A 72,089-nucleotide genomic window follows, 5' to 3' on the forward strand; every position below is an offset into this window, starting at 1 on the left:
CCCATGTCACCCCCCCCCCTCCATTAACATGTAATGCTACCTTCCCATGTCCCCCAGACCCCCTCCTCCCTCCCCCTATTAACATGTAATGCTTCCTTCCCATGTCACCCCCCCCATTAACATGTAATGCTTCCTTCCCATGTCACCCCCCCATTAACATGTAATGCTTTCTTCCCATGTCACCCCCCCCATTAACATGTAATGCTTCCTTCCCATGTCCCCCAGCCCCCCTCCTCCCTTCACCCCATTAACATGTAATGCTTCCTTCCCATGTACCCCCCCCCCCCCATTAACTTGAAATGCTTCCTTCCAATGTATCCCCCCCCCTTAACATGTAATGCTTTCTTCCCATGTCACCCCCCCCATTAACATGTAACACCTCCTTCCCATGTCCCCAAGCCCCCTTCCTCCCTCCCCTATTAACATGTAATGCTTCCTTCCCATGTCTCTTGCCCCCCTTAACATGTAATGCTTCCTTCCCATGTTCCCCCGTTAACATGTAATGCTTCTTTCCCATGTACCCCCCCTTAACATGTGATGCTTCCTTCCCATGTCCCCCCCCCCTTAACATGTAATGCTTCTTTCCCATGTACCCCCCCCCCCATTAACATGTAATGCTACCTTCCCATGTACCCCCCCATTAACATGTAATGCTTCCTTCCCATGTCCCCCCATTAACATGTAATGCTTCCTTCCCATGTATTCCCCCCATTAACATGTAATGTTTCCTTCCCTTGTACCCCCCCCCCCCCATTAACATGTAATTCTTCTTTCCCATGACATCAAATTGTACCTTCCTGTATCCCCCCCTCCCCCCATTACCAGGTAATGCTACCTTCCCATATGTCCCCCCTTAGCATGTAATACTTCCCTCCCATGCCCCCCTCCATTATCATTTAAAAGAGAAGTACAGTCAGGTCCATAAATATTGGGACATGGACACAATTCTAATCTTTTTGGCTCTATACACCACCACAATGGATTTGAAAAGAAACAAACAAGATGTGCTTTAACTGCAGACTTCCAGCTTTAATTTGAGGGTATTTACATCCAAATCAGGTGAACGGTGTAGGAATTACAACACTTTGTAGATGTGCCTCCCACTTTTTAAGGGACCAAAAGTAATGGGACAGATTAACAATCATAAATCAAACTTTCACTTTTTAATATTTGGTTGCAAATCCTTTGCAGTCAATTACAGCCTGAAGTGTGGAACGCATAGACATCACCAGACGCTGGGTTTCATCCCTGGTGATGCTCTGCCAGGCCTCTACTGCAACTGTCTTCAGTTCTTTGGTTGCTTTCGCAGTATGCTTCGGGTCATTGTCCATCTGCACTGTGAAGCGCCGTCCAATGAGTTCTGAAGCATTTGGCTGAATATGAGCAGATAATATTCCCCGAAACCCTTCAGAATTCATCCTGCTGATTCTGTCAGCAGTCACATCATCAATAAATACAAGAGAACCAGTTCCATTGGCAGCCATACATGCCCATGCCTTCCTGTTTTTGAGGCTCACCAATGGTTTACATCTTGTGGTGAACCCTCTGTATTCACTCTGGTGAAGTCTTCTCTTGATTGTTGACTTTGACACACATACACCTACCTCCTGGAGAGTGATCTTGATCTGGCACACATTAGGCTTGTGACGGTATCAGATTTTCATGCTGCGATTAATTGATTAAGGTTTTGCCACGGTATACGGTATTATCACGGTATTCTATTATTAAATTTAAATTATTAAATTTCCACCTCACTTCAATTTCATTGCTGAATTTAGGGGCTTTGGTTCACTTATGCACATTATTATATAGTCAGTCAGTACAGACTCTGTGAACCAGGCCTAAAATAGGTCATCAAGCAGTGTCTGGCCTAACTGGTGATAACTGGTCCTGGCGCTCGGCTCCGATCCGATGGCCTGGTCATTAAGAGGGCAAATCCTTGTGGTCAAGAAGTGGTTAAACCTGAAGGAGGTGTTGTTTATAAATGACTTTACTATTGCTTTAGGCCTGGTTCACATGTATGCGGGTTGGTGGTTCACATGTATGCGGGTTGGTGGTTCACATGTAATGCGGGTTGGTGGTTCACATGTATGCGGGTTGGCGGTTCACATGTATGCGGGTTGGCGGCCCACATTTGCACAGGCATAGCAGCCCATTGATTTGAATGGGCTGCTATGCCCTCATTTTCCGCAGAAAAAAGGTGCATGCAGCATTTTTTTAAAATTCAGTGGCCTTGAAATCCATCCTGCTTTTGCACCATGCGACTAACCTGCAGTTCCTGCTCTGGCAAGCTTTCTGCATTTTTTGTATACGTGGGCACGGCATTTAAAAACAGTTTGCGAGTGCAGCAACGGCAGGTAAGTCGCATGGTGCAAAAGAAGGATGGATTTCATGGCCACTGCATTTTTTTAACTTCTGCATGCACCTTTTTTCAGCTGAAAACGCAGGCATAGCAGCTCAAGCCCATTCACATCAATGGGCTGCTATGCCTGTGCAAATGTGGGCCGCCAACCCGCATACATGTGAACCAGGCCTAAAGCAATAGTAAAGTCATTAATTGGTTAAACCTGCAGGAGGACCGGTGTTTTTATCTATTAATGACTTTACTATTGCTTTAGGCCTGGTTCACATGTATGCGGGTTGGGGGCCCACATTTGCACAGGCATAGCAGCCCATTGATGTGAATGGGCTTGAGCTGCTATGCCTGCGTTTTCAGCTGAAAAAAGGTGCATGCAGAATTTAAAAAAAATGCAGTGGCCATGAAATCCATCCTTCTTTTGCGCCATGCGACTTACCTGCCGTTGCTGCACACGCAAACTGTTTATTTTTAAATGCCGTGCCCACGTATACAAAAAATGCAGAAAGCTTGCCAGAGCAGGAACTGCAGGTTAGTCGCATGGTGCAAAAGCAGGATGGATTTCAAGGCCACTGAATTTTAAAAAAATGCTGCATGCACCTTTTTTCTGCGGAAAATGAGGGCATAGCAGCCCGTTCAAATCAATGGGCTGCTATGCCTGTGCAAATGTGGGCCGCCAACCTGCATACATGTGAACCGCCAACCCGCATACATGTGAACCGCCAACCCGCATACATGTGAACCGCCAACCCGCATACATGTGAACCGCCAACCCGCATACATGTGAACCACCAACCCGCATACATGTGAACCACCAACCCGCATACATGTGAACCAGGCCTAAAGCAATAGTAAAGTCATTAATAGATAAAAACACCGGTCCTCCTGCAGGTTTAACCACTTCTGGATCGCAAGGATTTGCCCCTTTAAAAGACCAGGCCATCGGATCAGAGCGCCAGGACCAGTCATCACCAGGTAGGCCAGACACTGCTTGATGGCTATATAACAATGTAATGTGGGCTGCTATGCGTGTGTGTGTATGTGTGTATATATATATATATATATATATATATATATATATATATATATATATATTTATTAGAGCTGCACGATTCTGGCCAAAATGAGAATCACGATTTTTTAGCTTGGAATAAAGATCACGATTCTCTCACGATTCTCTGTGTAACAAAAAAAAAAAAATTGGGATAACTTTACTGTTATGTTTTTTTTTTTTATTCATTAAAGTCTAATCATTGCGTTTGAAAGACTGCTGCGCAAATACAGTGTGACATAAAATATTACAACAATCGCCATTTTATTCTGTAGGGTCTCTGCTAAAAAAATATATAAAATGTTTGGGGGTTCTAAGTACTTTTCTAGCAAAAAAAAAACTGATTTTAACTTGCAAGCAACAAGTGTCAGAAAAAGATTCAGTCTTTAAGAGGTTAAACTTCCTTTCTCCCTGGCAGAGGGAAGGAAAAGATACAATGTAATCATTTTTGTTTATAGTTAGGAGACTTAATGCTGAAAGGGTTAGCTGTGTGAGTGAATGAGTCATCCAGCTCACTGAAATGTATCAATTCACAAGTCAGGCAGACTTGACAGAGAAACTCGGTATTTTAAAAATGCCACAATAACAATACCGTGGCTATGCAATACCGCGATATATCGAATTACCGAAAACCGGCATATGTCTAGCACACATACACCTACCTCCTGGAGAGTGTTCTTGATCTGACACACATACACCTACCTCCTGGAGAGTGTTCTTGATCTGACACACATACACCTACCTCCTGGAGAGTGATCTTGATCTGACACACATACACCTACCTCCTAGAGCAGGGGTGTCAAACTCAATTTCATTGCGGGCCGCATCCGCATTATGGTTGCCCTCAGAGGGCCGGTTATATCTGTAACATTAGATGTCCAGAGCACCCCACGCCCCCTTACATGAGATGTCAAGAGCCCCCCCCCCCCCCATCAGAAGTCACCCACCCTTCCTTACATCACAATGCACCGCCTTACCTTGTGCTGCTGCCAGGAAGAAGGTGCGGATGGATCTGGGAAGAAGTGCAGGGTCTGAAAAAGAACCAGAGGAGAGCTGGAGTCTGCTTCCAGAGTCTGCTGAATGCTGAGACCAGGGGAGGCAGGGGCAAGGTGGTGTTGCGGCTGCACAGATAGGTGCAGGATCTGTAGGAGGCAAAGGAGTTCTGTCCTTTCTGCTGCCGACTACAGAGATAAGGTGGAGGCAGAGACAAGGAGGGTCCTACAGCTGTGAGGGCCACATGAAATGGCATGGGGGGGCCGCATGCGGCCCGCGGGCCTTGTGTTTGACACCTGTGTCCTAGAGAGTGTTCTTCATCTGACACATACACCTACCTCCTGGAGAGTGATCTTGAGCTGGCACACACACACCTACCTCCTGGAGAGTGATCTTGATCTGACACACATACACCTACCTCATGGAGAGTGTTCTTTATCTGGCACACACACACCTACCTCCTGGAGAGTGTTCCTGATCTGACACACATACACCTACCTCCTGGAGAGTGTTCTTTATCTGGCACACATACACCTACCTCCTGGAGAGTGATCTTGATCTGGCCAACTGTTGTGAAGGGTGTTTTCTTCACCAGGGAAAGAATTCTTCGGTCATCCACCACAGTTGTTTTCCGTGGTCTTCCGGGTCTTTTGGTGTTGCTGAGCTCACCGGGGCGTTCTTTCTTTTTAAGGATGTTCCAAACAGTTGATTTGGCCACACCTAATGTTTTTGCTATCTCTCTGATGGGTTTGTTTTGTTTTTTCAGCCTAATGGTGGCTTGTTTCACTGATAGTGACAGCTCTTTGGATCTCATATTGAGAGTTGACAGCAACCGATTCCAAATGCAAATAGCACACTTGAAATGAACTCTGGACCTTTTATCTGCTCCTTGTAAATGGGATAATGAGGGAATAACACACACCTGGCCATGGAACAGCTGAGAAGCCAATTGTCCCATTACTTTTGGTCACTTAAAAAGTGGGAGGCACATATACAAACTGTTGTAATTCCTACACCGTTCACCTGATTTGGATGTAAATACCTTCAAATTAAAGCTGAAAGTCTGCAGGTAAAGCACATCTTGTTTGTTTCATTTCAAATCCATTGTGGTGGTGTATAGAGCCAAAAAGATTAGAATTGTGTCGGTCTCCCAATATTTATGGACCTGACTATATGGTATTGGTTTTTATTTGAGAATCATACTTAGGCGGATCCTGTTTCCGCCCCCCCCCCCCGGTGTTTGATGGCTCATTTCTCAGAGCCCCCTAAGCAGAGAGATGGGGGGGACTGTCAGTCACCGACTCTCTGCCGCCCCCCCCCCCTTTCTCTGGGTTGCTGGGCTGTGGAGGGGGCGGGAGCGGCCAGCTTAGGCTCTCAATGGGTCGCTGGGGGGGCCATGGAACCCAGATTACCTTTGAGGGCTTTGGAAACCCATTTTCCAGCTCCCCCGGCCCCTCTTATGTTTAAGTCACCCCTGTGTCTATTAGGGGTACAGGGGGACTGTGGAAATGATGGATACTTAATGGACACTGAGAATATGGTCTGGATTACTTCAAATGGGACAGTAATATTTATCAAGGAATGTATGAAGACTGCGACTCTTGGCCTGGGATCCATGTTGGAGGCCTAGCTGCCTATTGACAATAAGAGCACAGGGGGGGGAGACAAGGGAAGGGATTATTACATGTTGGGGGGGACAAGAGAATGTATTATTACACATGGAGAGGGAGGGGACAAGGGAAGGGATTATTACATGTTGGGGGGTGAACATGGGAAGGTATTATTACATATGGGGGGGAGGGGGACAAGCAAATATATTATTACATATTTGGGGTGGGGGGCGGATAAGGGAAGGGATTATTACATGTTGGGGGACAAAAGAAAGGTATTACATTGGGGGGGGGGGGGGGGGTTCAAGATAGTTTACTATTACACATGAAGGTGGAGGGGACAAGGGAAGGTATTATTACTTATGGGGGGGAAGCAAGGTATTACATATGGGGGGGTAAAAGGGAAGGTGTTATTACATATCAGGGGGGAGGGGGACAATGGAAGGGATTATTACATGTAAGGGACAAAAGAGAGATATTACATATGCGGGGGTTCAAGGGAATGTATTATTACATATTGGGGGGGGGGGATTTAAGGTATTACTACTAAATATGGGGGGGGGGGGTGGGCAAGGAAATATATTATTACTTTTTTTGGGGGGGCGGAGGACAAGCGAATATACTATTACATATTGGGGGCATACAAAAAGGTATTATTACATATGGGGGGGGGGATTATTACATATGGGGAGGTACAAGGGAAGGGATTACATGTTGATTGAGAGAGGATGTTAAGGTAGCATCCTCCCCGTCCAATTAACATATGCTTGAAGTGCCACAAAGTCACCTCCCTATAGACACGCATGCTGCTCCTCCGGGGAGGTCACTGGAGGACTTTAGCTGTGTAATCTGATGATCAGCAACACCCAGTGGCCTGCCAGGATGTACATCTAAAGGGATGCCAGAGATGTGTTCCTCACAGGGTGCCATTTTTTGCTAAAGTTGTATTGTGCCCTTGGTGATCAACGAGCTACAGAAGATCTGGTAGCAATAACCCCCCTACTATCCTGTGCTAAATGAAGGACATGGAAGACAACTGGGACGATCAGCGAAGATTACAGCGTGGTGAGGCTGTACCATTATTACCTCATTCTACTATGGCAACTGAGTCACTTTAAGGTTGGAGACAGGTAGATCTATGTCCCCACAGTGCTGACCTCTGTACACTGCCCTACATCCTACTGACCTCTGTACACTGCCCTACATCCTACTGACCTCTGTACACTGCCCTACATACTACTGACCTCTGTACACTGCCCTCCCTACTACTGACCTCTGTACACTGCCCTACATACTACTGACCTCTGTACACTGCCCTACATCCTACTGACCTCTGTACACTGCCCTACATCCTACTGACCTCTGTACACTGCCCTACATCCTACTGACCTCTGTACACTGCTCTACATACTACTGACCTCTGTACACTGCTCTACATACTACTGACCTCTGTACACTGCCCTACATACTACTGACCTCTGTACACTGCCCTACATACTACTGACCTCTGTACACTGCCCTACATACTACTGACCTCTGTACACTGCCCTACATACTACTGGCCTCTGTACACTGTCCTACATACTACTGACCTCTGTACACTGTCCTACATACTACTGACCTCTGTACACTGCCCTACATACTACTGACCTCTATGCTGCCCTACATCCTACTGACCTCTGTACACTGCCCTGCATCCTACTGACCTCTGTACACTGCTCTGCATCCTACTGACCTCTGTACACTGCCCTGCATCCTACTGACCTCTGTACACTGCCCTACATCCTACTGACCTCTATACACTGCCCTACATCCTACTGACCTCTGTACACTGCCCTACATCCTACTGACCTCTGTATACTGCCCTACATACTACTGACCTCTGTACACTGCCCTACATCCTACTGACCTCTACGCTGCCCTACATCCTACTGACCTCTGTACACTGCCCTGCATCCTACTGACCTCTGTACACTGCTCTGCATCCTACTGACCTCTGTACACTGCCCTGCATCCTACTGACCTCTGTACACTGCCCTACATCCTACTGACCTCTATACACTGCCCTACATCCTACTGACCTCTGTACACTGCCCTACATCCTACTGGCCTCTGTACACTGTCCTACATACTACTGACCTCTGTACACTGCCCTACATACTACTGGCCTCTGTATACTTCCCCTCATCCTACTGACCTCTGTACACTGCCCTGCATCCTACTGACCTCTGTACACTGCCCTACATCCTACTGACCTCTGTACACTGCCCTACATCCTACTGACCTCTGTACACTGCCCTACATCCTACTGACCTCTGTACACTGCCCTACATCCTACTGACCTCTGTACACTGCCCTACATCCTACTGACCTCTGTACACTGCCCTACATCCTACTGACCTCTGTACACTGCCCTACATACTACTGACCTCTTTACACTGCTCTACATACTACTGACCTCTGTACACTGCTCTACATCCTACTGATCCCTGTACACTGCCCTACATACTACCGCCCTCTGTACGCGGCCCTGCATCCTACTGTCCTCTGTACGAGGCCCTGCATCCTACTGCCCTCTGTACGCGGCCCTGCATCCTACTGCCCTCTGTACGCGGCCCTGCATCCTACTGCCCTCTGTACGCGGCCCTGCATCCTACTGCCCTCTGTACGCTGCCCTGCATCCTACTGACCTCTGTACGCTGCCCTGCATCCTACTGACCTCTGTACGCTGCCCTGCATCCTACTGACCTCTGTACACTGCCCTACATCCTACTGACCTCTGTACACTGTCCTACATCCTACTGCCCTCTGTACGCGGCCCTGCATCCTACTGACCTCTGTACACTGCCCTACATCCTACTGGCCTCTGTATACTTCCCCTCATCCTACTGACCTCTGTACACTGCCCTACATCCTACTGACCTCTGTACACTGCCCTACATCCTACTGACCTCTGTACACTGCCCTACATCCTACTGACCTCTATGCTGCCCTACATCCTACTGACCTCTATGCTGCCCTACATCCTACTGACCTCTGTACACTGCCCTACATCCTACTGGCCTCTGTACTCTGCCCTACATCCTACTGGCCTCTGTACTCTGCCCTACATCCTACTGACCTCTGTACACTGCTCTACATCCTACTGATCCCTGTACGCGGCCCTACATACTACTGCCCTCTGTACGCGGCCCTGAATCCTACTGTTCTCTGTATGCAGCCCTGCATCCTACTGCCCTCTGTACGCGGCCCTGCATCCTACTGACCTCTGTAAGCGGCCCTGCATCCTACTGCCCTCTGTACGCGGCCCTGCATCCTACTGCCCTCTGTACGCTGCCCTGCATCCTACTGACCTCTGTACACTACCCGACATCCTACTGCCCTCTGTACGCGGCCCTGCATCCTACTGCCCTCTGTACGCGGCCCTGCATCCTACTGACCTCTGTACGCTGCCCTGCATCCTACTGACCTCTGTACGCTGCCCTGCATCCTACTGACCTCTGTACGCTGCCCTACATCCTACTTGACCTCTGTACACTACCCTGCATCCTACTGACCTCTGTACACTGCCCTGCATCCTACTGACCTCTGTACACTGCTCTACATCCTACTGACCTCTGTACACTACCCTACATCCTACTGGCCTCTGTACGCGACCCTACATCCTACTGGCCTCTGTACACTGTCCTACATCCTACTGACATCTGTACGCTGCCCTACATCCTACTGACCTCTACGCTGCCCTACATCCTACTGACCTCTACGCTGCCCTACATCCTACTGACCTCTGTACGCTGCCCTACATCCTACTGACCTCTGTACACTACCCTACATCCTACTGGCCTCTGTACGCGGCCCTACATCCTATTGATCTCTGTAAACTGCCCTACATCCTACTGGCCTCTGTACACTGTCCTACATCCTACTGACCTCTGTACACTGCCCTACATACTACTGACCTCTTTACACTGCTCTACATACTACTGACCTCTGTACACTGCTCTACATCCTACTGATCCCTGTACACTGCCCTACATACTACCGCCCTCTGTACGCGGCCCTGCATCCTACTGTCCTCTGTACGAGGCCCTGCATCCTACTGCCCTCTGTACGCGGCCCTGCATCCTACTGACCTCTGTACGCGGCCCTGCATCCTACTGACCTCTGTACCCTGCCCTGCATCCTACTGACCTCTACGCTGCCCTACCTCCTACTGACCTCTGTACACTGCTCTACATCCTACTGATCCCTGTACACTGCTCTACATCCTACTGATCCCTGTACGCGGCCCTACATACTACTGCCCTCTGTACGCGGCCCTGAATCCTACTGTTCTCTGTATGCGGCCCTGCATCCTACTGCCCTCTGTACGCGGCCCTGCATCCTACTGCCCTCTGTACGCGGCCCTGCATCCTACTGACCTCTGTAAGCGGCCCTGCATCCTACTGCCCTCTATACGCGGCCCTGCATCCTACTGCCCTCTGTACGCTGCCCTGCATCCTACTGACCTCTGTACACTACCCTACATCCTACTGCCCTCTGTACGCAGCCCTACATCCTACTGCCCTCTGTACGCGGCCCTGCATCCTACTGCCCTCTGTACGCGGCCCTGCATCCTACTGACCTCTGTACGCTGCCCTGCATCCTACTGACCTCTGTACGCTGCCCTGCATCCTACTGACCTCTATGCTGCCCTACATCCTACTGATCTCTGTACACTACCCTGCATCCTACTGACCTCTGTACGCTGCCCTGCATCCTACTGACCTCTGTACACTGCTCTACATCCTACTGACCTCTGTACACTACCCTACATCCTACTGGCCTCTGTACGCAGCCCTACATCCTACTGGCCTCTGTACACTGTCCTACATCCTACTGACATCTGTACGCTGCCCTACATCCTACTGACCTCTACGCTGCCCTACATCCTACTGACCTCTGTACGCTGCCCTACATCCTACTGACCTCTGTACACTACCCTACATCCTACTGGCCTCTGTACGCGGCCCTACATCCTATTGACCTCTGTAAACTGCCCTACATCCTACTGGCCTCTGTACACTGTCCTACATCCTACTGACATCTGTACACTGCCCTACATCCTACTGACCTCTGTACACTGCCCTACATACTACTGACCTTTTTACACTGCTCTACATACTACTGACCTCTGTACACTGCCCTACATACTACTGACCTTTTTACACTGCTCTACATACTACTGACCTCTGTACACTGCTCTACATCCTACTGATTCCTGTACACTGCCCTACATACTACCGCCCTCTGTACGCTGCCCTGCATCCGACTGTCCTCTGTACGCGGCCCTGCATCCTACTGCCCTCTGTACACTGCTCTACATCCTACTGATCCCTGTACACTGCCCTACATACTACTGCCCTCTGTACGCGGTCCTGCATCCTACTGTCCTCTGTACGCGGCCCTGCATCCTACTGTCCTCTTTACACTGCTCTACATACTACTGACCTCTGTACACTGCTCTACATCCTACTGATCCCTGTACACTGCCCTACATCCTACTAACCTCTGTACACTGTCCTACATACTACTGACCTCTGTACACTGCCCTACATACTACTGGCCTCTGTATACTTCCCCTCATCCTACTGACCTCTGTACACTGCCCTGCATCCTACTGACCTCTGTACACTGCCCTACATCCTACTGACCTCTGTACACTGCCCTACATCCTACTGACCTCTGTACACTGCCCTACATCCTACTGACCTCTGTACACTGCCCTACATCCTACTGACCTCTGTACACTGCCCTACATACTACTGACCTCTTTACACTGCTCTACATACTACTGACCTCTGTACACTGCTCTACATCCTACTGATCCCTGTACACTGCCCTACATACTACCGCCCTCTGTACGCGGCCCTGCATCCTACTGTCCTCTGTACGAGGCCCTGCATCCTACTGCCCTCTGTACGCGGCCCTGCATCCTACTGCCCTCTGTACGCGGCCCTGCATCCTACTGCCCTCTGTACGCGGCCCTGCATCCTACTGCCCTCTGTACGCTGCCCTGCATCCTACTGACCTCTGTAAACTGCCCTACATCCTACTGGCCTCTGTACACTGTCCTACATACTACTGACCTCTGTACACTGTCCTACATACTACTGACCTCTGTACACTGCCCTACATACTACTGACCTCTATGCTGCCCTACATCCTACTGACCTCTGTACACTGCCCTGCATCCTACTGACCTCTGTACACTGCTCTGCATCCTACTGACCTCTGTACACTGCCCTGCATCCTACTGACCTCTGTACACTGCCCTACATCCTACTGACCTCTATACACTGCCCTACATCCTACTGACCTCTGTACACTGCCCTACATCCTACTGACCTCTGTATACTGCCCTACATACTACTGACCTCTGTACACTGCCCTACATCCTACTGACCTCTACGCTGCCCTACATCCTACTGACCTCTGTACACTGCCCTGCATCCTACTGACCTCTGTACACTGCTCTGCATCCTACTGACCTCTGTACACTGCCCTGCATCCTACTGACCTCTGTACACTGCCCTACATCCTACTGACCTCTATACACTGCCCTACATCCTACTGACCTCTGTACACTGCCCTACATCCTACTGGCCTCTGTACACTGTCCTACATACTACTGACCTCTGTACACTGCCCTACATACTACTGGCCTCTGTATACTTCCACTCATCCTACTGACCTCTGTACACTGCCCTGCATCCTACTGACCTCTGTACACTGCCCTACATCCTACTGACCTCTGTACACTGCCCTACATCCTACTGACCTCTGTACACTGCCCTACATCCTACTGACCTCTGTACACTGCCCTACATCCTACTGACCTCTGTACACTGCCCTACATCCTACTGACCTCTGTACACTGCCCTACATACTACTGACCTCTTTACACTGCTCTACATACTACTGACCTCTGTACACTGCTCTACATCCTACTGATCCCTGTACACTGCCCTACATACTACCGCCCTCTGTACGCGGCCCTGCATCCTACTGTCCTCTGTACGAGGCCCTGCATCCTACTGCCCTCTGTACGCGGCCCTGCATCCTACTGCCCTCTGTACGCGGCCCTGCATCCTACTGCCCTCTGTACGCTGCCCTGCATCCTACTGACCTCTGTACGCTGCCCTGCATCCTACTGACCTCTGTACGCTGCCCTGCATCCTACTGACCTCTGTACACTGCCCTACATCCTACTGACCTCTGTACACTGTCCTACATCCTACTGCCCTCTGTACGCGGCCCTGCATCCTACTGACCTCTGTACACTGCCCTACATCCTACTGGCCTCTGTATACTTCCCCTCATCCTACTGACCTCTGTACACTGCCCTACATCCTACTGACCTCTGTACACTGCCCTACATCCTACTGACCTCTGTACACTGCCCTACATCCTACTGACCTCTATGCTGCCCTACATCCTACTGACCTCTATGCTGCCCTACATCCTACTGACCTCTGTACACTGCCCTACATCCTACTGGCCTCTGTACTCTGCCCTACATCCTACTGGCCTCTGTACTCTGCCCTACATCCTACTGACCTCTGTACACTGCTCTACATCCTACTGATCCCTGTACGCGGCCCTACATACTACTGCCCTCTGTACGCGGCCCTGAATCCTACTGTTCTCTGTATGCAGCCCTGCATCCTACTGCCCTCTGTACGCGGCCCTGCATCCTACTGACCTCTGTAAGCGGCCCTGCATCCTACTGCCCTCTGTACGCGGCCCTGCATCCTACTGCCCTCTGTACGCTGCCCTGCATCCTACTGACCTCTGTACACTACCCGACATCCTACTGCCCTCTGTACGCGGCCCTGCATCCTACTGCCCTCTGTACGCGGCCCTGCATCCTACTGACCTCTGTACGCTGCCCTGCATCCTACTGACTTCTGTACGCTGCCCTGCATCCTACTGACCTCTGTACGCTGCCCTACATCCTACTTGACCTCTGTACACTACCCTGCATCCTACTGACCTCTGTACACTGCCCTGCATCCTACTGACCTCTGTACACTGCTCTACATCCTACTGACCTCTGTACACTACCCTACATCCTACTGGCCTCTGTACGCGACCCTACATCCTACTGGCCTCTGTACACTGTCCTACATCCTACTGACATCTGTACGCTGCCCTACATCCTACTGACCTCTACGCTGCCCTACATCCTACTGACCTCTACGCTGCCCTACATCCTACTGACCTCTGTACGCTGCCCTACATCCTACTGACCTCTGTACACTACCCTACATCCTACTGGCCTCTGTACGCGGCCCTACATCCTATTGATCTCTGTAAACTGCCCTACATCCTACTGGCCTCTGTACACTGTCCTACATCCTACTGACCTCTGTACACTGCCCTACATACTACTGACCTCTTTACACTGCTCTACATACTACTGACCTCTGTACACTGCTCTACATCCTACTGATCCCTGTACACTGCCCTACATACTACCGCCCTCTGTACGCGGCCCTGCATCCTACTGTCCTCTGTACGAGGCCCTGCATCCTACTGCCCTCTGTACGCGGCCCTGCATCCTACTGACCTCTGTACGCGGCCCTGCATCCTACTGACCTCTGTACCCTGCCCTGCATCCTACTGACCTCTACGCTGCCCTACCTCCTACTGACCTCTGTACACTGCTCTACATCCTACTGATCCCTGTACACTGCTCTACATCCTACTGATCCCTGTACGCGGCCCTACATACTACTGCCCTCTGTACGCGGCCCTGAATCCTACTGTTCTCTGTATGCGGCCCTGCATCCTACTGCCCTCTGTACGCGGCCCTGCATCCTACTGCCCTCTGTACGCGGCCCTGCATCCTACTGACCTCTGTAAGCGGCCCTGCATCCTACTGCCCTCTATACGCGGCCCTGCATCCTACTGCCCTCTGTACGCTGCCCTGCATCCTACTGACCTCTGTACACTACCCTACATCCTACTGCCCTCTGTACGCAGCCCTACATCCTACTGCCCTCTGTACGCGGCCCTGCATCCTACTGCCCTCTGTACGCGGCCCTGCATCCTACTGACCTCTGTACGCTGCCCTGCATCCTACTGACCTCTGTACGCTGCCCTGCATCCTACTGACCTCTATGCTGCCCTACATCCTACTGATCTCTGTACACTACCCTGCATCCTACTGACCTCTGTACGCTGCCCTGCATCCTACTGACCTCTGTACACTGCTCTACATCCTACTGACCTCTGTACACTACCCTACATCCTACTGGCCTCTGTACGCGGCCCTACATCCTACTGGCCTCTGTACACTGTCCTACATCCTACTGACATCTGTACGCTGCCCTACATCCTACTGACCTCTACGCTGCCCTACATCCTACTGACCTCTGTACGCTGCCCTACATCCTACTGACCTCTGTACACTACCCTACATCCTACTGACCTCTGTACGCGGCCCTACATCCTATTGACCTCTGTAAACTGCCCTACATCCTACTGGCCTCTGTACACTGTCCTACATCCTACTGACATCTGTACACTGCCCTACATCCTACTGACCTCTGTACACTGCCCTACATACTACTGACCTTTTTACACTGCTCTACATACTACTGACCTCTGTACACTGCTCTACATCCTACTGATCCCTGTACACTGCCCTACATACTACCGCCCTCTGTACGCTGCCCTGCATCCGACTGTCCTCTGTACGCGGCCCTGCATCCTACTGCCCTCTGTACACTGCTCTACATCCTACTGATCCCTGTACACTGCCCTACATACTACTGCCCTCTGTACGCGGTCCTGCATCCTACTGTCCTCTGTACGCGGCCCTGCATCCTACTGTCCTCTTTACACTGCTCTACATACTACTGACCTCTGTACACTGCTCTACATCCTACTGATCCCTGTACACTGCCCTGCATCCTACTGACCTCTGTACGCTGCCCTGCATCCTACTGACCTCTACGCTGCCCTACCTCCTACTGACCTCTGTACACTGCTCTACATCCTACTGATCCCTGTACACTGCCCTACATACTACTGCCCTCTGTACGCGGCCCTGCATCCTACTGTCCTCTGTACGCGGCCCTGCATCCTACTGTCCTCTGTACGCGGCCCTGCATCCTAATGCCCTCTGTACGCGGCCCTGCATCCTAATGCCCTCTGTACGCGGCCCTGCATCCTACTGCCCTCTGTACGCGGCCCTGCATCCTACTGACCTCTGTACGCTGCCCTGCATCCTACTGACCTCTACGCTGCCCTACCTCCTACTGACCTCTGTACACTACCCTGCATCCTACTGACCTCTGTACGCGGCCCTGCATCCTACTGCCCTCTTTACGCGGCCCTGCATCCTACTGACCTCTGTACGCGGCCCTGCATCCTACTGCCCTCTGTACGCGGCCCTGCATCCTACTGCCCTCTGTACGCGGCCCTGCATCCTACTGCCCTCTGTACGCGGCCCTGCATCCTACTGCCCTCTGTACGCGGCCCTGCATCCTACTGACCTCTGTACGCTGCCCTGCATCCTACTGACCTCTACGATGCCCTACCTCCTACTGACCTCTGTACACTACCCTACATCCTACTGGCCTCTGTATGTGGCCCTGCATCCTACTGACCTCTGTACGCTGCCCTGCATCCTACTGACCTCTGTACGCTGCCCTGCATCCTACTGATCTCTGTACGCTACCCTGTATCCTACTGACCTTTGCACACCGCCCTACATACTAACGATCTCTGTACTCCACTCTACATACTACCGACCTGTGTACACTGCTCTACATTCTCCTGCCCTCTGTAAACTGCTCTACATTCTCCTGACCTCTGCACACTGCTCTGCATCCTACTGACCTCTGCACACTGCTCTGCATCCTACTGACCTCTGCACACTGCTCTGCATCCTTCTGACCTTTGCACACCTCCCTACCTCCTGCTGACCTCTGTACACTGCCCTACCTCCTACTGACCTCTTTACACTGCCCTACATACTACTGGCCTCTGTGCGCTGCCCTACATACTACTGGCCTCTGTACACTGCCCTACATACTACTGGCCTCTGTACACTGCCTACATACTACTGACCTCTGTACACTGCTCTACATTCTACTGACCTCTGTACACTGCTCCACATACTACTGACCTCTGTACGCTGCCCTGCATCCTACTGATCTCTGTACGCTACCCTGTATCCTACTGGCCTCTGTACGCTGCTCTACATCCTACTGACCTCTGTACACTGCTCTACATCCTACTGACCTCTGTACACTGCCCTACATCCTACTGGCCTCTGTACACTGCTCTACATTCTCCTGACCTCTGCACACTGCTCTGCATCCTACTGACCTCTGCACACTGCTCTGCATCCTTCTGACCTTTGCACACCTCCCTACCTCCTGCTGACCTCTGTACACTGCCCTACCTCCTACTGACCTCTTTACACTGCCCTACATACTACTGGCCTCTGTGCGCTGCCCTACATACTACTGGCCTCTGTACACTGCCCTACATACTACTGACCTCTGTACACTGCTCTACATTCTACTGACCTCTGTACACTGCTCCACATACTACTGACCTCTGTACACTGCCCTACATCCTACTGACCTCTGTACACTGCCCTACATCCTACTGGCCTCTGTACGCTGCTCTACATCCTACTGACCTCTGTACGCTGCTCTACATACTACTGACCTCTGTACACTGCCCTACATCCTACTGGCCTCTGTACACTGCTCTACATCCTACTGACCCCTGTACACTGCCCTACATCCTACTGACCTCTGTACACTGCTCTACATCCTACTGACCTCTGTACACTGCTCTACATCCTACTGACCTCTGTACACTGCTCTACATACTACTGACCTCTGTACACTGCCCTACATCCTACTGGCCTCTGTACGCTGCTCTACATCCTACTGACCTCTGTACACTGCCCTACATACTACTGACCTCTGTACACTGCCCTACATACTACTGACCTCTGTACACGGCTCTACATCCTACTGACCTCTGTACGCTGCTCTACATCCTACTGACCTCTGTACACTGCTCTACATCCTACTGACCTCTGTACGCTGCTCTACATCCTACTGGCCTCTGTACGCTGCTCTACATCCTACTGACCTCTGTACGCTGCTCTACATACTACTGACCTCTGTACGCTGCTCTACATACTACTGACCTCTGTACACTGCCCTACATACTACTGACCTCTGTACGCTGCTCTACATCCTACTGGCCTCTGTACGCTGCTCTACATCCTACTGAACTCTGTACTCTGCCCTACATACTACTGACCTCTGTACGCTGCCCTACATACTACTGACCTCTATACGCTGCCCTGCATACTACTGACCTCTGTACGCTGCCCTACATACTACTGACCTCTGTACGCTGCTCTACATACTACTGACCTCTGTACGCTGCTCTACATCCTACTGACCTCTGTACGCTGCTCTACATCCTACTGGCCTCTGTACGCTGCTCTACATCCTACTGAACTCTGTACTCTGCCCTACATACTACTGACCTCTGTACGCTGCCCTACATACTACTGACCTCTATACGCTGCCCTGCATACTACTGACCTCTGTACTCTGCTCTACATACTACTGACCTCTGTACGCTGCTCTACATCCTACTGACCTCTGTACGCTGCCCTATATACTACTGACCTCTGTACGCTGCCCTACATACTACTGACCTCTGTACACTGCTCTACATCCTACTGACCTCTGTACTCTGCCCTACATACTAGATCCCTATACTCCATGTATAGTACGCAGTCCAGCAGCCAGGCCTGGACCTCGCTGAGTCGGTCAGTCTGCATTGTCAGTAGTTTTGCCTTTATAAATGTTTTCTGGTTCTGAGCAGACACTCTGCAGATATGAAAATGATTGGTTAGTTTATTGGTGAAGCTGACTCTTAAGGTAAGTGTTAATATTTCTTGTGACATTTATAAAAGCCCTTTATCTGGAGCTTGCTATCTAATCGCTTTAAAACAGTCGCCGCTCCCCCCGTGATCTTTGATCTCTTCCAGGTTCAGGTCGATCGATCTCCGTCTTTCAAAGGTCTCCCTCCTGCTGCTGATACATTTCTGCCAAACATGCAGCATTCTGCTACCTGGGAGTAGCAAGCGGTAGTCTCCAATAATGCTCCGTGCTTGTACACAGGTATAGATAAGCATGCGCACAGTGTTTGGTTGTCTAGACGCAGGTTCTCACTGCCAGCAATCTACATTTTAAATCTCAGTTCACGATTTGTATGATCCCTCACTCATGTTCTGTGCTGATCATTGAAACTCCAGGATGAAACCAAACATACTCTTGTAGTACCACCACCCCCCCCCCCCCCACGGCACTGCAAGTGTAAAACACTTGTTAAGTCTTGTGGTCGAGGAATGGGTAGTAGTACTTCCCGCAATTCCTCTTCTCTCAGATGCTCAGGGTTGTGGGCGGGCCCTCACTATCCTTCATTGAATATGATGATGTCATAGTGGGACTGACGGCTGGAGATGCGGAGGATAGCGTCTTTGGGGGAACCGGTCGCAGCCGGAGTGAGGAATGAGGTGAATAGTACTGCGCCTTCCTCTACCCCGAGATGTAACCAGCAATATTAACCCTTTAAAGTTTTGGGAGGGGTCAACTTCAAAGGTATTATTTCTGGTGCTTTACTCTTTATATACACCTTATTTATATACACGCTAGAAAAAATATTGTTACAACATATTCTGTACTCCGCCTTCAATCACAGAGGAGCTGTGGCAGCCAGACTCAGCCACTATTCCAGCACAGCGGCTGTGGCAGGCGAGAAAGAGCTGGACATACCAGGTACGTCCTCAGATTTTATAAGAAGTATTTTTGGGCTTTCCCTCATATTTACAACTGGTTGGCTTCAGCCACAATACCAGTACAACAGCTGTGGAAGGGAGAAAGAGCGGGGCATACCAGGTACGTCCTCTGATTGTTTAGGGCTTGTCCTCATGTTCACAACTGGTCGGCCTCAACCATTACACTAGCACAACAAGTGTGGCAGGGGAGAAAGAGCGGGGCATACCAGGTACGTCCTTGGAACTTAGATGAAGTCATTTAGGGCTTGACCTCATGTTCACAACCGGTCATCCTCAACCATCGTACCAGCACAATGACTGTGGCAGGAGGGGGAGAGAGCGGGGCATACCAGGTATGTCCTCTAAATGTAGACTAAGTCGTTTAGGGCTTGACCTCATGTTCACAACTGGTCGGCCTTGCCCATTATACCAACACAATGACTGTGGCAGGGGAGAAATAGCGGGGCATACCAGGTACGTACTCAGATCTTAGATGAAGTAGTTTAGGGCTTTCCCTCATATTAACAACTGGTCGCCTCAACCATTATTCCAGCACAGTGGCTGTGGCAGGGGAGAAGGAGCCAGGCATACAAGGTATGTCCTCTTGATTGTAGACTAAGTAGTTTAGGGCTTGTCATCATGTTCAAAACTTGTCGGCCTCAACCATTATACCAGCACAACAGCTGTGGCAGGCGAGAAAGAGCTGGGCATACCAGGTACGTCCTCAGATTTTATAAGAAGTATTTTTGGGCTTTCCCTCATATTCACAACTGGTCGCCTCAACCATTACACCAGCACAATGACTGTGGCAGGGGAGAAAGAGCCGGGCATACCAGGTACATACTCGGATCTTAGATGAAGTAGTTTAGGGCTTTCCCTCATGTTCACAACTTGTCGGCCTCAACCATTATTCCAGCACAGTGACTGTGGCAGGGGAGAAAGAGCGGGGCATACCAGGTACGTACTCAGATCTTAGATGAAGTATTTTAGGGCTTTCCCTCATATTCACCACGGGTCGCCTCAACCATTATTCCAGCACAGTGACTGGCAGGGGAGAAGGAGGCGGGCATACCAGGTATTTTATCTGATTGCAGACTAAGTAGATTAGGGCTTGTCTTTGTGTTCACGACTGACTGGCCTCAACGATTATACCAGGACAATGACTGTGGCAGGGGAGAAAGAGCGGGGGCATACCAGGTATGTCCTCTAAATGTAGACTAAGTATTTTAGGGCTTGTCCTCATGTTCACAACTGGTCGGCCTTGACCATTATACCAACATAATGACTGTGGCAGGGGAGAAATAGCGGGGCATACCATGTACATACCCAGATCTTAGATGAAGTAGTTTAGGGCTTTTCCTCATATTCACAGCAGGTCGGCCTCAACCATTATTCCAGCACAACAGCTGTGGCAGGGGAAAAGAATATGGATATACCAGGTACATCCTCAAATCTTAGATAAAGTATTTTAGGGCTTTCCCTCATATTAACAACTGGTCGCCTCAACCATTATTCCAGCACATTGGCTTTGGCAGGGGTGAAGGAGCCAGGCATACAAGGTATGTCCTCTTGATTGTAGACTAAGTAGTTTAGGGCTTGTCATCATGTTCAAAACTTGTCGGCCTCAACCATTATACCAGCACAACAGCTGTGGCAGGGGAAAAGGAGCGGGGCATACCAGGTACGTCCTCAAATCGTAGATAAAGTATTTTAGAGCTTTCCTTCATGTTCACAACTGGCGCCTCAACCATTATACCAGCACAATGACTGTGGCAGGGGAGAAAGAGCGGGGCATACCAGGTACGTACTCAGATCTTAGATGAAGTATTTTAGGGCTTTCCCTCATATTCACCACGGGTCGCCTCAACCATTATTCCAGCACAGTGACTGGCAGGGGAGAAGGAGGCGGGCATACCAGGTATTTTATCTGATTGCAGACTAAGTAGATTAGGGCTTGTCTTTGTGTTCACGACTGACTGGCCTCAACGATTATACCAGGACAATGACTGTGGCAGGGGAGAAAGAGCGGGGGCATACCAGGTATGTCCTCTAAATGTAGACTAAGTATTTTAGGGCTTGTCCTCATGTTCACAACTGGTCGGCCTTGACCATTATACCAACATAATGACTGTGGCAGGGGAGAAATAGCGGGGCATACCATGTACATACCCAGATCTTAGATGAAGTAGTTTAGGGCTTTTCCTCATATTCACAGCAGGTCGGCCTCAACCATTATTCCAGCACAACAGCTGTGGCAGGGGAAAAGAATATGGATATACCAGGTACATCCTCAAATCTTAGATAAAGTATTTTAGGGCTTTCCCTCATATTAACAACTGGTCGCCTCAACCATTATTCCAGCACAGTGGCTGTGGCAGGGATGAAGGAGCCAGGCATACCAGGTATGTCCTCTTGATTGTAGACTAAGTAGTTTAGGGCTTGTCATCATGTTCAAAACTTGTCGGCCTCAACCATTATACCAGCACAACAGCTGTGGCAGGGGAAAAGGAGCGGGGCATACCAGGTACGTCCTCAAATCGTAGATAAAGTATTTTAGAGCTTTCCTTCATGTTCACAACTGGCGCCTCAACCATTATACCAGCACAATGACTGTGGCAGGGGAGAAAGAGCCGGGCATACCAGGTACGTACTCAGATCTTAGATGAAGTATTTTAGGGCTTTCCCTCATATTCACCACGGGTCGCCTCAACCATTATTCCAGCACAGTGACTGTGGCAGGGGAGAAGGAGCCGGGCATACCAGGTATTTTCTTTGATTGCAGACTAAGTAGATTAGGGCTTGTCTTTGTGTTCACGACTGACTGGCCTCAACGATTATACCAGGACAATTGCTGTGGCAGGAGAGATAGGGTGGGGCATACCAAGTACATCCTCGGATCTTAGATGCGTTATGGGGATTTTACAGCTGGGTCAAATGTATGCCAGTGCAAAGTAGTAAAAACAATGCAGTTCATCTCTGTAATCCTTACCAAAGTTTCCTCCCTATAAAGGGTTAGCTCACCTTTACCACAAACATTTCCCATGCAGGTAATGGCCGGCTGCGGGTGAAAAAACTGTCTAGCTTTCATTAAAGTTGAATAATGTTCTATTTTTTAGGTGCAGGCCATTTATATACCTCCTGAAGAGTGGCTGAAATACTTCCAGTGGTTGTGTCATCCTGTCCTGCCTTGTTGCTAGGGCGTTGCTAAGACTCTCCCAGCTGTTACTGCTTACCCTCATTATCACAGGAGGGAGCTGTCAAACCCCCCACAATTGTGTGGTCCACTTTCTCCTCCATTCAGTATCACTGAGCTCAGAGCTACTGCAACAGCGAAGAGAGAGAGAGCAGGCAAAGAGGTTAGAGTCCGCTAAGGGTGTCTTCGCAACCTCCAAGCAACAAGGCAGGATGGGATGATGCTGTAGTACGGGTCCATATTCATTATTGATTTACAAAGAACTTGGTATTAGTTATATAATTACCTAAAATAGTTTAAAAATAATAATTTCTGTGTATGTATACTGTATATATACACAGCTCAATAAAATGAAAGGAACACTTTTAAAACACATCAGATCTCAATGGGGAAAAATATCATGCTGGATATCTATACTGGTATGGACTGGGTCATGTGTTAGGATCTATACTGGTATGGACTGGGTAATGTGTTAGGATCTATACTGGTATGGACTGGGTAATGTGTTAGGATCTATACTGGTATGGACTAGGCAATGTGTTAGGATCTATACTGGTATGGACTGGGTAATATGACAGGCTCTATACTGGTATGGACTGGGTAATATGACAGGCTCTATACTGGTATGGACTGGGTATTGTGCTAGGATCTATACTGGTATGGACTGGGTAATGTGTTAGGCTCTATACTGGTATGGACTGGGTAATGTGCTAGGATCTATACTGGTATGGACTGGGTAATGTGTTAGGATCTATACTGGTATGGACTGGGTAATGTGCTAGGATCTATACTGGTATGGACTGGTTAATGTGTTAGGATCTATACTGGTATGGACTGGGTAATGTGTTAGGATCTATACTGGTATGGACTGGGTAATGTGTTAGGATCTATACTGGTATGGACTGGGTAATGTGTTAGGATCTATACTGGTATTGACTGGGTAATGTGTTAGGATCTATACTGGTATGGACTGGGTAATGTCTTAGGATCTATAATGGTATGGACTGGGTAATGTGTTAGGATCTATACTGGTATGGACTGGGTAATGTGTTAGGATCCATACTGGTATGGACTGGGTACTGTGTTAGGATCTATACTGGTATGGGATGGGTAATGTGTTAGGATCTATACTGGTATGAACTGGGTACTGTTAGGATCTATACTGGTATGGACTGGGGAATGTGTTAGGATCTATACTGGTATGGACTGGGGAATGTGTTAGGATCTATACTGATATGGACTGGGTACTGTGTTAGGATCTATACTGGTATGGACTGGGTAGTGTGTTAGGATCTATACTGGTATGGACTGGGGAATGTGTTAGGATCTATACTGGTATGGGCTGGGTAATGTGTTAGGGTCTATACTGGTATGGACTGGGTAATGTGTTAGGATCTATACTGGTATGGACTGGGTAATGTGTTAGGATCTATACTGGTATAGGCTGGGTAATGTGTTAGGATCTATACTGGTATGGACTGGGTAATGTGTTAGGATCTATACTGGTATGCACTGGGTAATGTTTTAGGATCTATACTGGTATGGACTGGGTAGTGTGTTAGGATCTATACTGGTATGGAATGGGTAATGTGTTAGGATCTATACTGGTATGGACTGGGTAATGTGTTAGGATCTATAATGGTATGGACTCGGTAATGTGTTAGGATCTATACTGGTATGGACTGGGTAATGTGTTAGGATCCATACTGGTATGGACTGGGTACTGTGTTAGGATCTATACTGGTATGGAATGGGTAATGTGTTAGGATCTATACTGGTATGAACTGGGTACTGTTAGGATCTATACTGGTATGGACTGGGGAATGTGTTAGGATCTATACTGGTATGGACTGGGGAATGTGTTAGGATCTATACTGGTATGGACTGGGGAATGTGTTAGGATCTATACTGATATGGACTGGGTACTGTGTTAGGATCTATACTGGTATGGACTGGGTAGTGTGTTAGGATCTATACTGGTATGGACTGGGGAATGTGTTAGGCTCTATACTGGTATGGACTGGGTAATGTGCTAGGATCTATACTGGTATGGACTGGTTAATGTGTTAGGATCTATACTGGTATGGACTGGGTAATGTGTTAGGATCTATACTGGTATGGACTGGGTAATGTGTTAGGATCTATACTGGTATGGACTGGTTAATGTGTTAGGATCTATACTGGTATGGACTGGGTAATGTGTTAGGATCTATACTGGTATGGACTGGGTAATGTGTTAGGATCTATACTGGTATTGACTGGGTAATGTGTTAGGATCCATACTTGTATGGACTGGGTACTGTGTTAGGATCTATACTGGTATGGAATGGGTAATGTGTTAGGATCTATACTGGTATGGACTGGGGAATGTGTTAGGATCTATACTTGTATGGACTGGGTAATGTGTTAGGATCTATACTGGTATAGGCTGGGTACTGTGTTAGGATCTATACTGGTATGGACTGGGTAGTGTGTTAGGATCTATACTGGTATGGACTGGGGAATGTGTTAGGCTCTATACTGGTATGGACTGGGTAATGTGCTAGGATCTATACTGGTATGGACTGGTTAATTTGTTAGGATCTATACTGGTATGGACTGGGTAATGTGTTAGGATCTATACTGGTATAGGCTGGGTAATGTGTTAGGATCTATACTGGTATGGATTGGGTAATGCGTTAGGATCTATACTGGTATGCACTGGGTAATGTTTTAGGATCTATACTGGTATGGACTGGGTAATGTGTTAGGATCTATAATAGTATGGACTGGGTAATGTGTTAGGATCTATACTGGTATGGACTGGGTAATGTGTTAGGATCTATACTGGTATGGACTGGGTAATGTGTTAGGATCTATACTGGTATGGACAGGGTAATGTGTTAGGATCTATACTGGTATGGACTGGGTAATGTGTTAGGATCTATACTGGTATGGAATGGGTAATGTGTTAGGATCTATACTGGTATGGACTGGGTAATGTGTTAGGATCTATACTGGTATGGACTGGGTAGTGTGTTAGGATCTATACTGGTATGGACTGGTTAATGTGTTAGGATCTATACTGGTATGGACTGGGTAATGTGTTAGGATCTATACTGGTATGGACTGGGTAATGTGCTAGGATCTATACTGGTATGGACTGGTTAATGTGTTAGGATCTATAATGGTATGGACTGGATAATGTGTTAGGATCCATACTGGTATGGACTGGGTACTGTGTTAGGATCTATACTGGTATGGAATGGGTAATGTGTTAGGATCTATACTGGTATGGACTGGGGAATGTGTTAGGATCTATACTGGTATAGGCTGGGTAATGTGTTAGGATCTATACTGGTATGGACTGGGTAATGTGTTAGGATCTATACTGGTATGCACTGGGTAATGTTTTAGGATCTATACTGGTATGGACTGGGTAGTGTGTTAGGATCTATACTGGTATGGAATGGGTAATGTGTTAGGATCTATACTGGTATGGACTGGGTAATGTGTTAGGATCTATACTGGTATGGACTGGGTATTGTGTTAGGATCTATACTGGTATGGACTGGGTAATGTGTTAGGATCTATAATGGTATGGACTGGGTAATGTGTTAGGATCTATACTGGTATGGACTGGGTACTGTGTTAGGATCTATACTGGTATGGAATGGGTAATGTGTTAGGATCTATACTGGTATGAACTGGGTACTGTTAGGATCTATACTGGTATGGACTGGGGAATGTGTTAGGATTTATACTGGTATGGACTGGGGAATGTGTTAGGATCTATACTGGTATGGACTGGGTAATGTGTTAGGATCTCTACTTTTATGGACTGGGTAGTGTGTTAGGATCTATACTGGTATGTACTGGGGAATGTGTTAGGATCTATACTGGTATGGACTGGGTAATGTGTTAGGGTCTATACTGGTATGGACTGGGTAATGTGTTAGGATCTATACTGGTATGGACTGGGTAATGTGTTAGGATCTATACTGGTATGGACTGGGTAGTGTGTTAGGATCTATACTGGTATGGAATGGGTAATGTGTTAGGATCTATACTGGTATGGACTGGGTAATGTGTTAGGATCTATACTGGTATGGACTCGGTAATGTGTTAGGATCTATACTGGTATGGACTGAGGAATGTGTTAGGATTTATACTGGTATGGACTGGGTAATGTGTTAGGATCCATACTGGTATGGACTGGGTACTGTGTTAGGATCTATACTGGTATGGAATGGGTAATGTGTTAGGATCTATACTGGTATGAACTGGGTACTGTTAGGATCTATACTGGTATGGACTGGGGAATGTGTTAGGATCTATACTGGTATGGACTGGGGAATGTGTTAGGATCTATACTGATATGGACTGGGTACTGTGTTAGGATCTATACTGGTATGGACTGGGTAGTGTGTTAGGATCTATACTGGTATGGACTGGGGAATGTGTTAGGCTCTATACTGGTATGGACTGGGTAATGTGCTAGGATCTATACTGGTATGGACTGGTTAATGTGTTAGGATCTATACTGGTATGGACTGGGTAATGTGTTAGGATCTATACTGGTATGGACTGGTTAATGTGTTAGGATCTATACTGGTATGGACTGGGTAATGTGTTAGGATCTATACTGGTATGGACTGGTTAATGTGTTAGGATCTATACTGGTATGGACTGGGTAATGTGTTAGGATCTATACTGGTATGGACTGGGTAATGTGTTAGGATCTATACTGGTATTGACTGGGTAATGTGTTAGGATCCATACTTGTATGGACTGGGTACTGTGTTAGGATCTATACTGGTATGGAATGTGTAATGTGTTAGGATCTATACTGGTATGGACTGGGGAATGTGTTAGGATCTATACTTGTATGGACTGGGTAATGTGTTAGGATCTATACTGGTATAGGCTGGGTACTGTGTTAGGATCTATACTGGTATGGACTGGGTAGTGTGTTAGGATCTATACTGGTATGGACTGGGGAATGTGTTAGGCTCTATACTGGTATGGACTGGGTAATGTGCTAGGATCTATACTGGTATGGACTGGTTAATGTGTTAGGATCTATACTGGTATTGACTGGGTAATGTGTTAGGATCCATACTTGTATGGACTGGGTACTGTGTTAGGATCTATACTGGTATGGAATGGGTAATGTGTTAGGATCTATACTGGTATGGACTGGGGAATGTGTTAGGATCTATACTGGTATAGGCTGGGTAATGTGTTAGGATCTATACTGGTATGGATTGGGTAATGCGTTAGGATCTATACTGGTATGCACTGGGTAATGTTTTAGGATCTATACTGGTATGGACTGGGTAATGTGTTAGGATCTATAATAGTATGGACTGGGTAATGTGTTAGGATCTATACTGGTATGGACTGAGTAATGTGTTAGGATATATACTGGTATGGACTGGGTAATGTGTTAGGATCTATACTGGTATGGACAGGGTAATGTGTTAGGATCTATACTGGTATGGACTGGGTAATGTGTTAGGATCTATACTGGTATGGAATGGGTAATGTGTTAGGATCTATACTGGTATGGACTGGGTAATGTGTTAGGATCTATACTGGTATGGACTGGGTAGTGTGTTAGGATCTATACTGGTATGGAATGGGTAATGTGCTAGGATCTATACTGGTATGGACTGGTTAATGTGTTAGGATCTATACTGGTATGGACTGGGTAATGTGTTAGGATCTATACTGGTATGGACTGGGTAATGTGTTAGGATCTATACTGGTATGGACTGGTTAATGTGTTAGGATCTATAATGGTATGGACTGGATAATGTGTTAGGATCCATACTGGTATGGACTGGGTACTGTGTTAGGATCTATACTGGTATGGAATGGGTAATGTGTTAGGATCTATACTGGTATGGACTGGGGAATGTGTTAGGATCTATACTGGTATAGGCTGGATAATGTGTTAGGATCTATACTGGTATGGACTGGGTAATGTGTTAGGATCTATACTGGTATGCACTGGGTAATGTTTTAGGATCTATACTGGTATGGACTGGGTAGTGTGTTAGGATCTATACTGGTATGGAATGGGTAATGTGTTAGGATCTATACTGGTATGGACTGGGTAATGCGTTAGGATCTATACTGGTATGGACTGGGTAATGTGTTAGGATCTATACTGGTATGGAATGGGTAATGTGTTAGGATCTATACTGGTATGGACTGGGTAATGTGTTAGGATCTATACTGGTATGGACTGGGTAATGTGTTAGGAAGGAAAGGATGTCACATCGTTTGATGAAAATGAAAGTTATCACCCTACAGAGGGCTGAATTCAAAGGCCCCCCCTCCCTCCTCCCCCCGAAAATCAAAGTGAAAAAATGATGCAGCAGGTGAGTCCATTTTGCTGAAATGTCATTGCAGGACCTCAGAATGGTCCTCAGTAGTGTGTATGCCCCCCATGTGTTTGTATGCATGGCTGACAACGTCGGGGCGCTCCTAATGAGACGATGGATGGTTTCCTGGGGTATTTCCTCCCAGATCTGGACCAGGGCATCACTGAGCTCCTGAACTGACTGAGGTGCAACCTGGCGGCATCAGATGGACCAAAACATAATGTCCCAGAGCTGTTCTATTGGATTTAGGTCAGGTGAATGTGGGGGCCATTCAATGGTATCAATTCCTTCATCCTCCAGGAACTGGCTGCATACTCTCACCACATGAGGCCGGGCATTTTTGTGCACCAGGAGGAACCCAGGACCCACTGCACCAGTGTAGGGTCTGACAATGGGTCCAAGGATTTTATCCCAATACCTAATGGCAGTCAGGGTACCATTGTCTAGCCTGTAGAGGTCTGTGCGTCCCGCCATGGATATTCCTCCCCAGACCATCACTGACCCACCACCCAACCGGTCATACTGAACGATGTTACAGGCAGCATAATGTTCTCCACGGCTTCCAGACCCTTTCACATCCATCACATGAGCTCAGGGTGAACTCTGCTCTCATATGTGAAAAGCACAGGGTGCCAGTGGTGGAGCTGCCAATTCTGGTGTTCAACGGCAAATGCCAATTGTGCTCAACTGAGGACGTCGGACCCTCAGGCCACCCTCATGAAGTCTGTTTCTGATTGTTTGGTCAGAGACATTCACACCAGTGTCCTTCTGGAGGTCATTTTGTAGGGCTCTGGCAGTTCTCATCCTGTTCCTCCTTGCACAAAGGAGCAGATACCAGTCCTGCTGATGGGTTGAGGACCTTCTACAGCCCTGTCCAGCTCTCACAGAGTAACTGCCTGTCTCCTGGAATCTCCTCCATGCTCCTGAGACTGTGCTGGGAGACACAGCAAACCTTCTGGCAATGGCAGGTATTGATGTCCCATCCTGGAGGAGTTGCAACCTCTATAGGGTCCAGGTATGGCCTCATACTACCAGTAGTGACACTGACCCCCTCTATAGGGTCCAGGTATCTCCTCTATAGGGTCCAGGTATCTCCTCTATAGGGTCCAGGTATGGCCTCATGCTACCAGAAGTGACACTGACCCCCTCTATAGGGTCCAGGTATGGCCTCATGCTACCAGTAGTGACACTGATCCCCCTCTATAGGGTCCAGGTATGGCCTCATACTACCAGTAGTGACACTGACCCCCCTCTATAGGGACCAGGTATGGCCTCATGCTACCAGTAGTGACACTGATCCCCCTCTATAGGGTCCAGGTATGGCCTCATACTAACAGTAGTGACACTGACCCCCTCTATAGGGTCCAGGTATGACCTCATACTACCAGTAGTGACACTGACCTCCTCTATAGGGTCCAGGTATCACCTCATGCTACCAGTAGTGACACTGACCCCCTCTATAGGGTCCAGGTATGACCTCATGCTACCAGTAGTGACACTGACCCCCTCTATAGGGTCCAGGTATGGCCTCATACTACCAGTAGTGACACTGACCTCCTCTATAGGGTCCAGGTATCACCTCATGCTACCAGTAGTGACACTGACCCCCTCTATAGGGTCCAGGTATGGCCTCATCCTACCAGTAGTGACACTGACCCCCTCTATAGGGTCCAGGTATGGCCTCATACAACCAGTAGTGACACTGACCCCCTCTATAGGGTCCAGGTATGGCCTCATACAACCAGTAGTGACACTGACCCCAGCCAAATGCAAAACTAGTGAAAAGATGAGTAGGAAAACATGTCAGTGGCCTCCACCTGTAAAACCATTCCTGTTTTGGAGGTTGCCTCATCGTTGCCCATCTAGTGCATCTGTTGTTAATTTCATTACCGCTAAAGCAGCTGAAATGATTGACAACCCCCTCTGCTACTTAACTGACCAGAGTAATTTTCCAGGACTTTAATTTAATTGATGCTATACGCTGATTACGAAGTGTTCCTTTCATTTTTTTTGAGCAGTGTATATACACTCAGTGGCCACTTTATTAGGTACACCTGTTCAAGTGCTTGGTAACACAAATTGCTAATCAGCCAATCACATGGCAGCAACTCAATGCATTTAGACATCTATCATATGGGAAATTTTAGGAATACCACACAACCAACCTCCCAATTGGTCGATGGGGGGGAAAAAAGGGAGGGGGGGGGAAAGGGAAAGAAAATGAGGGGGGAATGTGTCTAGGACTTTCAAGGTACCTTATTCAATAATAAACAATAATAAAATCTATAATTTTTATTGTGAAAAAACAAGATAATAAAATCACATGACAAAAAATATGGATACAATCCGTGTTACCATATACTCCAAATAATGTATTACATGTACACTATAAGTTTTGCAATCCTGGAGTGGATTTTCAAACTTCAAACAATGCGCAACCTCGACATGTTTCGTGGTATACCCACTTCTTCAGGAGGATGTTATGCACATTAATACTTGCATCTAGTAATGACAATAGGATGATTAATAATGACATTTAACAATGAACAGTATAGTAAAGATCATACAGCTCAAAATAGGGGAGGAGCCATCTTACCCAAAATTGGGAGCGTGGGTAGATCACAGATTATAGGACCCAGCCATCATGTGCCTCTCACCGGCGGACATGGGGGACACTATATATAGATTGGTTATAAAAGGTATACATGTTTTATCGGCTAATATAATTTAGAAAATTAATCACCACCATCACCACAAAAGTCAAAGGGAAAACAAGAGAGATATATAAAGGATAGGGAAAGATGGAGAAGGAAAAGGGGAAAAAAGGGGAGGGGAATGGGGAAAAGGGGGGGGGGGAAGGAGGGGAGGGGGGGGGTTTTGGGGGGAAGGGGGGAAAAAGGGGCCAGAAGGAAGGAAGAGGGAGGGGAAAGAAAAGAAAATAGGTAAAAGTGGGGAGAAAAACATAAGGCAGAGGGAAAAAAAAAACAAAAGATGGATGTAGGATATAATGAAGGAAAGACAAAAGAAAGATGGAAGAATATGGTGGTGGCTTAGATGGATAAAACCATGAATGAAAATAAGGAAAGGGAAATCACCAATCACCCAGTGAGAAAGCACCCCGGTGTTTTGGAGGTCATGCTTATATATGTCTATAACCAGACAAAGAAACATACCCCAGAACAAATCATACGGAGCCACCCACTGATGAGGTAAGTATATAAAATCAAATCAATCCCAACCGATTTCCAACCTGGACAGGGGTCAGACAGAGGAGGGTAATGTATAAGCACTGTATGGATGGTATAGTGCTGATAGCTGTTATATCCCACTTGATGATGGAAATTCAATGGACAATTTACTTGTATCCAGATCCGTTTCCCTGGGCCAGGAAAGACACAGGGAATAGACCACCTGCAAAATATATAAACTGTATGAGCATGGATTAGCCCTATACATCTCGGTTGTGTGGTCATGTAATGGCACCACACTGTAGCCTAATGATAGCTGTCCCGGTTTGTCTTACCCTCTAAGGTCCTCAATCTGTGTGTCCAGGTGGATGGTAAGGAACGCTAGCGTCAACCGCCATTGTTAATAGCGGGCGCTATTTAAGTGTCCGCCTAGTGGGCGGACGTCGCCGCACTCTGTGGAGGTGCGTGACGTCAGACCACTCTGACCACCGTGGTCCGCGCATGCGCGAATGAGCGCGCGTGCGCGGCATCACCGGAAATAATCCGTGACTTTGGTTGAGCGTGATATGACGCTCCCAACCATGGGGTCACATGTCCGCCAGTGAGAGTTGGCCCCGCCCCCGAATCCAGATCCGGCCAAGGCTCCCAAATTGTAGATGGAAACAAACAAAAAGGGGGTTAAATATGCAGCAAAAAACATATAATATGCCCCATACAACGTTCAATACATATCATTGACAAATAGAGTATGTCATATTAAACATATGGATATATATGTACGTGTTATTACACTTAACACAAAGAAGTACTCATATTAGAAAAACACCATCTAGTGGTTAATTGTATCATTGATTGTTAGGGTATTCCAATAGATAGGTGGATAGAGTAAAGGGGAGGGAAAGATATGGTAGGGGGAAAAAATATAATAATGAAAATAAAGATAAAAGGGAGAAAGGAAGGGAAAGGGATAGGAGGAAAGGAAGGAAGAGAGGGGGATGGAGTAAGGCACAGACAAGGCCAAATAAATAGAATTAAAATTAAAATAGGAGGGAAGAAAAAGAAAAATAAATAAAATGAAATATATGTCAATAGATAATTGGACATGGATAGACAGTTACAAAAAAAACCTTTTTTGTAACTGTCTATCCATGTCCAATTATCTATTGACATATATTTCATTTTATTTATTTTTCTTTTTCTTCCCTCCTATTTTAATTTTAATTCTATTTATTTGGCCTTGTCTGTGCCTTACTCCATCCCCCTCTCTTCCTTCCTTTCCTCCTATCCCTTTCCCTTCCTTTCTCCCTTTTATCTTTATTTTCATTATTATATTTTTTCCCCCTACCATATCTTTCCCTCCCCTTTACTCTATCCACCTATCTATTGGAATACCCTAACAATCAATGATACAATTAACCACTAGATGGTGTTTTTCTAATATGAGTACTTCTTTGTGTTAAGTGTAATAACACGTACATATATATCCATATGTTTAATATGACATACTCTATTTGTCAATGATATGTATTGAACGTTGTATGGGGCATATTATATGTTTTTTGCTGCATATTTAACCCCCTTTTTGTTTGTTTCCATCTACAATTTGGGAGCCTTGGCCGGATCTGGATTCGGGGGCGGGGCCAACTCTCACTGGCGGACATGTGACCCCATGGTTGGGAGCGTCATATCACGCTCAACCAAAGTCACGGATTATTTCCGGTGATGCCGCGCACGCGCGCTCATTCGCGCATGCGCGGACCACGGTGGTCAGAGTGGTCTGACGTCACGCACCTCCACAGAGTGCGGCGACGTCCGCCCACTAGGCGGACACTTAAATAGCGCCCGCTATTAACAATGGCGGTTGACGCTAGCGTTCCTTACCATCCACCTGGACACACAGATTGAGGACCTTAGAGGGTAAGACAAACCGGGACAGCTATCATTAGGCTACAGTGTGGTGCCATTACATGACCACACAACCGAGATGTATAGGGCTAATCCATGCTCATACAGTTTATATATTTTGCAGGTGGTCTATTCCCTGTGTCTTTCCTGGCCCAGGGAAACGGATCTGGATACAAGTAAATTGTCCATTGAATTTCCATCATCAAGTGGGATATAACAGCTATCAGCACTATACCATCCATACAGTGCTTATACATTACCCTCCTCTGTCTGACCCCTGTCCAGGTTGGAAATCGGTTGGGATTGATTTGATTTTATATACTTACCTCATCAGTGGGTGGCTCCGTATGATTTGTTCTGGGGTATGTTTCTTTGTCTGGTTATAGACATATATAAGCATGACCTCCAAAACACCGGGGTGCTTTCTCACTGGGTGATTGGTGATTTCCCTTTCCTTATTTTCATTCATGGTTTTATCCATCTAAGCCACCACCATATTCTTCCATCTTTCTTTTGTCTTTCCTTCATTATATCCTACATCCATCTTTTGTTTTTTTTTTCCCTCTGCCTTATGTTTTTCTCCCCACTTTTACCTATTTTCTTTTCTTTCCCCTCCCTCTTCCTTCCTTCTGGCCCCTTTTTCCCCCCTTCCCCCCAAAACCCCCCCCCCTCCCCTCCTTCCCCCCCCCCTTTTCCCCATTCCCCTCCCCTTTTTTCCCCTTTTCCTTCTCCATCTTTCCCTATCCTTTATATATCTCTCTTGTTTTCCCTTTGACTTTTGTGGTGATGGTGGTGATTAATTTTCTAAATTATATTAGCCGATAAAACATGTATACCTTTTATAACCAATCTATATATAGTGTCCCCCATGTCCGCCGGTGAGAGGCACATGATGGCTGGGTCCTATAATCTGTGATCTACCCACGCTCCCAATTTTGGGTAAGATGGCTCCTCCCATATTTTGAGCTGTATGATCTTTACTATACTGTTCATTGTTAAATGTCATTATTAATCATCCTATTGTCATTACTAGATGCAAGTATTAATGTGTAAAAAGGTGCGTATAGGAGCCACAGCCCGCATAAGCACTAGCAGCGCTAGAAAACAACCTCTGACAAAGTTGGGGGTAAATAGCAGAATGATAATATAAAAAAATTTTTAAATTAAAATAAAGCCAAAGTTCATAAGTCCATGGTGTTCACAGGGTAAAGTTAGACGAGAGATAGGGTGCATAGGAAACTTGTAACATAGTGTTGAACAAGACTTCTTTTCTGATCACTCTGCGACTACCGTATCCTTCACCTCACCACCGTGCTCCCCCCCTAGAGAGTGGCCACGTACCCTTAACGCTAGGGTCTAGCGCTTTGTTCCACAAATGATCCTCCACTCCCAGATGGCGATCCTCTCAGGACTCCACTCCAACCAGTAGAGATATGAACAGCACCTCCTCCTCTCCTCTCACATAAAGGGGGACAAATAGGGACCCATAGTGTAATATGTACAAACAAGGCTTTATTAAAAAATTAAAATCGCACTCACATGAAATCGGATGTATTTGAGCGAAACAAATATCCAAGGCACAAAACCCGGTCCTCCCACTGCAAACGATGTCCCCACTGAGCCACACGGTACGGGTGATCCAGCCACCTGATCGCGATGTTGCCCGGACTCAATGGGCGCTATAACTGGGGATCCTCTGGGATGTCCTTAGTGTACAACTGAATGGCCGCGTGCTCACGCCCTGACGCGTTTCGTCGGCATTGGACTTCTACTGAGGGCGTGTATTAATGTATTAAAGTATTAATGTGCATAACATCCTCCTGAAGAAGTGGGTATACCACGAAACATGTCGAGGTTGCGCATTGTTTGAAGTTTGAAAATCCACTCCAGGATTGCAAAACTTATAGTGTACATGTAATACATTATTTGGAGTATATGGTAACACGGATTATATCCACATTTTTTGTCATGTGATTTTATTATCTTGTTTTTTCACAATAAAAATTATAGATTTTATTATTGTTTATTATTGAATAAGGTACCTTGAAAGTCCTAGACACATTCCCCCCTCATTTTCTTTCCCTTTCCCCCCCCCCTCCCTTTTTTCCCCCCCATCGACCAATTGGGAGGTTGGTTGTGTGGTATTCCTAAAATTTCCCATATGATATATCTTTTTGGGATGCTGGTACAATTGCTATCTTAAAATATATTCAGGCGTCCACATTTGCATTTAGACATCTAGATGTGGTGAAGACAACTTGCTGAAGTACAAACGGAGCATCAGAATGGGGAAGAAAGGGGATTTTAGTGACTTTGAACGTGGCATGGTTGTTGGTGCCAGACAGGCTGTATGATGGAACAGCTTGGGTGCCTCTGTCCAATATATAGCTTCCTCAGGTCTGGACCCAGGAACCGGGTATTAGGCCTGGGCTCGCACCTATGCAGGTTGCAGATTGCAGTTGCGTTTTTCAATACACATTTTTGATCAACTGAAGTCTACCGAACCAAAAAGCAGAAAAAAAGTCCCTGGTCCTTTCCATAAAAATGCATAGATGTGAATGTTACCCATAGGAAACCAAGTTACATGGACTGTAGTATGAAAATGCAATAAAAGATCCATAGGTGAGATCCAAGCTTAATAGCTGAATATTGCACCCAAGAATCTAGATGACACTAGCTTAGGTGCAAACTGGAACTGACTTTATTATATGTAGCACCCTCCTAGGTAGGTGCTAGTGTGGACATGGCTCAGTTTGGTGGGGGGTGAGTGTAGCGCCCTCCTAGGTAGGTGCTAGTGAGGACATGGCTCGGTTTGGGGGGGGGGGGGGTGAGTGTAGCGCCCTCCTAGGTAGGTGCTAGTGAGGACATGGCTCAGTTTGGTGGGGGGGGGGGGGGGTGAGTGTAGCGCCCTCCTAGGTAGGTGCTAGTGAGGACATAGCTCAGTTTGGGGGGGGGGGGTGAGTGTAGCGCCCTCCTAGGTAGGTGCTAGTGAGGACATGGCTCAGTTTGGGGGGGGGGGGTGAGTGTAGCGCCCTCCTAGGTAGGTGCTAGTGAGGACATGGCTCAGTTTGGTGGGGGGTGAGTGTAGCACCCTCCTAGGTAGGTGCTAGTGTGGACATGGCTCAGTTTGGTGGGGGGTGAGTGTAGCGCCCTCCTAGGTAGGTGCTAGTGAGGACATGGCTCAGTTTGGTGGGGGGTGAGTGTAGCACCCTCCTAGGTAGGTGCTAGTGTGGACATGGCTCAGTTTGGTGGGGGGTGAGTGTAGCGCCCTCCTAGGTAGGTGCTAGTGAGGACATGGCTCGGTTTGGGGGGGGGGTGAGTGTAGCGCCCTCCTAGGTAGGTGCTAGTGAGGACATGGCTCAGTTTGGTGGGGGGGGGGGGGTGAGTGTAGCGCCCTCCTAGGTAGGTGCTAGTGAGGACATAGCTCAGTTTGGGGGGGGGGGGGGTGAGTGTAGCGCCCTCCTAGGTAGGTGCTAGTGAGGACATGGCTCAGTTTGGGGGGGGGGTGAGTGTAGCGCCCTCCTAGGTAGGTGCTAGTGAGGACATGGCTCAGTTTGGTGGGGGGTGAGTGTAGCACCCTCCTAGGTAGGTGCTAGTGAGGACATGGCTCAGTTTGGTGGGGGGTGAGTGTAGCACCCTCCTAGGTAGGTGCTAGTGTGGACATGGCTCAGTTTGGTGGGGGGTGAGTGTAGCGCCCTCCTAGGTAGGTGCTAGTGAGGACATGGCTCAGTTTGGTGGGGGGTGAGTGTAGCACCCTCCTAGGTAGGTGCTAGTGTGGACATGGCTCAGTTTGGTGGGGGGTGAGTGTAGCGCCCTCCTAGGTAGGTGCTAGTGAGGACATGGCTCGGTTTGGGGGGGGGGGTGAGTGTAGCGCCCTCCTAGGTAGGTGCTAGTGAGGACATGGCTCAGTTTGGTGGGGGGGGGGGGTGAGTGTAGCGCCCTCCTAGGTAGGTGCTAGTGAGGACATAGCTCAGTTTGGGGGGGGGGGTGAGTGTAGCGCCCTCCTAGGTAGGTGCTAGTGAGGACATGGCTCAGTTTGGGGGGGGGGGGTGAGTGTAGCGCCCTCCTAGGTAGGTGCTAGTGAGGACATGGCTCAGTTTGGTGGGGGGTGAGTGTAGCACCCTCCTAGGTAGGTGCTAGTGTGGACATGGCTCAGTTTGGTGGGGGGTGAGTGTAGCGCCCTCCTAGGTAGGTGCTAGTGAGGACATGGCTCAGTTTGGTGGGGGGTGAGTGTAGCACCCTCCTAGGTAGGTGCTAGTGTGGACATGGCTCAGTTTGGTGGGGGGTGAGTGTAGCGCCCTCCTAGGTAGGTGCTAGTGTGGACATGGCTCAGTTTGGTGCGGGGGTGAGTGTAGCGCCCTCCTAGGTAGGTGCTAGTGAGTGAGGATAGTTTTTGGCTCTGTCTGCCTATCTATATTCTCTCTGCTTAACAGGGAACAGGATCTGTGAGTCAGGTCTGCTCCTAGTGCTCAGTGTGTGATTCCTCTGTGAAATGCAATATATAACCGCGCTCAATCAGATAACGCACTTCAATTATTAATCACTTGCCTGACCTCCTCCTGTATATTTACTGCGGCACGCAGCCGCTTACAGGCAAAGTAACGTAGTACTACGTCGCTTGCCAAAGAGCCTGTAGGGGGCGAGCGTGCACCGTCTGAGGCGCGCTCCCGCCCCCGCCTGTTCCCTGCCTAGCCAGCGTGTGTGACCGGCAGCTCCAATGGCCGTTGGCCACTCGCGATCTCCCGCAGGAGAGGGAGAAAGACAGACGGCTGATGTAAACACAACCATCTGTCATTCTCCCTGAAGTGATCAGAGGCTATGCGATCCTGCTATATAGGATTGTATGTCTCTGTGGTTACTTCACTAGCCACGCCCCCTGACAGTTGGAATCATGCCCCTAGGGACACACTTAACCCCTTGATCACCAATAAAGTTAACCCCTTCCATGCCAGTGTCATTTTTACAGTAACAGTGCACTGATTACTGTAGTAATGTCACTGGTTACCCCAAAAGTGTCAAAAATGTCAGTCAAGGGTCCGATCTGTCCGCCGCAATGTCGCAGTCCCGCAAAAAAAAATTGCAGATCACCGCCATTACTCGTTAAAAAAAATAAAACTAAAAATGACAAAAATCTTTCCCTTAGATAGTAAACGCAATAACTTTTGCGCGAACGCTTTTTGCGATTTTTTTTACCAAACATAGGTAGCAGAAAACAAATTGGCCTAAAATGTTAAAAAATTTTGATTTTTTACATTTTTTTGGGGGGAATTTCATATAAAAAAAATGTGAAAAATATTGTTATTTTTGCAAAATTGTCGCTATTTTTTTGTTTATAGCGCATGATCAAAAAATCGCACAGGTGATCAAATACCACCAAAAGAAAGCTCTGTTTGTGGGAAAAAAAGGACGTCAATTTCATTTGGGTACAGCGTCGCACGACCGCGCAATTTTCCATTAAAGTCACGCAGTGCCGAATCGCAAAATAGGCCCTGGTCAGGAAGGGGGTAAAATCTTCCGGGGCTGAAGTGGTTAAACACAATGGGAAGTCATTAATTGTGCACAGAGATTAGGAGTGATTGTTGTGAGTCTTTGATGTGAAGAAAAACCACAGAGGATATCACAATCTCACAATAATAAGAGTTCCTTTTTTTTAAAAAAGCCGATACAGTTCATGCAGGTAAGGCACACCTCCACCTTGGGGCTTTCACCACACACAGTCTGCTTACCAGAAGGGTGGGACCCCTAAATTACAGGAGGTCTAACCAGGCGGTATTCCCAGCTAAGTACTCCTATTTGGGACCACTTCCAGTGATTAGCAAACCACCATAAACTTCAGTCTATCCCTCTGAGATCCGACTCCCAGATATTGTGATAAATTCAGCCAAGAATCAAACTCAGATAGGCATAAAAATGTAAGGAGAAGACCGGAAGTGCGTCAACGCGTTTCGCCCCTCCCAGTGGGCGTTTTCAAAGAAGTCTTTCCATATTGAAGAGGGATACTTTAAGGAGGACCTACAACTGCAACCGCTTACCAGTTTCCAGCTCTATTGACCCCTATGCTGTATAGTTCTAGGGGTCCACGCCTTCTGGTAAGTGAATTCACGGCAGTATTCTTTTATTTTATTTATTATTTATTCCTAAGCGCAGGGTGTACTCTATACTTAGAGTTTTTTCACATTAGGTACATGTAATCCAAACGCGGTTTCCAATAGGGGACGCCGCTTCTGCGTTCCAAGGAGACCGGAAGTTGTGTATTGCGATCTCACGTCCGGACGTACGTTTCGTCAGCACGCAGCCAACGTCATCAGGGGTCATGAAACCGCGTTTGGATTACGTGTACCTGCTCTACTATTGAGGAACTTGTAGTAAGTGCAACATCTATTGTTCAATAAATATTTGTTTGAGATTCTACACTATGAGAGTTCCTCTTATTGTCTCTCCTTACATTTCTATCCTTGGCTGAATTTATCACAATATCTGGCAGTCGGATCTCGGAGGGATAGACTGAAGTTTATGGTGGTTTGCTGGACACTGGAAGTGGTCCCAAATAGGAGTACTTAGCTGGGAATACCGCCTGGTTAGACCTCCTGTAATTTAGGGGTCCCACCCTTCTGGTAAGCAGACTGTGTGTGGTGAAAGCCCCAAGGTGGAGGAGTGCCTTACCTGCATGAACTGTATCGGATTTTTAAAAAAAAAAGAACTCTCATCATTGTGAGATTGTGATATCCTCCACGGTTTTTATTCACATCAAAGACTCACAACAATCACTCCTAATCTCTCTGCACAATTAATGACTTCACATTGTGTTTAATAATTGATTTGTGTTATCTGATTGAGCGCGGGTATATATCGCATTTCACATAACTAGGCGTCATTCACGCTTTTACGGTGCTGCTCACTTATTGGATTGTATCCTCACACACATTTTAAATAGTTTATTGGAGTGATATTTAGTTTGAAAAACATAACCCCTGTGTGGGAATATACACTAAACTCTTCACATTTAATTAGCACTTTATATTTAACCACTTAGGCTCGGTTTCCACTAGTGCGACTTGCGGTGCGACTTGACACATGTCAAGTCGCACAGCAAGTCAAAACCCATTGTTTTCAATGGGGCCCGTTTCCACTGCCGCAGCTTCAGTTGCCGCGACCTCAAAAGTAAATCGTGTACTACTTTTAAGCGCGACTTCCCTCTATATATGAGGGACAAGTCTAACTGAAGCCGCGGTTTACTTTTGCTACGAAGTCGTGCTAGAAGTAGCACGACTTCGTAGCCGCACTAGTGGAAACCAAGGCTTAAGCCCCAGAAGATTTTACCCCCTTCCTGACCAGGGCCTATTTTGCGATTCAGCACTGCGTGAATTTAACAGACAATTGCGCGGTCGTGCGACGCTGTACCCAAACAAAATTTACGTCCTTTTTTCCCCACAAACAGAGCTTTCTTTTGGTGGTATTTGATCACCTGTGCGATTTTTTGATCATGCGCTATAAACAAAAAAAGAGCGTCAATTTTGCAAAAATAACAATATTTTTCACATTTTTTTATATGAAATTCCCCCCCAAAAAAACGTAAAAATCAAAATTTTTTAACACTTTTGGCCAATTTGTTTTCTGCTACATATGTTTGGTAAAAAAAATCGCAATAAGTGTATTTTAATTGGTTTGCGCAAAAGTTATTGCGTTTACTAACTAAGGAAAAGATTGCTGTCATTTTTGTTGTTTTTTTTTTTAACAAGTAATGGCGGCGATCCGCGATTTTTTTGCGGGACTGCGACATTGTGGCGGACAGATCCGACCCTTGACTGACATTTTTGACACTTTTGGGGTTACCAGTGACATTACTACAGTAATCAGTGCTATACATATGCACTGTTACTGTAAAAATGACACTGGCAGGGAAGGGGTTAACTTTATTGGAGAGGGAGGGGTTAAGTGTGTCCCTAGGGGCGTGTTTCTAACTTTGATTGGCTGTGGCTACTGGTGTAAGAACAGAGATCAACGGTCCTACATAGTAGAACCGTCTGATCTCCATTCTTACACAGGGAAGAATGACAGGCGGCTTTGTTTACATTAGCCGCCTGCCTTTCTTCCGGTTTAACGGAAGATCGCGAGTGCCCAGCGGACATCGGGTCCGCCGGCACACGCGCGGGGGGGTCCGTGACCGCGCCTCTGGTGGCGCGCGCTCACTCCCTAGAGCCTCCAGGTTAGCGACGTAGACGTACGTCGCTTTGCCTGTGAGGGGCTGACCGCCGCAGTAAATAGTCGTGTGGCGGTCGGCAAGCGGTTAAGCACCTTTATCCTATGCGCAGGTGGTTTAGTGATTAGCACTAACATTTTTTCCCCCATGTGATTCATCTTGTCGTGGGGAGTGTTTCACACTGGTCCAATGGGAAGGCACATTGGACAGTGGAGGAAACCTGACCAATGGGTACACAGGCTTTGATACAGCCTCAGTGATTGGCACAGTGGACTAGTGGTCCCAGTGCATTCTGGGGTGTGGTATAAAAGCCAGGAGCACATGTGCTGCGGGGTCTTTGGCTGGTAAGCAGAGTACCCAAGGGAGGGTGAAGGCTGCCTCCTCCTCTGTAGCAGTGGATTGTGGTCACAGGCAGCCGGCCTGGGGACCAGTAGGAAAGGAGCTGAACCCAGAGTCCAGGAGAGCTGACTGGAGGGGGTTGAGACACTGGAGACCCTCGAAAAACAGTATTGTGAGTACAGGGGATCGTGTCCAAGGGCCTGACCTGAGATGGGGCCACCCCCCCATCTCACTGTACTTGTGAGATGGGGGGGTGGCCCCATCTCACAAGTTCAAGACCCACACTGTACTTGTGATCTTCCGTCAGTATACGGCTACCTTGCAGCCATGAACATATATCCCAGATTTTCCCAGCCACCCTCATACAAAGCTAGCCAACAACTTAGCTCATACAAGTTTAGTTCACACTCAATTTATATGCACATGAGCACACCCCCCTCCTGATCAAATTACTACACACAGGTCAGGGGCTGCCTGATTACATTATCATATGCAGATGAAATTGTATACAGAAATAGAATCAACCTGAACTAATTATCTAGCCATCTGGACAGAACAATGTGAGGTCATCAACATTTAACAATGGGACAGGCAGACTTAACACAATCCACACCTCAGCTCAATAGACAATAGGACAAGACTGCCAATGACAGTCTGTCCGTCTACTATATTGAAACACATGGAATACACATCTAGGTGTCACAATCTCCATGGCAACAGGCCACAGGTCTCACAGTGCAAAGTGGGATCAAATCTCCACAATTCTTGAGACACTGTTGACAAATATCACTCTCCCATCTGAAGCCATCCAAACCATTCTCTCAGTGTCCCCCACCGTGAACACCGTCACACCACGCAACAAATATGTAATTTTTGGTGAGATACTTCCAATAGGAACACGTCTAAAGGGATGCAGGCCCAACAGATTTCCTCATTAGTGCTCTGCAGCTGCACAGCTGATTGATATTTATGAAACCACTCCCATTAGACCCAATCGGCACAGAGGAACAAACAGTGATTTCTTCAGCATAACATAAGGAAGGAATCTGCAACAAAGGATGATACAATCCCTGCGATGTACAGAAATCACCCCGAGGGGGGTGTTTTTTTCTCCACAAAAGTGAAGTTACACTTTAACCACTTCAGCCCCGGAAGGATTTTTCCCCTTAATGACCAGGCCATTTTTTGTGATTCGACACTATGTTACTTTAACAGACAATTGCGTGGTCGTGTGACGCCGTACCCAAACGACATTTACGTCCTTTTTTTTTCCCCACAGAGCTTTATTTTGGTGGATATTTGATCACCTGTGCGATTTTTTTTTTGTTTGCGCTATAAGCAAAAAAAGAGCGACAATTCTGAAAAAATAACAATATTTTTCACTTTCTGCTATATAACATTCACAATAAAAAAAAGATCAAAATCAAAATGTTTTCATCATTTGAGGCCAATTTGTATCCCAAAAAGCGTATTTTAATTGGTTTGCGCAAACGTTATCGCGTCTACAAACTAGGGGAAAGATTTATGGACTTTTTATATTGTTTTTATTTGTAATGGCGGCGATCAGCGATTTTTAGCGGAACTGCGACATTGTAGGCGGACAAATCTGACACTCAGTGACACTATTTGGGGACCAGTTACAGTGCCTTGCGAAAGTATTTGGCCCCCTTGAACTTTGCGACCTTTTGCCACATTTCAGGCTTCAAACATAAAGATATAAAACTGTAATTTTTTGTGAAGAATCAACAACAAGTGGGACACAATCATGAAGTGGAACGAAATTTATTGGATATTTCAAACTTTGTTAACAAATAAAAAACTGAAAAATTGGGCGTGCAAAACTATTCAGCCCCTTTACTTTCAGTGCAGCAAACTCTCTCCAGAAGTTCAGTGAGGATCTCTGAATGATCCAATGGTGACCTAAATGACTAATGATGATAAATAGAATCCACCTGTGTGTAATCAAGTCTCCGTATAAATGCACCTGCACTGTGATAGTCTCAGAGGTCCGTTTAAAGCACAGAGAGCATCATGAAGAACAAGGAACACACCAGGCAGGTCCGAGATACTGTTGTGGAGAAGTTTAAAGCCGGATTTGGATACAAAAAGATTTCCCAAGCTTTAAACATCCCAAGGAGCACTGTGCAAGCGATAATATTGAAATGGAAGGAGTATCAGACCACTGCAAATCTACGAAGACCTGGCCGTCCCTCTAAACTTTCAGCTCATACAAGGAGAAGACTGATCAGAGATGCAGCCAAGAGGCCCATGATCACTCTGGATGAACTGCAGAGATCTACAGCTGAGGTGGGAGACTCTGTCCATAGGACAACAATCAGTCGTATACTGCACAAATCTGCCCTTTATGGAAGAGTGGCAAGAAGAAAGACATTTCTTAAAGATATCCATAAAAAGTGTCGTTTAAAGTTTCCCACAAGCCACCTGGGAGACACCAAACATGTGGAAGAAGGAGCTCTGCTCAGATGAAACCAAAATCAAACTTTTTGGCAACAATGTAAAACGTTGTTTGGCGTAAAAGCAACACAGCTCATCCCCCTGAACACACCATCCCCCCACTGTCATACATGGTGGTGGCAGCATCATGGTTTGGCTTTTCTTCAGCAGGGACAGGGAAGATGGTTAAAATTGATGGGAAGATGGATGGAGCCAAATACAGGACCATTCTGGAAGGAAACCTGATGGAGTCTGCAAAAGACCTGAGACTGGGACGGAGATTTGTCTTCCAACAAGACAATGATCCAAAATATAAAGCAAAACCTACAATGGAATGGTTCACAAATAAACATATCCAGGTGTTAGAATGGCCAAGTCAAAGTCCAGACCTGAATCCAATCGAGAATCTGTGGAAAGAACTGAAAACTGCTGTTCACAAACGCTCTCCATCCAACCTCACTGAGCTCGAGCTGTTTTGCAAGGAGGAATGGGCAAAAATTTCAGTCTCTCGATGTGCAAAACTGATAGAGACATACCCCAAGAGACTTACAGCTGTAATCGCAGCAAAAGGTATTAACTTAAGGGGCTGAATAATTTTGCACGCCCAATTTTTCCGTTTTTTATTTGTTAAAAAAGTTTGAAATATCCAATAAATTTCGTTCCACTTCATGATTGTGTCCCACTTGTTGTTGATTCTTCACAAAAAATTACAGTTTTATATCTTTATGTTTGAAGCCTGAAATGTGGCAAAAGGTCGCAAAGTTCAAGGGGGGGGGGGGGGAATACTTTCACAAGGCACTGTACACCAATACAATGATCAGTGCTAAATAATATGCACTGTTACTGTATATATGACACTGGTAGGGAAGGAGTTAACATCAGGGGTGAGCAAGGGGTTAAAAGTGTTCCTAAGGAGTGTTTTCTGACTGTACTGGGACTTGACTGACTGCAGTAAGGCTCGGTTTCCACTAGTGCGACTTGCGGTGCGACTTGACACATGTCAAGTCGCACAGCAAGTCAAAAGCCATTGTTTTCAATGGGGCCCGTTTTCACTGCCGCGGCTTCAGTTGCGGCGACTTCAAAAGTAGATCGTGCACTACTTTTGAGCCGTCTTCAGTGCGACTTCCCTCTATATATGAGGGACAAGTCTCACTGAACCCGCAGTTTACTTTCACTACGAAGTCGTGCTAGAAGTAACCTAGAAGAAACCTAGCCTAAGAGAGATCCGTGCTCCTGATTAGTGGGAACACACGATCTCTCCCCTCCTGTCTGACAGAACATAGGCGGACGGCTGTTCTATCAGTCTCCTGGACAATTGCGGGAGGCCGGTGGCGATCGTGGCCGTCGGACCCGCGGACTAGCCCCCTCCATGTCTAATCACATCAGGAGTGCAGCTCCGGCAGCACACACGCGCCCCCTAGAGCCTTAAAGCAAAATCACGTATACGTAGGTGATTTTGCACTTAAGGGTCGCCCTGACGCAGTATATATACGGTGGGCGGTCCTTAAGTGGTTAACCAGCTGCCTACCTTCAGTGTTTTACACACATCCATAAAACCCACTGCTTTGTACATAGGGTGTCTCCCGTATGCCCAGCAGTTTCTTATCTCCCCGGCTCCCTTCCGGGCACAGTCCTGTCAGACCTGGTGTCTGTAGAGCCCGGACCCTATGACTGGGAGCCAGTCAGAAGCTTTCTTTATTGAATGATCACACTGGCAGCCAATCACAGTGAGCATTCAGTGTAACACGTGTAAACCAAAACAAAAGTGATACAGTAGCTTTCTCATCTCCTGAGTTCCCCGCCAGACAGGTCTGTGAGTGAGATAACACAGGGGAAGGTTTATCGTGTGCACCCAGGACACGCTCTTTTACTACGTATCCCATTCACTTCAACATGTATAAGCAATATTTAAAGCGGTTGTAAACCCAAAAATTGAAAAAAAAAAAAACCTGCAAGACAAAGGCATAATGAGCTAGTATGCATCGCATACTAGCTCATTATGTATTACTTACCTCGGAACGAAGCCCCGACACGGACCCCCGGACATCGCTGCGGGCGCTGCCATGATCCCTCGTCATCTCTTCCGGGTTCGGCGGCTCCGGCGCTGTGATTGGCCAGAGCCGCGCCGACATCACTCCCGCGCGTGCTCGTGGGAGTGATTTTCCGGCAAGCTCCTGGCAAGTAAAACTGAAGGTCCCCCTGGACCTTCAGAGCGCATGCGCCGCTCGTGTGAGCGGCTGCATGCACTGCAAATATCTCCTAAACCGTGCCGGTTTAGGAGATATTATTTGTACCTACAGGTAAGCCTTATTATAGGCTTACCTGTAGGTAAAAGTGTCAAAAAACGGGATACTACCGCTTTAAATGACCACAAAGGCCATTACGCTTATTATCAGAATCTCTGATGAACTCCTGCAATCCCGATCTCATAAGCTTGGATACCTCAGCACCTCAGCAGATCAGCGATTTGGTATTCCACCTCTCATCAACGGGGTGCGGGGTGTCGGCAGGAAGGTCTGATGAGAGGTGGAATACCAAATCGCTGATCTGCTGAGGTGCTGAGGTATCCAAGCTTATGAGATCGGGATTGCAGGAGTTCATCAGAGATTCTGATAATAAGCGTAATGGCCTTTGTGGTCATTTAATGGAGGTGAGAGGCTGCCACTTACTGTGGTGGTGGAGTCACGAACATTCGGTGATTTATTCATCCTTTTCAGCACGGGTCTCCCTTACCTTGCCTTTATCCTCGGCTCTGTGGATTTTAAGGACACTCTCCTACCCATTTGATTGATATGGACATTGCTTTCTAATATTTATAGCGCTGCACCACTTTTGTATTTTCCGCCTAAAAAACTGACAGGCGGATCTGACCGGACCGCCCGTGTGAAAGAGCCCTAAATTTTTCAAATATTCCAACTGCTGATATATTCGGTGTATCTTGAAAAAAAGGGGGTACACACTCACCGGACTTGGTGGGTCTTATATACCATATGGTAACAAAACCTTTCAGACTTTTGGCTTTCTGAGCCTGTGGGTGACTGCTGGGCTTTGTGGTTCCCTGTGGTCCGGGTTCGCTCCTATTGTTGGAAAACGATTCTCCAGGCCCAATATTAAAAGGGAAATAAAAATGCTCCGGTAGTGCAGCACCATTAAAACGTGGTGTTTATTAAGTTTGCTGGTTAAAAAGTGTACAGGAAAGTTTACTGTGGCACTTTATTTTTTGTACAAGATCACTTATGAACTTTATTGGGATTCTCACACTATTTTAATTTATTTATTTATTTATTTACACAATTGATGCATTTATATAATCTTATTATCCAGCACTTTGCACTTTAATATATGTATGTATACTTTATGTTAATATTGGATTATCACTACTATATTATGTAAACATTTACCTCCACTTGATTGCCTTCACTACCCAGGAGTGGGAAGAAGGAATTGTTCGCCCCTGACTAATTAGGAGCAAGCGCTATATTAACCACTTGCCAAACGCTGCAAGTAGATATACTGCGGCGGTCAGCCCCGGCCAGGCAAAGTGACGTATATATACGTCACTAGCCTGTGACCGGTTTGTGAGCCAATAGCGGGCGAGCGCGCGCCCGCCGCGGCTCGTTCACGGAAGAGTCCGCGCGTGTGACCGGCGGACCCGATGTCCACCAGTCACACTACGATCGTCGGTAGAGCGGGAGAAAGGCGGGCGGCTTATGTAAACAAGCCGCCTGTCATTCTCCCCTGTGTAAAAATGGAGATCAGACGGTTCTACTATGTAGGACCGTTGATCACTGTTCCTACACCAGTAGCCACAGCCAATCACAGTAAGAAGCACGCCCCTAGGACACACTTAACCCCTCCCTCTCCAATACAGTTAACCCCTTCCCTACCAGTGTCATTTTTACAGTAACAGTGCATATTTATTGCACTGATTACTGCAGTAATGTCACTGGTAACCCCAAAAGTGTCAAAAATGTCAGTCAAGGGTCCGATCTGTCCGCCGCAATGTCGCAGTCCCGCAAAAAAAATCGCAGATCACCGCCATTACGCGTTAAAAAAAAAACACCAAAAATGACAAAAATCTTTCCCTTAGTTAGTAAACGCGATAACTTTTGCGCAAACCAATCAAAATACGCTTTTTGCGATTTTTTTACCAAACATATGTAGCATAAAACAAATTGGCCCGAAAATGTTAAAAAAATTTGATTTTTACATTTTTTTGGGGGAATTTCATATAAAAAAATGTGAAAAATATTGTTATTTTTTGCAAAATTTACGCTCTTTTTTTGTTTATAGCGCAAAAAGTAAAAATCGCACAGGTGATCAAATACCACCAAAAGAAAGCTCTGTTTGTGGGGAAAAAAAGGACGCCAATTTCATTTGGGTACAGCGTTGGACGACCGTGCAATTGTCCGTTAAAATCACGCAGTAAAAAAATCGCAAAAAAAACCCTGGTCGGAATGGGGGTAAAATCTTCCGGGGCTTAAACTTTTACACATTTGTAACCTATAGCAGCTGCTAACACTACCCAATTAATTTATTAAATTCACAATACTGATATATTTATTAATTAATTTATTTATTTATATAGGCACCTCCCCAGTTAGGACACCCATAGGCGTGAGGGATATATACTTCTTTTAGTACACATACAGTGGGTACGGAAAGTATTCAGACCCCCTTAAATTTTTCACTCTTTGTTATATTGCAGCCATTTGCTAAAATCATTGAAGTTCATTCTTCTTCCTCATGAATGTACACATAGCACCCCATACTGACAGAAAAACACAGAATTGTTGACAAAAAAGAAAAACTGAAATATCACATGGTCCTAAGTATTCAGACCCTTTGCTCAGTATTTAGTAGAAGCCCCCTTTTGATCTAATACAGCCAGGAGTCTTTTTGGGAAAGATGCAACAAGTCTTTCACACCTGGATTTGGGGATCCTCTGCCATTCCTCCTTGCAGATCCTCTCCAGTTCTGTCAGGTTGGATGGTAAACGTTGGTGGACAGCCATTTTTAGGTCTCTCCAGAGATGCTCAATTGGGTTTAAGTCAGGGCTCTGGCTGGGCCATTCAAGAACAGTCACGGAGTTGTTGTGAAGCCACTCCTTCGTTATTTTAGCTGTGTGCTTAGGGTCATTGTCTTGTTGGAAGGTAAACCTTCGACCCAGTCTGAGGTCCAGAGCACTCTGGAGAAGGTTTATGTCCAGGATATCCCTGTACTTGGCCGCATTCATCTTTCCCTCGATTGCAACCAGTCGTCCTGTCCCTGCAGCTGAAAAACACCCCACAGCATGATGCTGCCACCACCATGCTTCACTGTTGGGACTGTATTGGACAGGTGATGAGCAGTGCCTGGTTTTCTCCACACATACCGCTTAGAATTAAGGCCAATAAGTTCTATTTTGGTCTCATCAGACCAGAGAATCTTATTTCTCACCATCTTGGAGTCCTTCAGGTGTTTTTTAGCAAACTCCATGCGGGCTTTCATGTGTCTTACACTGAGGAGAGGCTTCCGTCGGGCCACTCTGCCATAAAGCCCCGACTGGTGGAGGGCTGCAGTGATGGTTGACTTTCTACAACTTTCTCCCATCTCCTGACTGCATCTCTGGAGCTCAGCCACAGTGATCTTTGGGTTCTTCTTTACCTCTCTCACCAAGGCTCTTCTCCCCCGATAGCTCAGTTTGGCCGGACGGCCAGCTGTAGGAAGGGTTATGGTCGTCCCAAACGTCTTCCATTTGAGGATTATGGAGGCCACTGTGCTCTTAGGAACCTTAAGTGCAGCAGAAATCTTTTTGTAACCTTGGCCAGATCTGTGCCTTGCCACAATTCTGTCTCTGAGCTCTTCAGGCAGTTCCTTTGACCTCATGATTCTCATTTGCTCTGACATGCATTGTGATCTGGAAGGTCTTATATAGACAGGTGTGTGGCTTTCCTAATCAAGTCCAATCAGTATAATCAAACACAGCTGGACTCAAATGAAGGTGTAGAACCATCTCAAGGATGATCAGAAGAAATGGAAAGCACCTGAGTTAAATATATGAGTGTCACAGCAAAGGGTCTGAATACTTAGGACCATGTGATATTTCAGTTTTTCTTTTTTAATAAATCTGCAACAATGTCACAATTCTGTGTTTTTCTGTCAGTATGGGGTGCTATGTGTACATTCATGAGGAAGAAGAATCAACTTAAATGATTTTAGCAAATGGCTGCAATATAACAAAGAGTGAAAAATTTAAGGGGGTCTGAATACTTTCCGTACCCACTGTATATCCATTCAGTACGTCTTTTGTGGCTGCAAATATGACCTAAAGGTTTTTAAAGTTTGCCTCCCATTAAAGTCAATGGGCCCGCCCCGAACTCGCGGTTCGCAGACTTTTGAGAAAATTTGCGGTTGGCGTTTGCGAACCGCCCCGGCCGATGTTCGTCCATCAATACTCCCCATTGCATCAGCCACATTGATGCTTTCATTTATCATCCTATATATGGACTTGTGATAACAGATGCTGTCTGAGCCAATCAGGAATTATTCATCACCTCCCTCTCACATTCTAGCTCTGTACTTCCATAGAAAACTTCAGCAGAACATTCCATATCGTGTGATGTGAACTGTTTACCATATTGCAAATTATATGGCTCATAGACTACATGCATTGTGCTTTGTGAACTTGTCATTTTATGGCACAGCCTGAGGCCTTCTCTATGGCCCTTAGTGCCTTTACAAACGTCTATGGTACAGCCCAGAGTCTGTACTCTGCTCATCAGCCACTTCAGGGGAACATTGAACCCCATTTATACTCACATCTAGTGATCACACTGTATTTACACTATAATACCAAAAGTATTGGGACGCCTACCTTTACGCACACATAAACTTTAATGGCGTCCCAGTCTTAGTCCGTAGGGTTCAATATTGAGTTGGCTCCGCCCTTTGCAGCTATAACAGCTTCAACTCTTCTGGGAAGGCCGTCCACAAGGTTTAGGAGTGTCTATGGGAATGTTTCACCATTCTTCCAGAAGAGCATTTGTGAGGTCAGGCACTGATGTTGGATGAGAAGGCCTGGCTCACAGTCTCAGCTCTAATTCATCCCAAAGGTGTCCTATTGGGTTGGGGTCAGGACTCTGTGCAGGCCAGTCAAGTTCCTCCACCCCAAAACTCACTCATCCATGTCTTTATGGACCTTGCTTTGTGAGACTGCAGAGGGGCACTGATCAGGCGGCAATAGTGAGGCTGCAGAGGGGCACTGATCAGGCTGCAATGGTGAGGCTGCAGAGGGGCACTGATCAGATTGAAATGGTGAGGCTGCAGGGGGGCACTGATCAGGCGGCAATAGTGAGGCTGCAGATGGCCACTGATCAGGCTGCAATGGCGAGGCTGCAGATGGGCACTGATCAGGCTTCAATGATGAGGCTGCAGAGGGGCACTGATCAGACTGCAATGGTGAGGCTGCAGAGGGGCACTGATCAGGCTTCAATGGTGAGGCTGCAGAGGGGCACTGATCAGACTGCAATGGTGAGGCTGCAGAGGGGCACTGATCAGACTGCAATGGTGAGGCTGCAGAGGGGCACTGATCAGACTGCAATGATGAGGCTGCAGAGGGGCACTGATCAGACTGCAATGGTGAGGCTGCAGAGGGGCACTGATCAGACTGCAATGGTGAGGCTGCAGAGGGGCACTGATCAGATTGAAATGGTGAGGCTGCAGGGGGGCACTGATCAGACTGCAATGGTGAGGCTGCAGAGGGGCACTGATCAGACTGCAATGGTGAGGCTGCAGAGGGGCACTGATCAGATTGAAATGGTGAGGCTGCAGAGGGGCACTGATCTGGCTTCAATGGTGAGGCTGCAGAGGGGCACTGATCAGGCTTCAATGATGAGGCTGCAGAGGGGCACTGATCAGACTGCAATGGTGAGGCTGCAGAGGGGCACTGATCAGGCTGCAATAGTGAGGCTGCAGAGGGGCACTGATCAGATTGAAATGGTGAGGCTGCAGAGGGGCACTGATCAGGCGGCAATAGTGAGGCTGCAGATGGGCACTGATCAGGCTGCAATGGCGAGGCTGCAGATGGGCACTGATCAGGCTTCAATGATGAGGCTGCAGAGGGGCACTGATCAGACTGCAATGGTGAGGCTGCAGAGGGGCACTGATCAGGCTTCAATGGTGAGGCTGCAGAGGGGCACTGATCAGACTGCAATGGTGAGGCTGCAGAGGGGCACTGATCAGACTGCAATGGTGAGGCTGCAGAGGGGCACTGATCAGACTGCAATGATGAGGCTGCAGAGGGGCACTGATCAGACTGCAATGGTGAGGCTGCAGAGGGGCACTGATCAGACTGCAATGCTGAGGCTGCAGAGGGGCACTGATCAGACTGCAATGGTGAGGCTGCAGAGGGGCACTGATCAGGCTTCAATGGTGAGGCTGCAGAGGGGCACTGATCAGACTGCAATGGTGAGGCTGCAGAGGGGCACTGATCAGGCTTCAATGGTGAGGCTGCAGAGGGGCACTGATCAGACTGCAATGCTGAGGCTGCAGAGGGGCACTGATCAGACTGCAATGGTGAGGCTGCAGAGGGGCACTGATCAGGCTGCAATAGTGAGGCTGCAGAGGGGCACTGATCAGATTGAAATGGTGAGGCTGCAGAGGGGCACTGATCAGGCGGCAATAGTGAGGCTGCAGATGGGCACTGATCAGGCTGCAATGGCGAGGCTGCAGATGGGCACTGATCAGGCTTCAATGATGAGGCTGCAGAGGGGCACTGATCAGACTGCAATGGTGAGGCTGCAGAGGGGCACTGATCAGGCTTCAATGGTGAGGCTGCAGAGGGGCACTGATCAGACTGCAATGGTGAGGCTGCAGAGGGGCACTGATCAGGCTTCAATGGTGAGGCTGCAGAGGGGCACTGATCAGACTGCAATGGTGAGGCTGCAGAGGGGCACTGATCAGACTGCAATGCTGAGGCTGCAGAGGGGCACTGATCAGACTGCAATGGTGAGGCTGCAGGGGGGCACTGATCAGACTGCAATGGTGAGGCTGCAGAGGGGCACTGATCAGGCTTCAATGGTGAGGCTGCAGAGGGGCACTGATCAGGCTTCAATGGTGAGGCTGCAGAGGGGCACTGATCAGACTGCAATGGTGAGGCTGCAGAGGGGCACTGATCAGGCTGCAATAGTGAGGCTGCAGAGGGGCACTGATCAGGCGGCAATGGTGAGGCTGCAGAGGGGCACTGATCAGACTGCAATGGTGAGGCTGCAGAGGGGCACTGATCAGACTGCAATGGTGAGGCTGCAGAAGGGCACTGATCAGGCTTCAATGGTGAGGCTGCAGAGGGGCACTGATCAGACTGCAATGGTGAGGCTGCAGAGGGGCACTGATCAGACTGCAATGGTGAGGCTGCAGGGGGGCACTGATCAGACTGCAATGGTGAGGCTGCAGAGGGGCACTGATCAGGCTTCAATGGTGAGGCTGCAGAGGGGCACTGATCAGACTGCAATGGTGAGGCTGCAGAGGGGCACTGATCAGGCTTCAATGGTGAGGCTGCAGAGGGGCACTGATCAGGCTTCAATGGTGAGGCTGCAGAGGGGCACTGATCAGACTGCAATAGTGAGGCTGCAGAGGGGCACTGATCAGGCGGCAATGGTGAGGCTGCAGAGGGGCACTGATCAGACTGCAATGGTGAGGCTGCAGAGGGGCACTGATCAGACTGCAATGGTGAGGCTGCAGAGGGGCACTGATCAGACTGCAATAGTGAGGCTGCAGAGGGGCACTGATCAGACTGCAATAGTGAGGCTACAGAGGGGCACTGATCAGACTGCAATGGTGAGGCTGCAGAGGGGCACTGATCAGACTGCAATGGTGAGGCTGCAGAGGGGCACTGATCAGACTGCAATGGTGAGGCTGCAGAGGGGCACTGATCAGACTGCAATGGTGAGGCTGCAGAGGGGCACTGATCAGGCTGCAATAGTGAGGCTGCAGAGGGGCACTGATCAGGCGGCAATGGTGAGGCTGCAGAGGGGCACTGATCAGACTGCAATGGTGAGGCTGCAGAGGGGCACTGATCAGACTGCAATGGTGAGGCTGCAGAGGGGCACTGATCAGACTGCAATAGTGAGGCTGCAGAGGGGCACTGATCAGACTGCAATGGTGAGGCTGCAGAGGGGCACTGATCAGACTGCAATGGTGAGGCTGCAGAGGGGCACTGATCAGACTGCAATGGTGAGGCTGCAGAGGGGCACTGATCAGCCTTTTTCAACCAGGGAGCATTGAGGTTTCTTCAGGGGTGCCAAAAATTTAATAGAAGCCGGCAGGTGGATGAAGTCTTTTAGTTACACAAAGCCAGAAGTTTTCATTGTGCACCATTCAATATTACAACTTTGTAGCTGCCAACGTCCTAACGACCAATGGCGTCATCAGTTGATATGAAGGATGTCAGTCACCTGCACTGCATCCTTCTACTCCCACTCTCCTGCCCCTCTCCATCAGCATTGGGCTCACATTAGCCGAGTGATGGAGAAAAACTGGGGGAAGAAGAGAAACATTGGAATACTAGTCAGTACCAGTGTGCAAAAGTGTATTTGATTTGGAAGAACAGATCCCTTCTAATGTTTCCTATCCTACGTGTATTGATGTTGCGGTATTATGTAAAACTTTTAGAATAGTTTTTACATTTTAGAATGGGGTGCCTCAAAAATTGTCCACAATTTTTAAAGGGTGCCTTCTGATTGTCTATAATTTTAACCACTTCAGCTCCGGAAAGTTTTACCCCCTTCCTGACCAGAGCACTTTTTGCAATTTGGCACTGCGCTGCTTTAACTGGTAATTGCGCGGTCGTGCGACGCTGTACCCAAACAAGATTTGCGTCCTTTTTTCCCCACAAATAGAGCTTTCTTTTGGTGGTATTTTATCACCACTGGGATTTTTTTTTTTTTTTTGCAGTATAAACAAAAAAAGACCACAATTTAAAAAAAAAAAAGATATTTTCTATTTTTTGTTATAAAAAAAATCCAATAAACTCAATTTTTGTCAAACATTTGGAAAAAACAAACATTTAGGCCAAAACGTATTCAGCCACATGTCACGGGTAAAAAAAAAAAATTAAAAAAGCGTATATTTATTGGTTTGCACAAAAGTTATAGCGTCTACAAACAATGGAACATTTTCTTGAATTTAGGCAGCTTTTATTTTATGACTGCCTATCTAATTTCTTGAGGTGCTAAAATGGCCGGGCAGTACAACCCCCCCCCCCCCCAATTACATTATTTAATTATTTTTGGAAAGTAGACACCCCAAGGAATTTGCTGAGAGGCAGGAAGAGCCCATTAAATATTTCATTTTTTTGTCACAAGTGACTGAAAAAAAAAAAAATAAATAAATAAAAGAAATAAAAAGTGACACAAAGTTGTCACTGAAATGATATATTGCTCACACATGCCATGGGTATATGTGTAATTACACCCTAAAATACATTCTTCTGCTTCTCCTGAGTACAGGGATACCACATGTGTGAGACTTTTTGGGAGCTTAGCCATATACAGGACCCCGAAAACCAATCACCGCCTTCAGAATTTCAAAGGGCATAAATTGCTTATTTCACTTCCTCACTACCTATCACGGTTTCGAAGGCCCTGAAATGTCAAGATAGCACAAACCCCCCCAAATGACCCCATTTTGGAAAGTAGACACCCCAAGCTATTTGCTGAGAGGCATGGTGAGTCTATGGAATATTTTATATTTTGCCACAAGTTTTGGGAAAAGTACACTTTTTACACAAATTTGTCACTAAATGATATATTGCTCACACATGCCATGGGTATATGGGAAATGGCACCCCAACATACATTCTGCTGCTTCTCCTGAGTATGGGGATACCCCATGTGTGAGACTTTTTGGGAGCCTAGCTGTGTACGGGATCCCAAAAACCAATCACCACCTTCAGGCTTTCTAAGGGCGTAAATTGCACATTTACTTCCTCAATACCTATCACAGTTTCGGAGGCCGTGAAATGTCAAGATAGCACAAAACCCCCCAAAATGACCCAATTTTGCAAAATAGACACTCCAAGCTATTTGCTGAGAGGCATGGTGAGTCCATGGAAGTTTTAATATTTTGCCACAAGTTTTGGAAATATTACAATTTTTTTTTTTGTTTTTACACAAAGTTGTCACTAAATGATAAATTGCACACACATGCCATGAATATATGTGAAATGACACCCCAAAATACATTCTGCTGCTTCTCCTGAGTACAGGGATACCCCATGTGTGAGACTTTTTGGCAGTCTAGCCGCGTACAGGACCTGGAAAACCAATCACCACCTTCAGGCTTTCTAAGGTCGTAAAATTGTTGATTTTACTCGTCACTACCTATCACAGTTTCGGAGGCCATGAAATGACAAAATAGCACAACCCCTCCCCCCCCCCCAAAATGACCCCCTTTCGGAAAGTAGACATCCCAGGGTATTTGCTAAGAGGCATGGTGAGTATTTTGCAGCTCTCATTTGTTTTGGAAAATTAATAAAGAAAAGAAAAATGTATTTTTTTTTCGTTTTTCAATTTTCAAAACTTTATGACAAAAAAGCGAGATCTGCAAAATACTCAACATGCCTCTCAAACAAATAGCTCAGGGTATCTACTTTCCGAAAAAGGGGTAGTTTTGGGTAGTTTTGGGGGGGGGGGGGGGGTTGTGCTGTCTTGGCATTTCATGGCCTCCGAAACTGTGATAGGTAGTGAGGAGTGAAATCAACAGTTTACAAACTTAGAAATCCTGAAGGCGTTGATTGGTTTTCGGGGTCCTGTACGCGGCTAGACTGCCAAAAAGTCTCACACATGGGGTATCCCCATACTCCCCATACTCAGGAGAAGCAGCAGAATGTATTATGGGGTGCTATTTCCCATATATATATCAATATATCATTTATATATATATCAATATATCATTTAAAAAAAAACGAATTACAATTTTTTCGAAACTTGTGGCAAATATAAAATATTCCATGCCGGGGGCGTGGTCTGGACATGGACGGCTGAAGTTGTGCTTTCCCCGAGCTCCGTGCCTGTCCGACCCTTACCCGGCCGACGTTCACTGCTGACGCCCGGGATGAGATCAGCGAGGCGCAGGAGGTCAAGGGGAACGGCTGGACCACCGAATACACCCCGCCGGAACCCGGTTCGTGGAGCTATTCAGCACTTCTTTTCTCCTACACCGGCTCCCGCCGCCGCCTCCAACATGGCGGCTGCACGCTCTCCCCCTCTGCAGGATGCGAGCCCTCCTCCAGCATCGCCGGCTTCCACCGCTGCCTCGGAAACCCTGTTGGACACTCCGGCTGCCTTTGGAGCCCCGGGACCCAGCCCTTCCCATCCGACTACCCAAGTGGGGGTGGACTCTGAACTCCGCGCCCTGTTGCGCGCCCTCCCCACAAAGGCCGACATCGAGGCGATCGTGGGTTGCCTGGAAGCGAAACACCACCAGGAAGTGACCGCGGTCCGGGCTGAGGTACAGACTGTGGCTGATCGGGTATCGGCGGGGGAGACCACCATACAGGCTATGGAGGGACGCCTGGCCTCGGTGGAGGCTGCACTGCGGTCCCAGGAGGAGGTGACCATTGCCATGCAGATCCATATGGAGGATCTGGAGGACCGCAGTCGGCGGAACAATGTCCGGATTAAGGGCCTGCCCGAGGCCACGGGTGCTGATGACCTTCCGGCCACGGTCACCGCGATCTTTGCGCAGCTATTGGGGGAAGATTTACCCCCCCGCATGGACTTTGACCGCCTGCACAGAGCGCTGGGCCCGCGTTCTTCGGACCCGGACAGGCCACGTGACGTACTGTGCCGCCTGCATAGGTTTGCCCACCGTGAACTTATCATCCGGAAAGCATGGGATGTGGGCACCCTGGACTTTGATGGAGCGGCCCTCAAGTTGATGCCGGACCTCTCCAGGGCCATGTTATACCGCAGGGCCTTGCTGAGACCTCTACTGGATCTGGCTCGCCGCAGTGGCGTCACCTACAGATGGGGATACCCGCTTTCTGTCACCTTCCGCAAGCCGAACTCCTCCTTCACACTCCGCTCCCGAGCGGAGCTCCCTGCGCTCTTTGCCTTTTTGGAAGCTGACCCTATTCAGGTACCCAACTGGCTCCTTCTACTGCCCAGGCCGTCGGATCGCAGACCACCTTCCTCCGGAGGCTTTCTGGGATCTCCCCGTCCTCAACGTTCCAGACGGAATTCCAGGCCCCGGGCGCCGGAAGCACGTAGAGAACCTTGAATGTATTTACCCTTCGTCCCGGGCACCCTCTGATGCCCCGAAGCACCTCGTCAGCTGGCTGAACTGATCCCTGGTTCCTTCACCTTGCCCTGCAGATGACGGCTTGACTCAGGTTTGCTTGTTGTTGGTAACCCCCCCCCTTTTTTTTTTGTCCGGGTTGTGCCTCCCCGCAGATGCCCCTGCTTCGCCTGCCTGCATGGACTGGCCTTGCTGCCCCCCCACTGACTGGCAATTACTTCACCCGCTGCCCCCACTGTCCGAGGCGGGGGGGTGCTAGGTCCGGGCACTGCCAAGACTGACGTTATGGACCGTTCTATTGTCCCCACTTTGGGTGCCCGCAGCTGCTGCAGCCTGCACTGCCATCCGCAGTGCTATACATGGAGTCCCAGGGGTGGTTGCCTGGGGGGGGTCGCCTGTGGGCTCCCCGTGGGTTGTGTGGGGTGGGGAGGGGGATTGGGGTGACCTGCTGTGGGGACCTGCACTTGTTCTCATGGGGATCTGTTACCGGGGACGTTATGTTCTTATTGTTATTGTTTATTGCACTGTTCGCTCCTGCGATCCTCGCATGCCCCAGAGCGGTCCTCTGACCCCTGGTCTTTTGTGGGCCACTTAGCGGTGATGCAGATGGCTGTGGTTACACTACCTGTTTTCATTATGTGCCTTAGATGCTGCTGTGGGTACTAGACTTGCCCTGAGGGGCCCTCGGTCTGCCCCCTCCAGACACGCTGCTTTTCCTTGCTTCTGTTTCTGACGTCTATCCTACATACCATACTTACTAATGGGTCTCTCTCTCTCATGATGGTATCCTGTCTCCCTCGCCTCCTACTCTCTACTCTCCCTCCTATACACGTACACAGTGCTGGGTGGGCCGGACAGCCGGACTCGGGTTCCATTTTTCCTGTTTTTTTTCTTTTTTGTACTTCCTGGTCTGTCCTTCTCCAACCCCCGACCCCCAGTAGGTTGACGCCTGGTGGGCTCCGTGCCTCCTGGCGCTCGTGCAGTAATTTCTGCTCTCTAGTTTTGCTATCTCCTCCCCTCCTCTGCTTCTTTCTCCCTCTCGCACTCTCTCTATCCCCTCCTACTCCCATTCTTGTCTACTCCTGACCTTTGCCCCTTCTCACCCCCCTCCCCTTGTTTGTGTGTACCCCCCGCTCCGTACGGGCTCATGGACGCCATTCATATTGTTTCTTTGAACGCCAAGGGGCTTAACGTCCCCGAGAAACGGAAAGTCCTTCTCAATGAACTTCGCCGCAGTAAGGCGGATGTAGCTTTCATTCAGGAGACCCACTTTCGGGACGATCGCCTTCCACTCCTTAAGAACCGTTTCTATCCCTTTGCATACCATGCCACTAACCCTGTGGCGAAATCTAAGGGAGTCTCGATCCTCCTCTCTGCTAAAGCTCCCTGGCATTGTGAAGGAACGCTGGTGGACCCTGCGGGCCGTTATCTGTTTTTGAAAGGGACTCTGGGCCCGGCTCGCCTCACCTTCGCGTGCGTGTACGCTCCTAACGAGGGACAGGCCTCATTCATGGTGGGCGTTCTGGAGAAATTGAACGCGTTTCAGGAGGGACAACTCGTTCTAGGGGGAGACCTCAACCTGCCACTAGTGCCCGATGTGGATACCTCCTCGGGGACGTCCTCGATTCCCCACGGACACCGGAAGAGGTTTTTGCAAGCCCTCCACGGTGCACAGCTGGTGGATGTCTGAAGACTCCAGCATGGGGGGGGAGCGTGACTACTCGTTCTATTCCCCACCCCATCAGACATACTCCCGTATCGATTATTTCTTGGTGCCACACCGCCAACTCCACGTGGTGCGGTCCACCTCGATAGGATCCATCACCTTTTCAGATCACGCGCCCGTCTCCCTGACCTACTCCCTGACTGAGGGATCGGAGCTGGGGTCCAGGGTGTGGCGTTTGAGCGACTCGCTCCTCCAGAACGCCGAGGTACAAGCGGAGATTCAACACGAGCTTTCTGAGTTCTTTCGGGTAAATGTCCCGGACGACTGTGACGCAGGCATGATATGGGAGGCCCACAAGACAGTGGTGCGGGGACTTTTTATTAAGCACGGCTCCCGTCTCAAGAAACAGCGCCAGCAGCTACTGGAGCGACTGTTGGACGAGATCCATGCCCTGGAAATTAGACATAAGCGTTCCTTTTCGAGAGAATTGGAACTGGAATTGATTGCACTCCGCCAAAAGGTTCAGGACGTCCTCTTTATGAAGGCTAAGGCTGACTTGCAGAGGGCTCGTCAGAAGTTCTATCTTTCTGGCGACAAATGTGGCCGGCTGCTGGCGTCCTCCATTCGGGCGCAGAGGTTGGCTAACTACGTCCCACACGTTCTGTCCCCGTCGGGGCAGCGGGTTGCCCTCCCGAAACAGATCGCCGCGACCTTTCGCGACTTTTTCTCCACCTTATACAACCTCCCCCCCTCAGTGTCCCCCGCATCTCATCTAGAGGAATATATCGCCTCAGCGCACTTGCCCTCCCTCGCGGCAGAAGACTGTGAGTCGCTGGAATCCCCGATCACGCTGCTGGAGTTGCAGGGCGCTCTAGGCTCCTGTAAGGCGGGTAAGGCCCCAGGGCCTGACGGCTTCACACTCCCCTACTTCACCACTTTCCTACCCACCCTCGGCCCTCACTGGGTGAAGTGGCTCAACCTTCTGGGATCTGGGGAGTCTGCCTTCCCGAGGGACTCCCTTAGGGCACACATCTCCCTCATCCCGAAGGAAGGAAAGGACCCCTCAGCCTGCGCCAGTTATCGCCCGATTTCATTATTAAATGTGGACCTGAAAGTGTTCGCTAAAATCTTGGCGAATCGACTTGGACCTTACATGTCCCGTTTAGTCCATTTGGACCAGGTCGGCTTTATACCATCCAGGGAAGCTCGTGATAACACGACCAAGGTCCTCAACCTCATCCATGTTGCCCGGTCCACTAATACCCCTTGCGTTTTCCTGAACACGGATGCCGAAAAGGCCTTCGACCGGGTCAGCTGGAGGTTTATGACGTCCACCTTGCGTACTGTGGGCCTCGGTGCCACCATGCTGTCCTGGATTGGACATCTCTACTCGAACCCGACTGCGCAGGTGAAGTGCAATGGAGTCCTCTCAGACTCCTTCTCGATCTCCAATGGCACTCGTCAGGGCTGCCCTCTCTCCCCCCTTCTCTTCGCCCTCTCCCTAGAGCCTTTTCTGTGTAGGGTGAGGACGAACCCGGACATCACCGGAATTACCGTTGGGGACTTTGAATGTAAGGTCTCTGCATACGCGGACGACCTGATGTTTTCCTTGACCAACCCTGTCGTCTCTGCGCCTAACCTTCTCAAGGAGTTGACGCTATACGGTACACATGCTAACCTGAAGATCAACTTCGGTAAGTCAGAGGCGATGGGGGTCGCTATCCCCCCGACCTTAATGGCCACCATTTCTTCCTCGCTGCCTTTCCGCTGGACCAAAGGGGCGCTTACGTACCTGGGCACCCGCATAGCGCCGATTATCTCACAGCTTTACGAGCTCAACTTCGCCCCACTGCTCGTCACGGTCCGCCGCCTCCTTGAGGCCTGGTCAGCCGGCCTTCACTCCTGGTTCGGGAGGTGCAACCTGCTGAAGATGACGGTCCTCCCTAAGGTTTTGTACCTGCTTCAGACTCTCCCAATCAAACTTCCATCTGCCTTTTTTAAACAGCTGCACTCTCTCTTTGTACGGTTCATCTGGGCCACGGGTGCCCCACGCTTGTCCCGGGCACTTTTGACGTTACCCAAGCACTGTGGCGGCCTGGCCCTGCCGGATGTGCACAAATATTACTTGGCGACGCACCTCGGTCGCCTTCTCGACTGGCGCAGGCACTCCACATACAAGTTGTGGGTTGGCCTGGAATTGGCGCAATCTACGATACCCCTAGGGGGCGCCCCCTGGTGTAAGGGGCACTGGCCACCTGCTCTGATATCCCACCCTACGATTGGGGTTACCCTCTCTGTGTTGTCCCCGGTAATCCTTAACCCTGCTATTTCTTCTGCAACTTCCCCGCTGTTTCCGATTTTGGGGAATCCGGCGTTCTCTCCGGGCCTGATAGATCGGACGTTCCAACCACTGGTTGACCGTGATAAGAGAGTGGCGTCTCGCTTTACGTGTCCAGGTGGCTGGCCCTCCATAGCAGAACTGTCAGACCCGACGGGGCACTTTGCCCTTACCTTTTGGCCGGCTGTGCAATTACACCACTTTCTCCTTTCCCTCCCGGAACCTGACCTTTTCAACAGGGAATTGACCCCTTTTGAGGAACTTTGTGAGGGTGAGGGAATGCTCCCACACACACTGTCTCAGGCTTATCACCTCCTGATCTCCCCGCCGGAGGATTTCACCCCTCCTTTCCTTTCCAAATGGGAACAGGATCTCCAGATTTCTCTCTCACCGACGCAGAAGCTCAACATCTGCACAATAGCTTTAAAGACGCCGACCTGTACCAGACTGCAGGAGTCCAACTATAAGTTACTCACCAGGTGGTACAGGGTCCCTTCCCGTCTGAGCAAAATCTTTCCGGGGACCTCCGATACCTGTTGGCGCTGTCAGGAAGACAGGGGTACCCTGCTTCATGTATTCTGGTCCTGCCCGAAACTGCGAGACTTTTGGACCGCGGTGGGCTCCCTACTACGAGATCTGACCGAACATACTATTCCGGACACGCCGGAATTTTTCCTCTTACAATGCACCAGCATCCCTCTGAGGAAATATAAACTTTCTATTGTGCCCCATGTCCTCTGTGCGGCTAAATCCTGCATTCCGCAGTACTGGAAGACCTCCCGATCGCCCACCATCAGGGACTGCATGCGGAGGCTGGTCGAGGTGAACAGACTGGAAGATTTGACCCTTACAGCGCTCCACCAGCGTGAGAAGTATGAGAAGGTATGGGGATACTGGAGGGTTTTCGTCCTGTCAGAACGGGGAACTTCTCTGTTGGGCTCCTGAGTCTGGCCGAGAAAGTCATCCTCGGAGGGAGTGGTCCCCGGGATCCGGTGCGGAGCGGTCCCCCCCCCACCTCCCCCTCTTTCCCCTTCCTTCCCCCCCTCCTCCCCATCCCCTTGCCCCCCCCCTGTCGATGTGTGTTTGCCCCCCACTCTGTCTGTCCTCCTCTTTCTCTTTCCTGCTCTTTCTTTTATCTCTCTAATGCTGTCTTAGCCTTACTTCCTAAACCTTGAACTGGAACTGTGCTGCGCAGACGATGAGTCTGCATTGGTCACTATCACTTATTTGGTACTGGCGCACAACAACCTTGCATACCTCCACATGGGCCTAGTGCCCCGGAAACTTGATTATTTGTATTTGTCGATGCTTATATGACACACTTGTTTTCCTCTGTTGATGCTTCCGTATTTGTCCTGACCTTTGCACTAACAGCACGTATGTGCGTGCTTTCTTCCTACTTACTTGGTGCTTGCCACGGTGATTTACATGTTTTTGGTTATATTACACTGTACTGTACTGTTTATCTGGTTCAACTTTTACAATAAAATCATATTTGAAAAAATATTCCATGCCTCTCAGCAAATAGTTTGGAGTGTCTACTTTCCAAAATGGGGTCATTTGGGGGAGGGGGTTTGTGCTATCTTGACATTTCAGGGCCTCTGAAACTGTGATAGGTAACAAGGAAGTAAAATTTGCAATTTACGCCCTTAGAAATCCTGAAGGGGGTGATTGTTTTTTGGGTCCCGTACACAGCTAGGCTCCCAAAAAGTCTCACACATGGGGTATCCCTGTACTCAGGTGAAGCAGCAGAATTTATTTTGGGGTGTCATTCCACATATACCCATGGCATGTGTGAGAAATATATCTTTTAGTGACATCTTTGTGTTAAAAAAAAAAAAAAGAAAGTGTAATTTTCCCGAAACTTGTGGCGAAATATAAAATATTCCATGGACTCTCAGCAAATAGCTTGGTGTGTCTACTTTCCAAAAAGGGGTCATTTGAGGGAGGGGGGGGGGGGTGTGTTTGAACTGTCCTGGCATTTTATGCCGAATATTCACATATATTTTATGCCACACATCACCCACTCTTCTAACCACTTGAAGACTAAGCCCTTTTTGATACTTTTTGTTTTGCATGGAAACAATTACTTTTTTGTGCTGGAAAATTACGTTGAACCCCAAACATCATCTATTTTTTGAAAGCAGAGGCCCTAGAGATTAAAAGTGTTGCAATTTTTTTTTTTTTTTTTTTACAATCGAAATTCTTTGGGGAAAAATACACTTTTTTTAATTTTAATGCACAAAAGCACACTATATTGCCCAAATGTTCACTAACACATAAAAGATGATCTTATGCTGAGTACATAGATACCAAACATGACATGCTTTGAAATTGCGCACGCCCGTGCAGCGGCGACAAACTAATTACATTTTTTTTAAAGCATTTGAAAGCTTTTACAGGTTACCACTTTAGATTTACAGAGGAGGTCTATTGCAAGAATTACCGCCGTTCGCAGTGATACCTCACATGCATGGTACAAATGCTGTTCACATATGACACGAGACCGAAGCTTGCATTCGCCTTAATTTTTATTTTTTTTAATCATTTATTTTGCCTTTTTAATTTATTTTAACACTGTCCTGTTCATTTTTTTTTTTATTATTATTTTTAGTGTTATCACAGGGAATGTACATATCCGCTATGATAGCAATAGGTAGTGACAGGTACTCTTTTTGGAAAATCTTGGGGTCTATTAGATTTTAGATCTCTCCTCTGCCCTTAAAGCATCTGACCACATCAAGAATGGTGTAATAAGATGTGTTCCCAATTTCCCAATGGCGCTGTTTATATCCAAGAGAACTGAAGTCATTAAGTGCTCGTAGCTTCCGGTTTCTTAGGCCATAGAGATGATTGGAGCCAATCTAGTCTCTGATCAGCTCTATGGTCAGCTGGTGGAACCAGCTGCACTCTCGGTTTCCCTAGTGGGACAGGAAAACATGAGAAACCATGGAAGATGTCGGGGGGGGGGGAGGGGGGACATGGACATCTCCTCCCACTGCTTGTAAAAGCAGTCTAGCTGCTAATTAGCCACTAGGATTGCTTTTACATGAAAGCCGACTGCTGGCTGAAAAAAACAATGCCAAGATGATGCCTAAATCTGAAAGCATCATTCTGGTATGACCACTCAAAGTCCAGCGACGTACCAAAACAGCTGGAAAAAATCAAGGGAATTAAAATCAGCTGTTTCCACCTGAATTCCGGGTTGGGCAGTGAATGGGGGAAGTACGGGCACTGTAGAATCTGTGGGTTGCCAATCAGGATTTGGAAGCGCATCAGGAAGGACACCATGGGCTCTACGGGTCTGTCTTCAAATTCTCGGTGGCTGCGAGACACTACTCGTTCTAGCCACCGCACCAGCTTCAACTGCACTTATGGGACTCACCACGTCACCAAGTGTTACTGCAGTGCTGGCTTGTGTAGGACCAGGATGTACTAGGGCACTGGTGCTTGCCAGTTCACCAGAAGGTTGAGTGGCACTAGTACTGGCCCTCTGCTGCAACAAGAACCCTGCGATCTCTGCACCTCAGCAACAGAAGAATGGGGTCGGGTACTCCTGACCTTAGCAGGGACCCCTCCGTCCTCAGAACTATCTGTCAGGGAGCCACTGCTGTCTACAGGTTCATATAATGACCCTGACTCCCAGACTCACCCAGTGAGGCTTCCCCATCGCTCTCATCTTTCATGCTCAGTATCCTGTAGGCCTCTTCACTAGTGTACAAACGTTTGGACATTTTGGCCAATAAATTTACAGGTACAGTAGTGTGACTCACACTGAAAAAAGTACCTCGCTGTCAAGGACTGTTTGAACCGCTATGAAAAAAACTGCTAATGCTAGCAGAGATCAGGCCTGACTATAGCGCTGCGGTTTTGTGTGATGTGTGGTTTGGAAGTAACAGTAATCTATTGATTACTGCACTTGCTTGGGTGGGGTGGGGTGAGGTGGGCTGGGGGGGGGGGGGGGGGGCTAAACACAGGTGCTGGCAGGAATCAGTGCTGAATGTGCAAATACCGCATTTTGGGAACAATAAACTATGGGGACGCCAGTATAGTTCTGATCAGATCAGATATTGATCCGTTCAGATACTATACTAGTAATGGAGGTGTATAGTGTGTATAGTGTGTGTATGTTAGTGTTACTGGCAATCTGTGATTGACCCTAACCGATGTTAAATAACTGTTAACTGGGGGGGGGCGATCAGGGGGTTAAAACTTTATAAGAAAATGTGGTGGGACCCTGACCCTATAATAAAAATGACACTGACGCTAACTAGCCAAACTAGCATCACCCGTGACACTAATACAGTGATCACTAATCACTCTATATAGTGTACACTGTGACAGGCCAGTGAAGGGGTTAACTGGGGGTGATCAAGGGCTTAAAAGGCTTTATAGGGGCTGTATGGCGGGTGCCCTAAACCTATCTGGGCCTAGCGCAAGCGCAAACTGGGGTCACAAGTGACACTTATACAGTGATCAGTAATAATCTGAATACACTATATATAGCGTACACTCTGAGGGGGTTAACTGGTGGGTGATCAGGGGTGATCAAGGGGTTAAAGTGTGCCTATGTGTGTTAGTGTAGTGCTTCGTGTACTCACTTTTACATGCTTCTCCTTCTTCTCCTGGAACCGGAAGGACTCCAGGAGGGAAGATTACATCACTTCCCCTGCCTGAGTTTACATTACACAGGCAGGAGACATGATGCCATTGGCCAGAACCGATCACCAGATCCAGACCAAAAATCATTGGTCTGCATCTGGTGACTGATCGGTTCTGAGCCCAATCAGACCAGGATCGGCTCGCAGGACGCGTGGGAGTAGCCCTAAACCCGTGAATGCGCATCACGTAGGTCTACGTGACTTTGCGCAGCCAAGCCGCCCTGCCGCAGTAAATCTGCGGTGGGTGGGCAGCAACTGGTTAAAGGGTGCCTCGAGATTTTCCACAATTTTAAAGGGTTCCTCGAGATTGTCCATCATTTTTAAAGGGTACCTCAAGATCGTCTATAATTTTAAAGGGTGCCTCAATATTGTCTATAATTTTAAAGGGTGCCTCAATATTGTCTATAATTTTAAAGGGTTCCTCGAGATTGTCCATCATTTTTAAAGGGTGCTTTGAGATTATCTATAATTTTAAAGGGTACGGCGTCGCATGACCGCGCAATTGTCAGTTAAAGTCGCACAGCGCCGAATCGCAAAAAGTGGCCCAGACGTAAGACAGCAAAATGCTCTAGTGGTAAAGTGGTTAAAGGGTGCCTCGAGATTTTCCACAATTTTAAAGGGTGCCTCAAGATTGTCTGTAATTTTAAAGGGTGCCTCAAGATTGTCTATAATTTTAAAGGGTTCCTCGAGATTGTCCATAATTTTTAAAGGGTGCCTTGAGATTATCTATAATTTTAAAGGGTACCTCAAGATTTTAAAAGGGTGCCTCGAGATTGTCTGTAATTTTAAAGGGTGCCTCGAGATTGTCTGTAATTTTAAAGGGTGCCTCGAGATTGTCAATCATTTTTAAAGGGTTCCTCGAGATTGTCAATCATTTTTAAAGGGTTCCTTGAGATTGCCAATCATTTTTAAAGGGTTCCTCGAGATTGTCTATCATTTTAAAGGGTGCCTCGAGATTTTCCACAATTTTTAAAGGGTGCCTCGAGATTGTCTGTAATTTTAAAGGGTGCCTCGAGATTTTCCACAATTTTTAAAGGGTGCCTCGAGATTGTCTGTAATTTTAAAGGGTGCCTCGAGATTGTCTGTAATTTTAAAGGGTGCCTCGAGATTGTCTATAATTTTAAAGGGTTCCTCGAGATTGCCAATTATTTTTAAAGGGTTCCTCGAGATTGTCTATAATTTTAAAGGGTGCCTCGAGATTTTCCACAATTTTTAAAGGGTTCCTCGAGATTGTCTATCATTTTAAAGGGTGCCTCGAGATTGTCTATAATTTTAAAGGGTGCCTCGAGATTTTCCACAATTTTAAAGGGTTCCTCAAGATTGTCCATCATTTTTAAAGGGTGCCTCAAGATTGTCTATAATTTTAAAGGGTGCCTCAAGATTGTCTATAATTTTAAAGGGTACCTCGAGATTTTCCACAATTTTAAAGGGTTCCTCAAGATTTTTAAAGGGTGCCTCGAGATTGTCTATAATTTTAAAGGGTTCCTCGAGATTGCCAATCATTTTTAAAGGGTTCCTCGAGATTGTCTATAATTTTAAAAGGTGCCACGAGATTTTCCACAATTTTTAAAGGGTGCCTCGAGATTTTCCACAATTTTTAAAGGGTTCCTCGATATTGTCCATCATTTTTAAAGGGTGTCTCAAGATTGTCTATAATTTTAAAGGGTGCCTCGAGATTTTCCACAATTTTAAAGGCTTCCTCAAGATTGTCCATCATTTTTAAAGGGTGCCTCCAGATTGTCTATAATTTTAAAGGTTGCCCCGCGATTGTCTTTAATTTTAAAGGGTGCCTCAAGTTTGTCTACAATTTTAAAGGGTTCCTCGAGATTGTCCATCATTTTTAAAGGGTGCCTCGAGATTGTCTATAATTTTAAAGGGTGCCTCAAGATCGTCTATAATTTAAAGGGTGTCTTGAGATTTTCCACAATTTTTAAAGGGTTCCTTTGAGATTGTCCATCATTTTTAAAGGGTGCCTCAAGATTGTCTATAATTTTAAAGGGTGCCTCGAGATTTTCCACAATTTTTAAAGGGTTCCTCGAGATTGTCCATCATTTTTAAAGGGTGCCTCGACATTGTCTATAATTTTAAAGGGTGCCTCGAGATTTTCCAAAATTTTTAAAGGGTTCCTCGAGATTGTCCATCATTTTTAAAGGGTGCCTCGACATTGCCTATAATTTTAAAGGGTGCCTCAAGATTGTCTATAATTTTAAAGGGTGCCTCAAGATTGTCTATAATTTTAAAGGATTACTCGAGATTATCTATAATTTTAAAGGGTGCCTCAAGATTGTCTATAATTTTAAAGGGTACCTCGAGATTTTCCACAATTTTAAAGGGTTCCTCAAGATTTTTAAAGGGTGCCTCGAGATTGTCTATAATTTTAAAGGGTTCATCGAGATTGCCAATCATTTTTAAAGGGTTCCTCGAGATTTTCTATAATTTAAAGGGTGTCTCGAGATTTTCCACAATTTTTAAAGGGTGTCTCGAGATTGTCTATAATTTTAAAGGGTGCCTCGAGATTTTCCACAATTTTAAAGCTTCCTCAAGATTGTCCATCATTTTTAAAGGGTGCCTCGAGATTGTCTTTAATTTTAAAGGGTGCCTCAAGTTTGTCTACAATTTTAAAGGGTTCCTCGAGATTGTCCATCATTTTTAAAGGGTGCCTCAAGATTGTCCATACATTTTAAAGGGTGTCTTGACTGAAAAAAGGTTGAGAAACACTGGTTTAGGGTATAATGTACTTGCAGTTATTTTATCAATGTTATATTCATAAGCAGGACTATAAGTCTCTTTCATTTCTTTTTTCAACATTTTTGTTCACTTCTTTTACTCTTGGACCTGCACCCAAATGGAACGGAGATGACGGAGATGCTTCTCTAGTGCAGGAATTCTTGAGGAACAAATGTGCCAGGCATCATGGATGGCTGGAAACCATAATTTGCCATAAACTGAGACAATCGGGAAGCTGCATTGATGGCACTATTGTGAGCAAACTCCGCCCAAGGTAAGAGGTCTGACCAGTTGTTAGGGTGGTCAGAAATATAGCAACGTAGGAACTGCTCCAAGGCTTGGTTGGCTCGTTCTGCGTCCCCATTGGACTGTCGGTGATATACCGAGGGGAAGGAAAGCTGAATTCCCAACTGTGTATTTGTTTTTTAATTTTTAGATTTACACATATTTAATTTTGGCCTAATTTAACCACTTTACCACCGGAGGATTTTGCTGTCTTACGTCCAGGCCACGTTTTGTGATTCGGTGCTGTGCGACTTTAACTGACAATTGCGCATGCGTGCAACGCCGTACCCAAACGAAATTTACATCCTTTTTTTCCCCACAAACAGAGCTTTCTTTTGGTGGTATTTGATCACCTGTGCGATTTTTACTTTTTGCGCTATAAACAAAATAAGAGCGTTTATTTTGAAAAAATAACAATATTTTTAACATTTTTTTATATGAAATTCCCCCCCCAAAAAATGTAAAAATCAAATTTTTTTAAAATTTTTGGCCAATTTGTTTTCTGCTACCTATGGTTGGTAAAAAAAATCACAATAAGTGTATTTTGATTGGTTTGCGCAAAAGTTATTGCATTTACTAACTAAGGGAAAGATTTCTGTCATTTT

The sequence above is a fragment of the Pelophylax lessonae genome (genome assembly GCF_965119305.1).
Source record: "Pelophylax lessonae genome assembly, chromosome: 1".
NCBI lineage: Eukaryota > Metazoa > Chordata > Amphibia > Anura > Ranidae > Pelophylax > Pelophylax lessonae.